This window comes from Nicotiana tabacum, chromosome 4 (genome assembly GCF_000715075.1).
Source record: "Nicotiana tabacum cultivar K326 chromosome 4, ASM71507v2, whole genome shotgun sequence".
NCBI classification, from domain to species: Eukaryota; Viridiplantae; Streptophyta; class Magnoliopsida; order Solanales; family Solanaceae; genus Nicotiana; species Nicotiana tabacum.
Window position 1 is genome coordinate 14,909,961 of NC_134083.1, and position 71,301 is coordinate 14,981,261.

The 71,301-nt window shown below is 37.9% G+C and overlaps 6 protein-coding genes across 9 annotated transcripts; 4 read left to right on the top strand and 2 right to left on the bottom strand.

The window, feature by feature from the left end:
* Positions 1-10,880: 10,880 nt before the first annotated feature.
* Positions 10,881-14,598, top strand: LOC107762131 (protein DETOXIFICATION 16). Its single transcript, XM_016580457.2, has 8 exons — positions 10,881-11,329; positions 12,354-12,898; positions 12,989-13,075; positions 13,183-13,239; positions 13,320-13,558; positions 13,855-13,973; positions 14,136-14,222; positions 14,306-14,598. Exons 1-8 carry the CDS (start codon positions 11,033-11,035, stop codon positions 14,363-14,365), a joined length of 1,491 nt encoding a protein of 496 aa, XP_016435943.1. The 5' UTR covers positions 10,881-11,032; the 3' UTR covers positions 14,366-14,598.
* Positions 14,599-24,339: 9,741 nt separating this feature from the next.
* Positions 24,340-26,194, top strand: LOC107765390 (alpha-1,3-arabinosyltransferase XAT3-like). Its single transcript, XM_016584030.2, has 3 exons — positions 24,340-24,533; positions 24,636-24,722; positions 24,964-26,194. Exons 1-3 carry the CDS (start codon positions 24,395-24,397, stop codon positions 26,139-26,141), a joined length of 1,404 nt encoding a protein of 467 aa, XP_016439516.2. The 5' UTR covers positions 24,340-24,394; the 3' UTR covers positions 26,142-26,194.
* A 2,328-nt stretch (positions 26,195-28,522) lies between these two features.
* On the top strand, positions 28,523-30,753 carry LOC107765380 (alpha-1,3-arabinosyltransferase XAT3-like). The gene is made up of 3 exons (XM_016584021.2): positions 28,523-28,813; positions 29,394-29,474; positions 29,570-30,753. Exons 1-3 carry the CDS (start codon positions 28,672-28,674, stop codon positions 30,751-30,753), a joined length of 1,407 nt encoding a protein of 468 aa, XP_016439507.1. The 5' UTR covers positions 28,523-28,671.
* Positions 30,754-31,605: 852 nt separating this feature from the next.
* On the bottom strand, positions 31,606-43,629 carry LOC107765398 (DExH-box ATP-dependent RNA helicase DExH3). Its single transcript, XM_075251435.1, has 19 exons — positions 43,085-43,629; positions 42,844-42,998; positions 42,662-42,749; positions 42,339-42,554; positions 41,199-41,294; positions 39,761-39,949; positions 39,512-39,671; positions 39,301-39,431; positions 37,966-38,133; positions 37,621-37,893; positions 36,632-36,826; positions 36,261-36,464; positions 35,678-35,747; positions 35,422-35,570; positions 34,058-34,363; positions 33,669-33,728; positions 33,409-33,561; positions 33,114-33,224; positions 31,606-32,899 (listed from the first exon to the last, which is right to left on the bottom strand). Exons 1-19 carry the CDS (start codon positions 43,430-43,432, stop codon positions 32,429-32,431), a joined length of 3,543 nt encoding a protein of 1,180 aa, XP_075107536.1. The 5' UTR covers positions 43,433-43,629; the 3' UTR covers positions 31,606-32,428.
* Positions 43,630-47,433: 3,804 nt separating this feature from the next.
* Positions 47,434-49,549, top strand: LOC107765406 (T-complex protein 1 subunit delta). The gene has a single exon (XM_016584048.2). It carries the CDS (start codon positions 47,611-47,613, stop codon positions 49,225-49,227), a length of 1,617 nt encoding a protein of 538 aa, XP_016439534.1. The 5' UTR covers positions 47,434-47,610; the 3' UTR covers positions 49,228-49,549.
* Positions 49,550-50,756: 1,207 nt separating this feature from the next.
* Positions 50,757-61,329, bottom strand: LOC107765414 (WAT1-related protein At3g18200). Of its 4 annotated transcripts, none has more exons than XM_016584071.2 (16): positions 60,845-61,327; positions 60,406-60,506; positions 60,199-60,235; positions 60,054-60,098; positions 58,762-58,814; positions 58,087-58,248; positions 56,757-56,840; positions 56,030-56,119; positions 55,877-55,924; positions 53,339-53,469; positions 53,177-53,239; positions 52,969-53,085; positions 52,425-52,659; positions 51,739-51,897; positions 51,498-51,649; positions 50,757-51,276 (listed from the first exon to the last, which is right to left on the bottom strand). In XM_016584071.2, exons 2-16 carry the CDS (start codon positions 60,451-60,453, stop codon positions 51,114-51,116), a joined length of 1,587 nt encoding a protein of 528 aa, XP_016439557.1. In that variant the 5' UTR covers positions 60,454-60,506; positions 60,845-61,327; the 3' UTR covers positions 50,757-51,113. The 4 variants fall into 4 exon arrangements, with proteins under 4 accessions (XP_016439557.1, XP_016439544.1, XP_075107537.1 ...); XM_016584058.2 differs by having other exon boundaries at positions 60,398-60,506; XM_075251436.1 differs by having other exon boundaries at positions 60,761-60,900.
* Between the last annotated feature and the right edge of the window lie 9,972 nt (positions 61,330-71,301).

The window sequence follows — 71,301 nt, forward strand, 5'->3', positions numbered from 1 at the left end:
ACTCGGCAAAGGCATCAGCCTAGCTAGGAACTTAAGTAGAAATCGAAAAACTTATATACATACAAGAAGAATTTATTGTAGGGAAACTTTCGTATTTGTGATACAGTTTGCTTTCTTGGAGTCTCTTGCTCTGTTCTTTATATTGTGGTATCAGAGCCAGGATTATAGTGATTGTGTTAGTTCAGATCTATCTTTCCTTCGGAACTCTTGTTAGTAGATTTTTTATTTTTTATAACTGTGGAATGTGCACCTCGGAACATTAACAACAATATACCTAGTGTGATCCTATAAACAGCGTCTGGAGAGGGGGGATGCGCAGACCTTAGGTAGGGTTAAGGTCTGTGTACATCACACTCTCCCTACACTCTAGTTATGAGATCACACTGGGTATATGGTTGTTGTATCCTGGCACTTGACCTTCTTGTAAATAAGGATAGACTTGAGGAGTTGGTCACTCTTGTTAGTAGATTTTTTTTTATAACCATGTAATATGCATATCGACTAATTTCACAAAATATTCATTAGCTTCCACCAACACATAGGTATCGGGTGCGGTCAACCGCGGTGCATAATAGTCTTCCTGATGATCCTATTACTTTCACTTCACCATTGTCTATTGGAAACTTCGCAGAATTGGTCTGTTTTAAAAAGCTTCTACAGTAAGGCACATCTTTGCTTGAATGTTTCATTCTCTGACAAGTGCTACAAGGAAGATATCAGGATAGAAATATAAGTCTAAAAACACATCGTTTATTTTCTCCTTGAATTAGAGATTTTGTCATCGGTCAATTAATTTAGGCAAAATACATAAGTAGTCACCTGAACTATATATCAAATTTATGTTACACACTTTTTGGGAACAAAAGTCACCTTACACACTTAACTTTTTCAAAATGTGACTAAGACGCACCACTTTTGCTATGTGGCACGCGCGTGCTTAACAAAAAATATAAGCGCGTTCAGCTATTAATTTTTTTATCCCAATCCTTATTTAGATGACACGTGGCAAAAAAATTCTTTCTTTTTAACATTATTTGGTTCCTTAACTTTGAAACCCTCCCCGCCGTCCCCCGCGGGTCTTAAAATTATTAACACATGTCATGATTTTATTGGCGCGTGATATCACACATATTCTGAAAAATTAGTTAAGAAAAAAATGGTGCGTCTTGGCTAAGGTGACTTTTGTTCCAAAAAAAATGTGTAACATGGATTTGGTATGATTACTGTTACGCGGCGCCTTCCTGAAGTTCCTTGGAAGGGCGACGTAAGGCTAGGCAACCGATGTCAGTACGGTTGCTGTCCGCCAACTGAGGTCCCCTCCGTACGCTAGACTAGATTGTCAGTGCCGTACGGGAAAACCAATGTCATGAGCAATTGAAAGAGAGCAGAAAAGAGAATTGAGAATGAAAGAAAGCTTGATTGCATTGAATGAAAGCTATTACAGAAAACAAGACGGTGTCGGGGGGAGAGACACCAGTACAGAGAATTGTTTGCTTGCTTGAAAGTTTTGATTGCTTGGTCCCCCTTAATAATGCTTAAAAAAATAAACCAAAGTTACATGACTAGACCTATGAAAGCTGGAAAATCACACTTAAAGAAAATGCAGCAAAACTACTCTATATTTACAATGAAAAGGACTTAGTCTTCTACAAAGCAGCAGCAAGTCCTTTGGCAGCAACTTTGTCTTTAGCATCAGGGTCTGCGCGCGCGGCGCTGTCGGCTTTTGCCTGTGGCTGGGCGCTGGCGATGGCTATCGGTGGGGCGACAGAGGCACATGCGCGCTTGTCACTTGGAGCTGCCAAGACCACGGGGCCGACCGTGGCGACGGGCGTTGGGAGGCTGGCCAGGACGCCACGGGGCGCGTCCAAGGGGTCATGGGGCATGGCTGGAAAGCCGCCCATGACATTCTCCCCCACCTGAGTTGGCGACGTCCTCGGCGCCTTCCTTGCAAGGTAATCATCAATCAGGCTCTTGTAGGCTTTGAGGTTTGTTCCCCTCTCCCAAGTATTCTCCTCTGCATCACATCCCTGCCATTTCACCAAGAACTCCTGGTGATCTTTTCTTGAGGCGTGAATCACTCGATCATCAAGAATAGCTTCAGCACGCCTTTTTCCGGTTGAATTGGGGCCTCGAATACTTGGTATTGTGAGTTGGCTTCGTGAAGGATCCTCCACATCTTCCCGAAAAGGTTTCAGGAGACTGACATGGAAAACAGGATGGATTTTCCACCAAGCTGGGGTATCCACCCGGTATGCAACTTTCCCAATGCGCCTTTCAATGGACAAGGGTCCAATATATTTTTGCAATAGGCGAGGGTCATGGACCCCTGCAAACAAGTACCGCTTTGGGATTTTGACCATCACTTTGTCTCCCACCTGGTATTCCACAAAGCGGCGATTCTGATCAGCATGCCTCTTCATCCGCTTTTGGGCTTTGACAAGATAGCTCCGCACTATCTCCAAATTTTGCTTCCATTCTTTTGAGAAGCTGGCAGCCCGAGGAGATTTTGACATGTTTGGTGCGTTCACTGTGTGTGGGAGTAGCGGTTGCTGTCCGGTAACAATTTCAAAAGCGCTTTTGTTGGTACTTGAGCTCTTTTGTGAATTGAAACACAGTTGAGCAGCATCCAAAAGCTTCACCCAATTCTTTTGCGATCCGGTCACAAAGTGCCGGAGATATTCCTCTAGCATGCCATTGAATCGCTCCGTCTGGCCATCAGATTGCGGATGAAAACTTGAGCTATGACTCAATTTTGACCCGAGGCACTTAAAGAGTTGGGTCCAAAAATTGCTAGTGAAGCGTGAGTCGCGATCACTAACAATGTCTTTAGGTAAGCCCCAATACTTGACGACATGAGAGAAGAATAGTCGAGCTGTATCTTCTGCTGATATATATTGTAGGGCTGCTATAAAGGTAGCATACTTGGAAAACCGATCCACCACAACCAAGATAGTTGTGAGATCTCCGACCTTGGGCAATCCGGTGATGAAGTCCAGGGAAACGCTTTCCCAAGGTCTTTTTGGTACAGCTAGTGGTTCCAAGAGCCCTGCCTGCGTCAAGCGGTCTGACTTATCTTTCTGGCATACTAGACAAGTCTTCACATACTGAGCGACGTCATCGACCATTTGAGGCCAATAATATGCACGGCGAAGCAATGCCATGGTGCGTTCCTCGCCGGGATGACCGGCCCACAAAGTATCGTGGCATTCTGCAAGAAGAGTCCGTCGCAGATCTCCTCCTTTAGGAACATAAAGTCGGTTCCCTTTCACCTTCAGGAACCCATCTTCGGTGTAGAACTGGCGAGTCTTGCCCTGTCCTACCAAATCAACCAAATACTGTGCAGCAGGATCCTTGATGAGTAGATCCTGTATCTGGTCTTTTATGGTGGTGGTTACTTCGCTTCCCTTTAGGGCGGCGAGAACACACATCGATGCTAGATCAGCTCTCCGACTGAGTGCATCAGCAACATGATTGGTCTTTCCACTTCGGTACTCCAGGTTGAAGTGAAATTCCGCTAGGAGTTCCTGCCACCTAGCCTGTCGTCCATTCAGCTTTGGCTGGGTCATGAAATGGCTAACGGTTGTATTGTCTGTCTTGACCACGAATGGGGCTCCCAGTAGATAATGCCTCCAAAGGCGTAAGCAATGAACGACAGCCAATAATTCTTTCTCATGGGCGGCATAGCGTCGCTCTGCATCCTTCAGTTTCCGGCTCTCGTACGCTACGGGATGCCCTTCTTGTAGCAATACTCCACCAAGTGCATAGTCGGAGGCATCCGTTTGCACTTCGAATGGCTTGGCCAAGTCAGGGAGGGCCAAGACTGGGCTACTGGACATAGCCATCTTCAATGCGTCGAAGGCCTTTGCCCGCTTGGGGCCCCAATCCCACGGGGTGGCCTTCTTGAGAAGTTCTGTCAGCGGCACTGCAATGAGGGAGTAACTTTTCACAAACCGCCGATAGAAGTTGCATAGGCCAAGGAACGACCTCAAGGCATGTATATCCTTAGGAGGCGGCCATTCTGTAATGGCCTGAATCTTCTGCTGGTCCATCTTGATCCTCCCTTCCTCGATGACATGTCCGAGGAAGTCAATTTGTTTCTGAGCAAAGGAGCACTTGGATAGCTTCGCATATAGTTCGTGCTTCCGCAATCGGGCTAGGACCTTCCGCAAATGCTCCAGGTGTTCTTCTAGTGTCTGGCTATATACCACAATGTCATCCAAATAAACCACGACGAATTCGTCAATGTATTCTCGGAAGACTTGGTTCATCAAGGTGCAAAATGTGGCTGGCGCGTTAGTCAAGCCAAAGGGCATAACCAGGAAGTCGTACGACCCATATCTTGTCACACAGGTCGTCTTGTGCTCATCACCATCGGCAATCCGAACTTGCCAATAACCTGTCCTCAGGTCTATTTTGGTGAATACCGTCGCACCACCCAGTCTATCAAACAAGTCTGCCATTAGCGGAATAGGGTACTTGTTTTTCACAGTGATTTTGTTTAGAGCCCGGTAATCCACGCAGAGTCGTAAACTACCATCATGTTTCTTTTGGAATAGCACAGGGGACCCGTATGGGGACTTAGAGGGCACAATGATCCCTGTGTCTAGCATTTCCGTCAATTGTCTCCGAAGCTCGGCGAGTTCGGGTTGTGACATTCTGTATGGCGCCCGGGCAGGTGGCTTCGCACCCGGCACCAACTCAATCTCATGGTCCACAGTTCGCCTAGGCGGAAGACGCTTTGGCATGTCTTGTGGCATGATGTCTTCAAATTCCAGAAGTAACTCCTTCACGGGTGCAGGAATGGGACCCGAGGAGCGTTCTATATCTTCCATGCAGAGGGTAGCCAGGAACGTGGGTTCATGTCTTTTTACCCCCTTCTTCAACTGCAAGGCCGAGATGTTCTCGACTGCCATCTTCATGGGAATGCACGGAATAATGCAGGGCTTGGCCCCATTTGCCCCCATCATCAGCAGCATGTCTGCATACGGAGCGGGCATGGTATTGGTCTGTCTCAGGAATTCCAACCCCACGATTAACTCAAAGTCATCTATGATCACTACGCGCAGGTTGAACTTTCCTTCATAAGGGCCAAGCTTCACTGGTACTTCTTTGGCTATTCCACCCACTGGTTGAGGTGGTGAGTTGATAGCCTTCACACGACCTTTGCCCTTTCCTACGACTAGTCCAAGACGCTCCACCTGAGTCGAGGCTAAGTAGTTGTGGGTGGCACCTGTGTCTATCATTGCCCGAATGGGCTTGCCATTTACCTTCATGTCAACGAACATTAGGGTCCTCTCTTGATGAGGAGGAGTCCTCAAATTCGCCTTCTTATTTCCTTTCCTGGCAATTGGACAGGGGTCCTTCTTCTTGCGGATACCGGCACTGGTACCCGCTAAGGGCTCAGAAATGGAGCCAACAATTGCATTGAATGCACCTACTGGCTCGGTCTGGTCCGCATCATCGGCGTCGTCATCCGTCCCATCCTCAAAAGCTTGATGGGCATTCATCTGTGCATGTGGACATTCATTATTCCAATGTGGTCCGCCGCAATGGCGACATCCTGAGGGGGGCTTCCTCCCCCGATCATTGTTGTTAGATGCAGCACTAGTACTGCCGGAAGAGGGAGTCTTGGATTTGGGTGCACTCCGGTCTCCTCCACTTCTGCTAGGGCCACTAGTGTTTGGTTGGCCCCCTTTGTATCCTCCTCGGACAGGCTGTTGAGGCCTATCCTTCCGGGCTTCCACTTGGTAATCCCCAAGGCACTCTGCTGCTTGGATTGCCTTAGGCAACGTGTCTACCCTTTGTCTCTGCAACTCCATCCGGGCATAAGGTTTCAACCCTTCCAGGAAGGTGAAGAGTTTGTCTTTGTCCCCCATGTCACGGATGTTCAGCATGAGCGCGGAGAATTCCCGCACGTAATCTCGCACTGATTTGGTCTGGCGGAGCTCCCGCAACTTTCTCCTGGCATTGTACTCAACATTTTCGGGGAAGAACTGTAGGCGTATGGCTGCCTTCAGTTCCGCCCATGTGTCGAGGGCATCTTCACCTGCCTTGATGGCTTCGTACTTCACCCGCCACCAGAGTTTGGCATCACCCTGAAGATACATGGCAGCAGTTGCTACCTTCTTAGCTTCTTCCAGGCTTCCCACGGCATCGAAGTATTGCTCGATGTCGAAAATGAAATTTTCCACTTCTTTGGCATTCCGAGCTCCACTGTATGGCTTTGGCTCAGGAATTTTCAGCTTTTGTGCCATGGGGGCGAGGTTCACACCACCCCCAAATTGGTTTCCGCCTCCTCGAAGTAGGCCTTGTAAAGCAGCATTGACAACGTTGAGCTGGCCTGTCAAGTTGTCAATGGTTTGTTGCATGGCAGTCACCCTGTCTGCCTCTTGTTCCCTGTTGGCTAAATCCTCGGCACGCTCCTGCTGGAGGACCTCAAATTTACCAAAAATTTCAGCTGCCTCTGTGGCTGCTGTTTGCCGGTCTCCTTCAGAGTCGCGGCTGATGTTTTCTATGTCAACTTCGGCCTGGATGAGTCTGCGGTCCAGGTCGTCCAACCTTTGCACTAGGCTGGTTTTTAGATCGGGCACCATTTCCACGATGGGCCGTAATGCGTCAACTGTTCCCTCAAGGGTCGCGATGCGATCCCCATAATTCACCATGGTCAGAAATTGTGGTAATTGCAATGTGATCCCTCGTCCGATGTCGAGCCTAGGCTCTGATACCAACTGTTACGCGGCGCCTTCCTGAAGTTCCTTGGAAGGGCGACGTAAGGCTAGGCAACCGATGTCAGTACGGTTGCTGTCCGCCAACTGAGGTCCCCTCCGTACGCTAGACTAGATTGTCAGTGCCGTACGGGAAAACCAATGTCATGAGCAATTGAAAGAGAGCAGAAAAGAGAATTGAGAATGAAAGAAAGCTTGATTGCATTGAATGAAAGCTATTACAGAAAACAAGACGGTGTCGGGGGGAGAGACACCAGTACAGAGAATTGTTTGCTTGCTTGAAAGTTTTGATTGCTTGGTCCCCCTTAATAATGCTTAAAAAAATAAACCAAAGTTACATGACTAGACCTATGAAAGCTGGAAAATCACACTTAAAGAAAATGCAGCAAAACTACTCTATATTTACAATGAAAAGGACTTAGTCTTCTACAAAGCAGCAGCAAGTCCTTTGGCAGCAACTTTGTCTTTAGCATCAGGGTCTGCGCGCGCGGCATTGTCTGCGCGCGCGGCGCTGTCGGCTTTTGCCTGTGGCTGGGCGCTGGCGATGGCTATCGGTGGGGCGACAGAGGCACATGCGCGCTTGTCACTTGGAGTTGCCGAGACCACGGGGCCGACCGTGGCGACGGGCGTTGGGAGGCTGGCCAGGACGCCACGGGGCGCGTCCAAGGGGTCATGGGGCATGGCTGGAAAGCCGCCCATGACATTACTCATGTATATTGGTCAATTAATTTATCTAAGTTATGTAGTTATTCCAAAGTCAGAGTCATCCTACACAATTCAGAACTGTGACTCATTATTCTTCACAAAAAATGTTTTTTTTTGGTACCTCAAACTTGTACAAGAGGGAAATAATAAACCTTGAATATTCAGTGGGGAAACTCCCGTGCATGTTCCAACATGATAAACGTGACTCGTGACCTTGTATGATGTTTACCGGAGCTTTTGTCTTCTTATTTAGTAAAGGTTGGTGGCAGCCTTGTTACGTTTATTCCTAAAATAATATTCTTGATCACCACTGAAGCACCGCGTGCAATACATTTGACAATGCTTTTCGGAATGAGATATACTACTGAATAGTTTATTATACAAAACGCAATTATAGATTTAGTTTCGTTGTATCCTAGAAGCTCTTGCACCAAAGTTAAGGAAATAGATATTGTAGCTTGATTGAAACAACTATATCTACTATCATGTTGTCAAAGTACTAGTACTACTAGCACACACCGAACGAATTAGTTCGTGGTACGCGAGTTTTCGGAATGTTTAGTTAAAATTGACATAACAATTCCCTTTCATTAGGGAACCACGTAGGTACAGGCTTACAGCTGTAGAGGATAGCCTCTAACAGCGACAACTGTCTCTTCTTAACTCTATGCTGTCAAATTTATTTACTGATTAGGTTCGTTTCAACTAGTTCAAATTCAATAACAGGGTGTGCATAAGTTGGGTTGGTCCGAATTTTTTAATTATCAAACCAAATTAATGGTGTCAGATTTTTAAATTTATAAACCAAACCAAACCAACTAAGTCGGATTTTTCAATCTCAATTTCTTTCGGGTTTTCGAATTTTTTTCGGTAAAATCTTCATAGCATAAAATATGTAACTTATACTTCAAATATTTCTTAAGTCCTAGTAAAATACAACTATATAATGTGTTTTTTAAAAACTAACACAATAATATGAGATAAGTCATAGCAACAACAATAACAACAACATACCCAGTTTTATCCCATATCGTGGGGTCTGGTGAGAGTAGTATGTACACAGACCTTATCCCTACCTTGTGAGGATAGAGAGGTTGTTTTCAATAGACCCTCGGCTCAGGAAAGCATAAGCACCATATTAATGAAAATATAGACAAGAAGGGACAGTACCAAAAAGCCATATAAAAGCAGAATAAAAACAACAAGATATTAAGGTAATCAACAATGAAAGAAAATAATGGTTAGTCATAAAAACATACTGCCCACAAAAAGCGAGACTGCGTGCCAATACTACTGTTATGAATACTCTAGATTACCTACTCTACTACCCTAATCCTCGACCTTCATACCTTCCTATCAAGGATCATGTCCTCGGTCAGCTGAAGCTGCGCCATGTCTAGCCTAATCACTTCTCCCCACTTCTTCTTTGGTCTACCTCTACTTCTTCGTAGGCCCTCCAATGTCAACCTCACACCTCCTCACCGGGACGTCTGTGCACCTCCTCCTCACATGACCAAACCACCTAAGCCGCGTTTCCCGCATCTTGTCCTCAATAGGGGTCACACCTACCTTGTCGTGAATAATCTCATTTCTGATCCTATCTAACTTGGTGTGCCCGCACATCCATCTCAACATCCTCACCTCTGCTACCTTCATCTTCTGGACATAGCATAAAATATGTAACTTGTGCTCCAAATATTTCTTAAATCCTAGTAAATACAACTATATAATGTGTTTTCCAAGAAACTAACACAATAATATGAGATAAGTCATAGCATTATACTAAAATATTCAATAATAAAGATAAGATAATAAAATTACATAAAATAAATATTGCTAATTAATAAGTCATAATGAAAGTTAACATAATTTAAAAATATTATATATGTCATGCTAAAATAAGTATAGCTAATAAGTACTAATATTAATTATATAACTAAGCACTAAAGAAAAAGATAAACTAAGTTATGCATTTTCATTGTAAACCAATGTAAAACTAAAATAATTATCCAACACTATCGTCATTCCTAGTATTAAATTGAATTTCTTTTGTTAGCATTAGTATTGATTTGAACTTTGTTTGAATTATTACATTTATGGGCTATAAAATTTATTTACCATTCAAGAGTGTTAAATCTAAACTTGAAATAATATGTTAAAAGATAAAACTGTGAAAAAGTTTAAGAAATATTTATAAATTACATTATAATAAATATTTATATGTATAAAATATTTTTTAAAATTATATAAATGTATTATCGTGTTGGTTTGGTTTCGATTTGACTTTTTTTTAGTTAAAATCAAATCAAACTAATTATGATCGGGTTTTATTTTCCAATACCAAATCACTTCAATTTTTTTTTTCGATTTGATTCTGATTATCAATTTGATGCATTTATCTGTTTTTCCTCTTTGCAACCTATTCAATAGTCTGTCCAACATTAAGATTCCGAGCTCCCAGTTCATTTGAGAAATTGGGACTCGTGTTCTGCTTTAGGATTTCTCTCTCTTTCCCTTTTAATTAGCTGTTTAAACTAGCAAAATCTGTACCTTTGAAAAAAGTACGTAAATACTTTGACACCTAACGGTAACAAAAATGGGCTAACGAAAGTGTTCAAATTTTATTATGAATTGAAAATCTGAACCATTACTAATTACTATCAAGTGAGGACTAAGAATTGTCGGGATTCTTCTTGTTTTGTGCTCAAACTTTAGCATAAAACAAACAAGAAAAGGTGAAAACTAGTTTAGTACCATTTTTGCATAATTATTACTACTACTTATTTATTGCTACTCAACTAGCAGCCTTTTTTTAAATATCAATAATCAATGAAAACTTGCATCTAGCTCTAAGCTCGTATTACTCCATTATTCATTTTCGGGTCAAGGAGTTCACCATATAATACAAATACATAATGTTATGTTTTGTTGCATAATTATTTTGTACGGTCTCTATTTTATTTTGTTTGACACTATTTACTCATTAGTTCGCCTAAAAAAAGACATATTTTAATATTTTCTTAATGAGAAATTTTTGACAGTCAAATGAATATTATGACTTGTTTTAAATTACAAATTTCAAAACTTGGTCTCTTATCAATTTTACTCGTTTTAATTTTAAAATTAAATAATTTTTAATATATAAATGGTTATCATGCTTTTTGAACAAATTTAAAAAAAATAGAAGACTGGCACATAATTGTGAAGGTGAGGAGTTGCTTGGTTACCCGGATGAGATAGATAAAAATATTCTATGAGGTTAGCTATCTCGGTACTACGAAATAGCTAATCCTATCATTTTAATTCAAAATAGTTCTCGGGGTTAATTAATACACATAACAAAACATAAAATAGAATAATTTCCCATTTTATTTCGAGAGTAATTACCCCTATCCCAATTCCCACCAACCAAACATACATGAGAGTATTCTTTTGTCCCATTTCGTGTGAGTTTTACGTGGAGAACAGAATTTCAACCTCCATTATTGACCGCAAGTTTTAATTACTATAAATTTCCTTCTACCACTGGCTGCGTATTCGAGATTTTGAGAGAGAGAGCTAAAGAGGAGAGGTCCAGAGCAAAAACGACAGACGGGACCAAAATGGAAGGAGAATATGAAAAGTCAGCCTCTGTCAAGACGCCATTGATAGTCGACGACCGTGAAAAGCAGAGTCTTTTTAATGAAACAAGAAATAATAATGGTGGTTTTAGCAAGGAGCAAATTGTAGAGGAAGTAAAGAAGCAAGTATGGCTAGCCGGACCCCTAGTGAGCGTAACCCTTTTGCAGTTTTCTTTACAGCTTATAGCCATAATGTTTGTTGGTCATCTTGGAAAATTGCCTCTCTCTGGTGCTTCTATGGCTACTTCCTTTACATCTGTTACTGGTATTAGCCTATTGGTGAGTTCAGCTTCTATATCTTCTAATTTTCAATTTAAACATTCGAATGAAGATAGCAATACTGATTTTAGTTTCGGAGTATCCAACTTAGCTGTTGCTTCTTAAAAACTATGTTGTGTGTTTCTTTTGACCAAACTTGGTCAAGTTTCTAGAACCACTTCATTTTAATGCTAGTCATTAGAAGACTTATTAAATCCTATTAACTCAATTTTTGTTCAATTTAGTGCTGCTTTTCCAACTTGTTCTTCTTGCTTCCTCGGTATTATTTTGCCATTTCTTCTATCAGATCTTCCTTTAACTTTCTAGTAATATTAGTCTCATAAGGATACGTGTTAGTACGGTAGGTGTGGATCTGTGGTGCGTCATTTGTTGGTTTTGGACATCCCTTTCCTAGAAATTACACAATATTTAATTTAGTATTAGTAATGAATGGGTATTGCTCCAAATAATTGGTGATTTCTGAAGCTAAGAATGAGTAATCTGTTATCACTTTGTGTTAAGTGTGACTATCTCATTTAAAAGCTTAAGTTGTTAGAGAGTGCACACTTTTATTTACTTAATTATGTCTTCAACACGCCCCTTACGTGCGGGCTTGATTCTATTTGATGAGCCAAGCATGGGATATTTCTTTTTAATATTGGGTGGCGGTGAAACTCGAACCCAGGACTTTTGGCTGCTCTGATACCATGTTGAAATGTGCGACCATCTCATCTTAAAGCTTAAGTTATTGGAGAGTATACACTTTTATTTACTTAATTATGTCTTCAACACTTTGCACTAACCATGCCGCATATTTTTGTTGTTGTTAGTGTAAATATCTTAAAATTGGAGACACGAGATTAAGTCGTCATTATTCATGTTGTTGCTCCGGTGCGTGGAATTGGAAACACCCTCTTCATAGTCAGGAAGAAAATAGAGCACAGTTCAAGATTCTTATTTAATTCTTTATGACATCAAAATACACTACATCTTATTAATACGGCTTGATTTCTGATGGAAATTCTTTTATCATGTTTACGAATAGATGGGGATGTCAAGTGCACTGGACACATTTTGCGGGCAGTCATATGGAGCAAAGCAGTATCATATGCTTGGCATTCACATGCAGAGAGCAATGATTATACTTTCACTTGTAAGCATACCTCTTGCAGTCATATGGGGAAACACTGGCCCTATTCTGAAGCTGTTAGGCCAAGATCCTAGTATAGCAGATGAAGCCGGTCATTATGCCTTGTATTTTATCCCCGGTATTTTCGCTTATGGATTGCTCCAATGTGTTGTAAGATTCTTACAAACACAAAGTATTGTCATCCCTATGGTGTTATGTGCTGGAATTACAACTTTAATCCACATCCTTATCTGTTGGATTTTGGTTTTCAAGTCTGCCCTTGGCGGCAAAGGAGCTGCTCTTGCAAGTTCTATCTCTTACTGGCTTAACTTTTTGTTTTTGGCTCTTTATGTCAAGTTTTCTCCTTCATGTGCAAAAACTTGGACAGGACTGTCAAAAGAAGCTCTGAAAGATATGCTTACTTTTATTAGACTCGCAATTCCCTCGGCCATCATGGTCTGGTCAGTCCACATTTCTTGGTTTTCCCATAAGTAAGTAGTACTAGTTTATTTATTGATTGTTAACGTGTCTACTTTTATGATTATCAACAGCTTAGAAATGTGGTCATTTGAGCTAATGGTTCTGCTTTCTGGCCTTCTTCCAAATCCACAGTTGGAAACCTCGGTGCTCTCAATTTGGTTCGAATTGTTCACCTCTCGTTTAATGCAGTACCTTCTGATTGGTTTATCAAGCAAAATCTTTCATTTTCAAGCATTACTTACTGATACGCTTCATTGGTTCCTAGTCTTAATACAGCAGCAACGGTATGGATGATCCCTTTTGGACTGAGTGCTGCTATAAGGTTAGTCATCGGAATATGTATAACTTTGGTTCATATTAATTTGTAAGTGTTGTGAAGTAGACATGTCTTGTGCATTGCAGTACACGGGTCTCAAATGAACTGGGAGCAGGTCATCCTCAAATTGCACGTTTGGCGCTCTATGTTGTACTGGCAGTGGCTGTTACAGAGGGACTTGTGTTGGGATTGGTCATGATACTGATACGTAACCTATGGGGATATGCTTACAGCAATGAGAATGAAGTTGTTACATACATCGCCACGATGATGCCACTTCTTGCTGCATCAAATTTCATGGATGGCCTTCAATGTGTTCTCTCAGGTTCGCACTTATAAATGTTGCAACTGTTTTTTTCTGAAAATATATAGTTAATACAATAAGATTGTACCCTTTGCGACGAGGAGTCGTAAATACAAATAATACTACTTCTCACCCACTGCTTAAAATCTTGAATCTGCATTTGAATAAATACTATTCTAAGATCCTTTTTCTTAATACAAACTGTCAATCACTATGATTCATGAGCACGATCATGCGTTTTATTTGGAGTTGAAGAAGAAACGAGTGAGATATGTGCTGTTGATAAGGACTAAGGAGCATGCATATTTCACATACAGGTGCTGTAAGAGGGTTTGGATGGCAGAAGATAGGGGCAATTATTAACCTTGGATCCTATTATCTTGTGGGAATTCCTTCTGCTGTCTTGATGGCGTTCGTTCTTCACATCGGAGGGAAGGTAACGATCTTACTATCACAGGTTAATTACTGTAAAGATTCTTTACACTGTCAGTGTGTATAACTTAAAAACTTTTCTTTAGCCTCTTGAAGGTGCAATTAAATTCACTGCACTTTCATAAAGATTTGATTAATCTTTTCTTTTCTTTGCAATTACAAACAGGGTTTATGGTTGGGTATTATTTGTGCACTCCTAGTACAAGTGCTGTCTCTTCTTTTCATTACAATGCGCACTAACTGGGAACAAGAAGTAAGCAACTCCCCACCCAGCCTAACTCATTGGTTACTTGAGAATTTTTCCCATAATTCTGATATAAATTTTTTGTTGTTTAGGCACAGAAAGCTCAAGAGAGAGTTGAGGAAACAACATTAGCAGTGGAGGCATTGTACTGAGTGTGCACCTTTTATCCACTTCAATAAAGGCAGCTTCATAACACAAGTCATAACTAAACAAAAGATTTTGACCTGTTGAAAAGTTTATTATTGTTTACCCGAAAAATCGGATAATGTTAAATTTAGATGTGGTTCTAAGGGTATGCAAATTCCTTTGATACAAAATGACAATACAGATATTTTTGCTATAAAGTGGGAATAATGAACAGGAAGACTGAATGAGTTAAAGAAAACAAGCACAATGAAATCTCAATGTCTCTTCCAGCGGCCTGGTCTATTGCAGCCTATGTCCCTTTTTATAGTAGAGGGTCACTGCTTTATCTATAACAACATAATAAAATAATACATATAGTGGAGGACCCATGATGGTTTGTCTCTTCCTTGATTCCCGCCAAGATTCTCTCTTTCGGTGCGGTTGTAACGGCTCTTGTCTGCGAGCTTAGCACTGGCTCGAGCTCGGTGTTAGATCGAACCCCCAGTCTTGGTTCGAGCTCGATTCTGCCTTGGGGAATCGATATTCGGGACTTGTGTCGATCGGTGTTGCCCCGTAGTCCGATTCAGACACGGGATCGATAACGGTATCGAGTTTCACCGTCGATTGGTCTTATAGTTCGAAGTTCGACGTTCCTACTTCGGAATTCGTCCGAGCTTGTCGTGTGGATACCCTTCGATTGAAACGTCATTGTCTCGACCAGTCTTTATGACTGAGATCGGTTTTGACCGTACACAGATAGTCCCCTCGTTTCTCGGAAAGGATGTGGCGAGGAACGATATGATTTCCTTGCGACTCGATCAGGTTTATGCTAACGTTTCTATTGACCCCGACTATGACGTATGTAATGCTCGATCATCTTATGCGTCTTTATAGTCCCCGACTTTATCGAGGATACCTGAATTTTTTCTTCCCCTGTGGGAATTGCCAGTTGCCTTCGGTCCTTGGTGACCGGAGAAGATCAATCAGTGATGAATGCATGTCGTTTCAATGAGGCCCAACATGCTTTGAATCGGGTAACTTCTGATGGCGTTTTAGCTGCTTCTTTTACACAGAGTTGTAGGTAATTCTAATGTTTCTCCTTTTGTTTGCGGGCTTCGATGTTGCATTACGAGGCTTTTCTCTGAATCAGGGAGGAGCATGATGCCGAGGTTCGGAGCCTCACTGAGAAGAGTGACTCGTAATGGTCGAGTGAGTGATTGCTCGGACTTGAAATAAAGGTAGCCCGTAGGCTTGGTAGTCGAGCGAATGATTCGAACTCGATGCAATGTAGCCCGTAGGCTTAATGGTCGAGTGAGTGATTGCTCGAACTCGAAATAAAGGTAGCCCGTAGGCTTGGCGGTCGAGCGAACGATTCTAACTCGATGCAATGTAGCCCGTAGGCTTAATGGTCGAGTGAGTGATTGCTCGAACTCGAAATAAAGGTAGCCCGTAGGCTTGGCAATCGAGCGAATGATTCGAACTCGATGCAATGTAGCCCGTAGGCGTAATGGTCGAGTGAGTGATTGCTCGAACTCGAAATAAAGGTAGCCCGTAGGCTTGGCAATCGAGCGAATGATTCGAACTCGATGCAATGTAGCCCGTAGGCGTAATGGTCGAGTGAGTGATTGCTCGAACTCGAAATAAAAGTAGCCCGTAGGCTTGGCGGTTGAGCGAACGATTCTAACTCGATGCAATGTAGCCCGTAGGCTTAATGGTCGAGTGAGTGATTGCTCGAACTCGAAATAAAGGTAGCCCGTAGGCTTGGCAATCTAGCGAATGATTCGAACTCGATGCAATGTAGCCCGTAGGCGTAATGGTCGAGTGAGTGATTGCTCGAACTCGAAATAAAGGTAGCCCGTAGGCTTGGCAATCGAGCGAATGATTCGAACTCGATGCAATATAGTCCGTAGGCGTAATGGTCGAGTGAGTAATTGCTCGAACTCGAAATAAAGGTAGCCCGTAGGCTTGGCAGTCGAGCGAATGATTCGAACTCGATGCAATGTAACCCGTAGGCTTAATGGTCGAGTGAGTGATTGCTCGAACTCGAAATAAAGGTAGCATGTAGCCTTGGAAATCGAGCGAATGATTCGAACTCGATGCAATGTAGCTCGTAGGCTTAATGGTCGAGTGAGTGATTGCTCGAACTCGAAATAAAGGTAGCCCGTAGGCTTGGCGGTCGAGCGAACGATTCTAACTCGATGCAATGTAGCCCGTAGGCTTAATGGTCGAGTGAGTGATTGCTCGAACTCGAAATAAAGGTAGCCCGTAGGCTTGGCAATCGAGCGAACGATTCGAACTCGATGCAATGTAGCCCGTAGGCGTAATGGTCGAGTGAGTGATTGCTCGAACTCGAAATAAAGGTAGCCTGTAGGCTTGGCAGTCGAGCGAATGATTCAAACTCGATGCAATGTAGCCCGTAGGCTTAATGGTCGAGTGAGTGATTGCTCGAACTCGAAATAAAGGTATCCCGTAGCCTTGGAAATCGAGTGAATGATTCGAACTCGATGCAATGTAGCTCGTAGGCTTAATGGCCGAGTGAGTGATTGCTCGAACTCGAAATAAAGGTAGCTCGTAGGCTTGGCAGTCGAGCGAATATTTCGAACTCGATGCAATGTAGCCCGTAGGCATAAAGGTCAAAGTAGCCAGTAGGCTTAATGGTCGAGTGAGTGATTGCTCGAACTCGAAATAAAGGTAGCCTTGGCAGTCGAGCGAATGATTCGAACTCGATCCTGTTTGCATAATAAATCTTGAACATAGAATATCGGTAAAGAAGAGAGCTTTCTTTGCAGGTCATTATTGCTCGAACTCGAAATAAAGGTAGCCCGTAGGCTTGGCAGTCGAGCGAATATTTCGAACTCGATGCAATGTAGCCTGTAGGCTTAATGGTCGAGTGAGTGATTGCTCGAACTCGAAATAAAGGTAGCTCGTAGGCTTGGCAGTCGAGCGAATATTTCGAACTCGATGCAATGTAGCCCGTAGGCATAAAGGTCAAAGTAGCCAGTAGGCTTAATGGTCGAGTGAGTGATTGCTCGAACTCGAAATAAAGGTAGCCTTGGCAGTCGAGCGAATGATTCGAACTCGATCCTGTTTGCATAATAAATCTTGAACATAGAATATCGGTAAAGAAGAGAGCTTTCTTTGCAGGTCATTATACATGGGTTCATGTTTTGCGTCAGGGCTTGGGCCAACTATATAAGCATGGTTCGTTTTGACCGTTTGGCCCTTACAACGTTTCCCGTTGAGACACTGTTTGTCATGAAATAACGAAGTAACTTCCTTTGCACCGAACTTGATAATCACTATAGATGCATTTAATGATAAAGCCCCTCTGTGTGCGAGGTTGATTTTAAAGAAGCCTTGGATACTCAGCAGTAGTATCGTTTCCGCTATATGGCTGGTATCGATCTCTGGTCGACTTTTGCTTTTTCGTAATGGACTTAGAAGTCAACTGGTCATCTTCAACTCTTATTTTGGATTGATATCGATTGTGCATATCGGTCCAAGTAATAGCTGGGTACTCGATCAGATTTTGCTTCAGCCGCCGCGAAGCCCTCGAGCTCCGCCCATTTAGACCTTGAGTGAAAGCTTGAACAACCCAATCGTCTGTGACTGGTGGAAGATCCATTCGTTCCATTTGAAAACGAGCTACGAACTCCCTTAGCATCTCGTTATCCTTTTGTATTACCTTGAATAGGTCCGACTTTCTGGTTTCGACCTTTATGGCTCCGGCATGAGCTTTTACGAAGCAATCTGCAAGTATAGCAAAAGAATCAATGGAGTTAGATGGTAAATTATGATACCATATCATTGCCCCCTTTGACAGGGTTTCACCGAATTTTTTAATAATACAGATTCGATCTCATCATCTTCCAAATCATTGCCCTTGATGGCACACGTGTAAGAAGTGACGTGCTCGTTGGGGTCGGTCGTTCCGTTATATTTGGGTATTTCGGGCATACGAAATTTTTTTGGGATTGGTTTTGGGGCTGCACTCGAGGGAAAAGGCTTTTGAATGAATTTTTTTGAATCTAGCCCTTTTATCATTGGTGGAGCCCCCGGGATCTTGTCGACCCTGGAATTATATGTTTCTACTTTTTTATCGTTGGCTTCGACTCGTTTTGTGAGTTCCTCGAGCAATTTAGTAATTTCGGGAGTAGTCCCCGATTCTTGCTCATTTGGCTTCTCTGTGGCTGGTTTCGCTCTGTGGGTGACTTCTCGAAGCGGATTGGGCTCCGGCCTGTTTTGCACCTGAGTTTGGCTCTGCAACTGAGCTATCGCTATTTGCTGGGCTTGTAACATCTCGAAGATCATCCGTAAGCTGACTCTGATCTCCTCCTTGTTATGGGTGTCTCGAGCTACGGATCGAGTACCGCCCTGAATGTTTCTTTCTGGTTCGGAATGCTGATTCGCCTCTAGAGCTATTTGTGAATTGACATCCAATGATATTTCGGCTTGAATTTCGAGTGCTTCGATTCGAGCCTCAGCGCCTTCATCGAGTGGCCTTCCGGCCCCGGTCGCCAAGTTGTTGGTTTCATCTTGAAGGTCGGCTTCGTGGTCGATAGGTGAAGCCATTGTTGATTTTAAGTTGCAAACTGGCGTGTACTTTAGGTTTATATCAAACGATCACTGTTACCCTTGGCCCCACTGTGGGCGCCAAACTGTTTACCCGAAAAATCGAATAATGTTAAATTTAGATGTGGTTCTAAGGGTATGCAAATTCCTTTGATACAAAATGACAATACAGATATTTTTGCTATAAAGTGGGAATAATGAACAGGAAGACTGAATGAGTTAAAGAAAACAAGCACAATGAAATCTCAATGTCTCTTCCAGCGGCCTGGTCTATTGCAGCCTATGTCCCTTTTTATAGTAGAGGGTCACTGCTTTATCTATAACAACATAATAAAATAATACATATAGTAGAGGACCCATGATGGTTTGTCTCTTCCTTGATTCCCGCCAAGATTCTCTCCCTCGGTGCGCTTGTAACGGCTCTTGTCTGCGAGCTTAGCACTGGCTCGAGCTCGGTGTTAGATCGAACCCCCAGTTTTGGTTCGAGCTCGATTCTGCCTTGGGGAATCGATATTCGGGGTTTGTGTCGATCGGTGTTGCCCCGTAGTCCGATTCGGACACTGGCTCGATAACGGTATCGAGTTTCGCCGTTGATTGGTCTTATAGTTCGAAGCTCGACGTTCCTACTTCGGAATTCGTCCGAGCTTGTCGTGTGGATACCCTTCGATTGAAACGTCATTGTCTCGACCAGTCTTTATGACTGAGAATCAATTTTGACCGTACACAATTATCTAGGAGAAATCTAAGAAAGAACTCTAATCTAGTTTTGTAGTTCTGCTATGTGCCATATTATTATTGAGCAAGAAGGCCAATGGCTTTCTTAATATAAATTTAAGCTACTTCCCAATATAAATTCTCAAGTTGGACAATTGCTAATGCTAGAGACTGAGGTGTAGTTGATTGGAAAAATGCTAGTAATTAAAATAGCCACTGTCATGAAATTAAAAATTCCACAACCATGTCAATGACTATTTTTCAATTACTGAAAAGTGGCTATTGTTATTGTTGTTAAAATATTACTGTATGTATCCTTCCATCTTGGAGAACTAAGTAGGAGGTAGGCTTATCAGTGGGTCAAGATCGGGAAAAAAAAAATCATAAATAGTCTAATTTACAACTGGTAATTGAAAAATAGTCACAGTTTCAAAAGTAATCAAAATTTAGCCACTTTTCATTTAAAGATAAAATCTGAACAAAAACACCCTTAAAAATTCGAAAAAGTTCCACCATAATATGCTAGAGTTCAATTTTTTTACATTTGAGATTTCAGCATAATGTGTTGAAATTTCTTAATATGCTGGAAGTTTATGCCCGGGAGCTTCGTATCCACCATATAATGCTGAAACTTTTCGTGTTTCAGTTAGGGTATTTTTGTCCAAATTTTATCTCCGCATAAAATAGTGATGTTTTTTAATGATTTTGTAAACACTGAGTATTTTTCGATTACTCGTCCAAAAACTAACTAGCTTATGCTATATTTACGGTTTGAACCAAGGACATCGTATTTTGTTTTTTCATGCCCGTGTCCATTCATTATTAGGGCCAACTATGTCCATTAGTCCACGGGCCACTTGAGAGATACTGAAACCGTTATCCATTTTTGCCTTCCTATACAATATTTAAAATTTATTTATTAAAATTATTCTATTTTTGTTTATTATCCGCTCTAAACAAGGATTACTTACAAATTATATACAATCCATTATTAGTGCCTTAAATTAGGGAATTTAGTTACATCTTTTTCCATACTCTCCACTCCTCTTTCAATAAGGAGATTAGTGTATGCGACGGTACTGAGTCAGTATTTTTCGTTCCAAATTCATTACTGGGACGGGAAGGATCTTTGTATCAATGTTTTTGCTGAGGTGGCTGATAATCTGCGGAGTTAATAGCTAGGTTTGCAGTACAAAATCAAGATTGCATCTATTGTAATGTAGTCTTTCGACTGTATTGCAGTCTCACATATTTTACTAATAATGTCGGGAATTGATCAACACCCCACTACTCTTCATTCTGTTAATTAACCTTGTGAACTTGGATACATTAGTACGTCCAAGTATAGACCCTTTTGACGTGTCATCAGAGATACTTTGATTGCAGCCGTGAAAAGTTTTTAATTCTTATCTTAACTGTTGTATAAAAAACTATTGTATCATATGACCAAAATTTTAAGAGGTGAAGTCGCTTTTATTTTCTTGCATACTTTACTTTTCACGAAGAGTTTCTAGTTCGATCACATTTGAAGCCTATAGTCAATTAACTTTGAGGGCTGAAACGTGTATGTCATGAATCAGTGCACATGAGTCAACTGAAATATTCCTGCTACAATATTCATATTTTTCATACAACTAATTATATATTATACAACTTATTTATAACTTATCTACAACTTTCATACATTATTTCTACCCAGTTAAATACAACTACAATATCATACAACTTAAATACAAATTTTTTACATGTCTTTTGTATATTTTATATCTGATTTATACATAATAAAAATAAATTTCATACAACTAATTATATATTATACAACTTATTTACAACTTATCTACAACTTTCATATATTATTTCTACCCAGTTAAATACAACTACAATACCATACAACTTAAATACAATTTTTATGCAATATGTCTTTTGTATAGTTTGTATCTGATTTGTATATATTTTGTATGTGGTGTGTGCTTCTTCCTCTCTAAAATTCCAATCAAAACTTAGTCACTTAATACAATTTTGATACACATCAACAGCTTTATGTAAAAAGATAGTATTGATAACTTAAATAATAAATTTTATACAACGATTCATACATTATACAACTATTTTTCAACTTTCATACAACATTCAAATAAAAAATATATATATAACTACAACATAATACAATTTACATATAATTATAATACAACTTTACTACAATCTCGTAAGTATATTTTATGTCATGTTTTCGAGTTTCAATCTGAAATTCAGCCAAAATCAAGTCTAATATTCACCAAAATACCCTAAAAATTGAGATATAAACTCCAAATAATATTCTCAATTATTTGCAACAATACCCAATCCAAACAAATAATGATTTTTGAAAACCCAAATTCGATTTCAAAACTTTTTAATGACTGTCAATGGTAGAGAGTCAAATACCTTCAAATTGTGCAACATGAAAGGAAATTGCTAAGTTAAAACGATTGAAATTCATTGATGAATTTCATTAAAACTCTATACAACAAGAAAGCATAAAAAAACAGAGAACATCAAATGAAGAAAAATTGGGGGAAAAACAAGTGAGGAGTGGGCAAGTATAAAGGGATAAGGAAATAACTGATATTCCTTATTCAATTCCTAATATAAAAGGGATACTCATTTAAAACTTATTTATATGTAATTGGTAAATTGTATATGACCATATAATTAAATTAAAATTTGAGTAGGGGGAGGGGGGTAATAAGATTTCAAATAGTGTATAGGAAAGTAAAAATCTCTATCCATAATACATTTCTCTAGCGTTTGAACATAGATTTAGTTGAAACTTGAAAAAATGAGTTTTTGAAGATGAGATGAAAAATTATTTTTAAATATTGAAATTGTGTTTGGACATGCATTTTACTGGAAAAGAATTTGAAGTTTTGTGAGTAGAAAACTTCAAAAATTCAAAAACTACTCTAGAGCTGATTTTGGGATTTGAAGATTTTGTTTTTAAAATTTGCCAAAATATAGTTAAAATCTATAAACAAACAGATATTTGAAAATAAAATTTGAAAAAAAGATCCCAAATTCTATGGGCAAACGAGAGATTCATGTATGTCTGCTTTCAGGAATCAGGTGTAGAAAAGATTTCTAGTTCCAAATTTAATGAAATATTGATCAGTAATAGCTAACTGTAAAAAAGTAATATGCTCGTAAAGAAAAGTTGATTTTCTTGCTTATAGCACAGGAGCTAACGTAAAAGGAAAAAACTCAAGAAAATACCGAAAGAAATTAACATGCAACATTTTGCCATTCAAAGCTCATTTTAAAGTTTCAGGGGAAAACAAATTTATCGTATGTATATTTGTTTATATTTATATTATATATGTAAAAGTAGAGTATATCATATTTGTGAAAACTACCATGACCCTTAATCTTTAGTTGTTTCCGACAACAAAGAGTACTATAGGATTTCTTGTTCTAGTAAGTAAGGGGGAAAAAAAGAATATACTAATTTTATCTTAAAACATTATTACAATATTAAAGAGAAATCATAATGCAAGTTTAAAGTTCAAAATAACGATTACTGATGAAAAAGTTCTAGGTGTAACGACTATGATATATCCTCCAACGAACAACGCAAAATGGTCATGTATAACTCTGTAAAGATCTCTTACGTGTAAAAATTAAGATTTGTCGAATGATTTGACATTTTAAAAAAAATTGCTAACGGATTACAAAACCAATTGACCCTGTGGTGTGCGGTAAGGTAAGTCCTAACACATCCCTTTTTAAGGGAAAATGACAACCACATAGTTGAAGACCCTTAAGTTAGTGCTCTCCACTTCAATTCTATAAGAAGAAAGCAAGTAATAATCAAGGAAAGAGTCGTTTGCTGCATAATTCCAATTCAAATCAAGAAATATAGTCGGCAGATTCTGTTACCACCTAACTCGAAAGGATAATTGAAATAAAACAGGCAGGTAAGACTTTTTATTTTTTATTTTCTTTTCCTCCCACATCTGATTAATTAGGATGCATGTAATTACAAAGGTTCATCTTTTGTAATCATATGCTTAGCTTAATTGACCATATTTTTTGGTCCTAAATCCTATTTAACAAGGGCAGGTGACAAACGTTTATAGTATTGATTAGTTCTTTGACGGTGATGATCGATTTAGACTATAAATTACGTTTTGTTTCTATTTATTTCCTTTTTCATTCTAAAATTGATTATTTCTTGGTTTTCTAGTAACACATTCAACTTATTATAGGGTTGTAGGTAATCGAACATAAATATTAGTATGTGCTACTGCTTACTACAAAATGCATGTTCTAGCTAACAATTTTGGCTATTAGGGGAAGGAAGGTGACAAATATCAGCCAAATTAGTTGTCATTTTTACTCTAGTGGTAAGGCATTAATAGTTAATTTACTTATTATAATTGTAGCGGCTGTTGACTCTTTAAATTTTCCAAGTGATTTTATAACAACTTTAGTTGAACAGTTCCTTTCGAAGCTGAAAATCATGGCACGAAATTGATACCCAATGAAACACAAACGTCACCTAAATATTATTAAAAAAACCATATGATTGCCTTACCTGTAACCAACAGTGTCCTTTTCAAATTCATGCAAAAAGATATAATTATTCTTCACTAAGTAAGCTAGTTCAAGTGGACATGAGAATTGATGTATAAATAATAGCACTAAAGCAACTTCTCTTTAGTGTTTTTGTTGACTCTTTGAGCCAAATTAAGTAGAGACAATAGCTGCATTTTCTCACTAAGAGAAGAAAAAAAATGTATAATCCCATATTGGCAAAGGGCTTTAGCAACTATGAACGTAAAAGATTTGGATGTGGTGCTTTTATTATAATCTTGATTATTGTGTTTAGCAGTTGCATGGTTTTCAAGCCTCATTTGCCTCCTCTGTCTGTTAGTAAGTCCTCTGCATTTTAGCCATCATTTCCAGTAGTAATATTCTAATTTAACCTCTGTTAATAGCTTCATATTAAGCTGATTTTACACATTTTTTTTCTAGATGGTGATGCCATGAATTTGCAATTATCAATAAATGCTGCTGAAGATATGCTTGTGATCAAGGACACGACCCTTCTCAAGAAATTAGGTTAGTCAACATCGTAATACCCTATAGAAATTCTTGCTATCTAGAATTTCAATAGGATGAGTGCACTATTGTGAAGAGGTGGATCTTGAATTTATATTTGACGGGTTTAACTTTAATTTCTTACCTTGAACCCACTACATTTTTAAAATTATAAGTTCAAAAATTATATTCTTAACACGAAACTCATTGAAATTTGAAATCCCAAATTCTTATATTGACATTCAGATGAAACTATTTGCAGAAACTGAGAAAAGGGATACTAAGCCAATGTGTAATATGTTGGAACCATTGTCTGATTACTGTGAAACCAAAGGGGACATAAGGGTCCAAGGGAAATCCTCAACAATTTTCGTTGTGTCATATGATTTCAACATCTCTACTGGGAACAATTCATGGACCATACAACCTTATCCAAGAAAAGGAAATGCAGTAGCAATGACAAAAGTTAAATCTTGGACAATAAAATTAGTAGAAGACGGCGAAAATATTCCAAAATGCAGTATTTATCATGGCTATCCAGCAGTTTTATTTTCACTTGGAGGATATTCAGGGAACCATTTTCATGATTTCTCAGATTTACTCATCCCAATCTTTTCAAATTCGCGACATTTTAATTCAGAAGTGCACTTTCTTGCCACGGATTACAAATCTTGGTGGATAGGTAAGTACAGGACATTGCTCAATATGTTGTCTAAGCACAAAATTCTTGATATTGACAATGAAAACGAGGTACATTGTTTTCCTAGTATGGTAACTGGCCTTAAATCTCACAAAGAATTCAGCATTGATTCCTCAAAATTCCCAAATGGGGTGTCAATGCGCGATTTCAGACATTTCTTAAGGAGTTCATTTTCTCTGAAGAGAGCCGAGGCCATCAATTTGAACAAAGATTTTGGTAATAGGCCAAGGTTGATGATTATGTCAAGAAAAAAATCGCGAATTTTATTAAACGAGGATGAAGTTAGAAAAATGGCTGAAGATTTAGGATACGAGGTTGTCCTAGCAGAGGCTAACCTTAGTACAAATTTGTCAAGATTCGCGCAAACCGTTAATTCTTGTGATGTTATTTTGGGAGTACATGGCGCGGGATTAACTAACATGGTTTTTCTCCCAGATAATGCAGTTTTAATTCAGTTAGTTCCTTTAGGAGCAATGGATAATTTGGCTAAACGTGATTTTGGAGATCCTACACAAGAAATGAACATAAGGTATTTGGATTATAAGATAGTGGTAAATGAGAGTTCTTTGGTTGAACAATATCCACTTGATCATGAAGTTTTTAAGAATCCATCATCATTTTATAGAAAAGGATGGGATACATTTAGATCAATTTACTTGGATAAACAGAATGTAAAAGTTGATATCAATAGGTTTCGATCCACTTTGGTAGAAGCTCAAAAGCTTCTAGCCACTTCTTGATTTTGCACTCGTGTACATGTTTCAATTTTTGCCCATGGAAGGAATGGCATTTTTTAAAGTTGTTGAAAGATTATGTTACAATTTGACTTCTCTATAACAGTCATCCTTTGTAGCAATACTTCACAATAAAGGTCAAGCTTTCGTTGGAACCAAATTTCAATATTATATTATAATATATGTTCTTTATGAAAGCAATTCGTTATAGCATTCAAAAAATATCGGAACAAACGAGATTATTACAGAGAAGTTTGATTGTACTACTCCTAATTGTTTAGTAACATTACGAGGTAGAGAAACGAATATTACATTACAAGCGTAACGAGAAAGTAAATGACAAATGGCCCAGAATATCATCACATCATAGTCTTACAACACAACACGGTAGCAAATATAACAACCAAGAATAACCACAATTCATCTTTTCCGTTGCGGCGCAACCCGATCCACATATCAATACTAATATTGTTGCGGCGTGCAACTCAATCCATATATATATATATATATATATATATATATATATATATATATATATATATATATATATTTGAATTTTCTTTTAATGAATAAATTACACTTTCAAAAAAAAAAAAAAATATATATATATATATATATATATATATATATATATATATATATATATATATATTTGAAGCTGAACTTTTGTACTTTGAGCCGGTGCTCAAAAAAATCATCTAAAAAGAATCAATTTAAAATATTTGATAATTTAGTTAATTGCTTATTTTCTTTTAATTGATGAATATCATGTGCGATGTCACATAGAAGGCATAGCGGTGGAGAGGATTAGAGGAAAAAATAATTAGAAAGACTATAAAAAGAGTAGAATAAACGATAGTATATGATAGCAGAGAATGAAAGTATAGGAACAGAAAAATTAATAATTAATCAAATTAGATGTTAAAATCTTCTGTTGCTTCTATATGGTACTGCGACCTAACATTGACTTGTGCCCTGATCAATTAGCACGATTGTTTTTATGTGAAAGATTTAATAAATGTTCAGAAAAAATACAAAGGAATATTCTGGTAAAAAATGACATCACACGCGCGAATATTATGTTTATTTATTTTGCTCCAAAGAAGTTGAATAATTTCAGATACTATAGTTGGATTCTTCACCACACTTGTCTATAGCCTAGAAGTACCCAACTTTCCTCCCAAACGTGCATTCCACCATATTTAGAGGAAAAATATTGGTAAAATGTCGCACTCTTAAACCAAACAACTTACTTGGATCATTCAACATTATTCCACTGTTTTCCTTTAGTAATTTTTTCCTTTTTTTTTAATTCTACACAGCTAAAGAAAGTTAAAAATCAACGGTTAAAAAATTTATATATTGCTTAGATTATTTGTTTGCTGGTTAGAATTATGCAGTTATTAGTAATGTAAATATATCCGCAATTTACTCAATTGAGACAAACTCAATCCGGCTAACAACCGACATTTGCATTACAAACACGCTTCTAGTAGTGGTTCGCTGAAAACAATCTTTTAAATGGATTTGTATACATCATTATTTTATAAGATTTGAGAAAATACTATAATATCCCAAGTTACAATCTACATGATTTACAAATACATCTAATTGTAAAAGAATGGGAAAACGAAATTCCAGTTAAAAGGAACTGAATACAGATCAATGTAACTACTACTTCAGGAAGTTTATGTGGAGATCTGGACTTCTTAATTTTCACTAATCACTCTAACTCTCTAAGTGTTCGTTGTGTACGTAGAGAAAATAGTAAAAAGAAATAAAAATTTCCAGGGAGAAAAAATAAAAAGTTGCAAACATAATTATGAGAATAAGTTTATTTGATCCATTCCATAATTTACGCACTTATTGTTAGACCTCATTCTAGGAAAGCTTATAAATAGCAGTTAAGCAAACATTAAAACCCACTTGTTCACACTTAAGCAATAAAAAGATGGAAATTTAACTCCAGTAACAGAAAACAGTGACCCAAAATGGTATCGTGCATTAAAATCCACGTGTTCATGCTGAAGCACTTAAGCAAATTTAATAAGTTCTTGCTATTCTTAATATAGTAATTTCTATCCAAATAAGAATATGAACGCACATCTAATTTCGACCTAAATTGAATAAATTAAATGCATGTTAATTATCTTGGTAATATTTACCCATAATGTGAAAATGAACAAAGTCCTAATGATGTTTAATTAACAAGTGGTAAGTTGCCGGCCTTTAATTTCTAAACCCTCCTCTTAGACATGGCTATTAAAAGAGACAGTTTTTTGACAATTTCTTTGTCTAATGTAAGTAGTAGTCAACCTTGATATCTCTTTCAAAAAGAGAAAAACAACATAATTTTTAATTTGCAAAATCTCCTAAATTTATGCAAATCGTGGGGAGCAATTACTCTAAATCCTCCTACACTTCATGCTAGTCACTTAGATATTGAACCTCTCTATATCCTGAGAATTGCAAATACTAGCATTTTCTCAATTCTTCATTTCAAATCTTCTCTTTTTATATTACAACTTTTAGCAAAATGAAGTACGACAGTTTCTTTGCAAGGAGTTTCAGTAAACATGAGCAGAAGAAATTAGGATTTGGAGCATTTGTTAGTTGTTTTATAATAGCAGCCACCTTTTGTATTCTCTTCAAGCCTGAATTTCGTCATTTTAAAGTTGGTAAGTCATTTAATTTACCTTTTAGTAATTTAATTTGAAAATCTTACACTGATTTAGAGGATATGATTGTATTCTTTCTTTTCCTTCTCAGAGTGGATTGCATTTTTTCTCTTCATTTCCTTTATAGTCAAAATCTAAGTCTTTGCTAACAATTATTACTTTGTATTTATGCATGGCATTTGTTTACTAGTTGTTTTATTTTTTTGACGTTTATAGTAAGATTAAATTGCATTCACCTTGTAAATATTTCATCATATTGTAAATGGATATAAGTTAAATTCTTAACATAAACGGTATCAGAATATAATGTACACCCATTAATTGGCAAAAAATGGATAGAAATGACAACATGTAGTCATTCTAGAGGATTGATAGTATTTAGTAATTAGTTAGATTCCTAAATTTCAGTTTTTCAGTTCAATTTCAGGACACAAAGTCCTGAAATTAAGATGTTTAGTTCAAATTTTCTAGACAAAATAAGCACTGGGTAATCCCTAAATAGCATCCCGAAAAAATGAGAATTTGTGTACTTCCCCAAAAAATGATCGTTATTGAACAGTGTTATGTCCTTGTATGACAGTGAATGTTAAGGTATCTCTTCGTGGGCCCCCTCAAATTCTGGCAATAACAGAGGAAGTCAGTAATAAGCCCAAAAAAACATGTAAGTACCAACTTAATACTAGCATTTAACTTTTGCAAATGAGCAAGTTTACATTTATTTAATATCTTACCATAAACATAATTATCTGCTTTCAGATGTTGAAATAAAAGAAGATAAACCAATTTGCAATGTCACACATCCAAGAGCTGATCTCTGTGAGATGAATGGTGATATAAGAATTCATGGAAATTTATCAACCATTTATTTTGTTTCAACTGATAAATTAGCAGATGAAAGGAATAATTCCTGGAGCATAAGACCATATGCTAGAAAAGGTGACAATAGAGCAATGGACAGTGTAACAAACTTAACAGTCAAAAAGGTTTATAGAAATATTTCTCAAGAAATTCCAGATTGCACTAGAAATTATACTGTTCCTGCTATTGTTTTTTCAACTAAAGGATATGCAGGAAATCATTTCCATGATTTCACTGATGTGCTAATTCCATTATTCCAAACTTCGCGACATTTCAACAATGAAGTTCAGTTTCTGATTACAAATAAGAAATCTTGGTGGATTAACAAGTACAAACCAGTGTTACAAAGATTATCAAAGTATGATATTATTGATATTGACAAGGAAAAAGAAGTCCTTTGTTTCCCAAGTATGATAATTGGCTTAAAAGCCAACAAAGAATTCAGCATTAACACTTCAGAATCTCCTTACTCTATGAGTGACTTCACAAAATTCTTGAAAAGTACATATTCCTTGAAAAGAAAATCCGCGGTGAAGTTGAAAAAGAATGCTGATCAAGGAAGGAAAATCAAACCGCGACTTCTTATTATTTCAAGAAGTAAAACGAGGCGTTTTACTAACGTAGAAGAGATTGTTACAATGGCTAGAAATATTGGATTCGACGTAGTTGTTGAAGAAACAAGAGAAAATCTGGCTAAAGTTGCAAAAAAAGTGAACTCATTTGATGTATTAATGGGAGTGCATGGTGCTGGATTGACTAATATGGTTTTCTTGCCAGAAAAAGCAGTTGTTATACAAATTGTGGGGTTAGGAATGGAATGGGTTTCTAAAGTGGACTTTGAAATTCCAGCTTTAGACATGAAATTGAAGTATTTGGATTACAAGATTAGTGTAAATGAGAGTTCTTTAATTCAGCAATATCCAGTTGAGCATCATGTGTTAAAGGATCCTCCTGGTAATATGATTTCTCCTAAAGGATGGATTTCATATAGGAAAATTTATTTAGAACAGCAAGATGTAAAAATTGATGTAAATAGGTTTAGAGGAACACTTTTGAAAGCATTTGAGCTGTTGCAGAGTTGATATTTTTAATAAATTATTTAATAAACAAAGGCACAAGAACAGGACAACCTTCATTCAATTTATTCTTGTTTCACTTTTCTTTTGTTCTTTTCTTTCTTTGGTTCAGCTCAGATAGTCTAGCTAAATTCTTCTTTGTCATTTTGCCTTTTCTAAATGAGGCTAAATCCAGATGGCATGTTGTTGAAAGTCAATCTTGTAGCTAACGAGAAGGGAAAATAGTCATTGACTAGTTATATGAGGTATATTCTCCTTGCAATAAATTGGTCAACTTTAATTTAGTGGAGTAGTATGTCAATTCCAATCTCATTTACTCACTCCGTTATAATAAATGAAGTACATAATTTACCATAATACCTATATTAATTGATGCATATTTTATTGGATTTAAAATAAATAATAAATACTGTGGGTATAACAGGAAAAAAGAATTTGTCTTCTCTTGATATGCGTAAAGTAAAATAAAAATAAAAATTTATTTTTAATATACATGCCAAGTAAAAGTGAACAGGGGGTAATATTCCTAAACGATAAATTTTGCAACTTCAAAATACCAAAAAGTTATTACTTCTAAAAGAAGGAAGTTTGTCTCCCCCAAAAATGATGAAGTAAAAAATGGGAATATAGACTCATATAGCGTTTTTAGTTGAGTATTTTTCATCTAATTTCGCTTTTTGTTAATTCATTTATTTATCATTTCTCGGTTTGCCACAACCTTATCAAATGGTCTTACATTCAGCCGGCAATAGAAATAAGGGATTTTCACGTAGTATAGCTGCCCTCAAAAGAATAACAGGCAAATGTATATTTTTAGAAATATCATCAAACGGAAAAGTAAAGCAATAAAAACTCATGTAGCTAAGATAGCTCCTTGAATATATATTCCAAATAATTAATCAAATCCCCTTTCGCCTACAGCAAACAGATAACAGTATACCCATCTACAGATTCTTGTACAGAGTCACAGGGAACACTTTAGACAAATCTGCACCCAAAACTCCAAAAGGACCCCCAGCGACGAAAATCTCAGTGAAACCGGAGATGCACCATCGAACTGTAATCATTATTGAGAATAAGAAAGCAAATACAATCTTAGACATGGGATTCTATATATGATCATTCACAAGTCTCTGTAATACAACTTTGTATTTGGTGTATAACTCTCCATTTCCTCTAACAGATCCATCCTCATGAGCTATAATGAATGAGAAGCAGAGACATACAAGGAATAAATATTAGTGTGTACACTCCGAGGCTAAGCTGATCGTTCAGGTCATTGCACATCTGCCCATCTAAACTAGGTGGCGTTCCTCTTCTCGGCGAAAGAATTGATCAATTCTTACTTCATAATGACAAGCCTTTAGGGCAGATGTGTTGGATAGAGAATACAGACATCATGTTGACCACATAGTGCAGTGAATATTAATCAAAAGTCACCAAATAGGAAGTTACCGTATTGATACGTTCCTCCCACATTGCCAATGCATAAATCCACTAGCTTCCTCGAAGATTGTCAGCAACCCTCTTCAAAAATGAAGGTCCAATAAGACATGATTATATACACCCTTCAAGCTGCATCTTCTTGGCCAAAAGTTACTCGTCTCTATTCAACCAAGAAATATAATGCCAGCAAGGACCTCTTCATCCGCGGGACTGTCAGGTTAGTGACCCAAGACAATTACCTCCATTTCGTACTATGAAGTTGCTTTTTACTCTTGCTTTTCTTCAAAAGTGCTGACATGTGTTCAACAGCCTTAGAAGACGACTGTGTCTCACCAGTCAACCACTGCAGAGCTTCAGCAGCTGCATCTTTTTCAGCGTCCTTCTTACTACCACAAGGCTGACCAACAAAGTTCAACCCATTGAATATTACAGTGGAGCGGAACTTATTATTTTTTAGTTGAGTAGTCTTGTAATTGGGTGATTGGTGACCAGCCCGAGCAAGCAATGTCTGGAGATGAGACTTCGGATTTTCACCACCAGTGCCCTTTGTTGAACTGATGCTTTTTTGCAACTCCTTTGCGGACTTCTTTGGGGACGGTTTACGACCAAAGACAAACTTACCTTCACAGTGATCCTCCGACACCAGCAATCTAACAGCTTCTAATAGCTCACCATGACTGCCTACATCAAAATTACGGTCCAAAAGCTGCCAGAAAAAACAAACATCAGGCGAGAAAGAAGGATTTGTCATATGCACCCACTTATAATATGCTTTCTGAAGAATGCATGTGATACGAGCTACGCGTGCAAATAGTCAATACCATCAGTCACACAGTTGACAGGAGCAACACTACAGAAACGGCAATAATGGAAAACTCAAAAAGAAGATGGCACGAACAAAGATGGCGACATATACATACTTTCTTATGGACAAGTTCATTAAGCTCCCTCTTCAAGCTTAGATAAGTATTTGCCAGTGAGGGGCTCATGAAAAACTCCAAGTACCCTCCAAGCATCATCAAGTATCCATCCTAACAAGAGAAATGAGTTTTTAAGGGAAAAAACAAACACTAATTAGTAGAGATACTCATAAAAAGGATTCGAGAACATGACAACATGAACCTTGCAAAACAAAAAAGAAATCAGCATCCTCCGTGAGGGAAGTGGGGTGGGGGTGGAGGTGGGAGCAGGCAAAGTCAGAAGAAAGAAACTTACTAGAGCTCGTCCAAAAATGCTTCCGCCAAACAAGAGTAGGACAGAATCAGATACAGCTGTAGAATCACGCAGGAATACTGCATTCACTTTAACTTTCTCATTGAAGACAAGCCATGGATATGGGATTTGCAGCTCTTGGGCATTAACAGAATTCTAAGTGGAAAAAGGAAAACCACTATTAAAAGATGGGAACTTTTCCTTTAGAAATTACATGAAATGTGTCACAATTTAAATAACACTAATTATACTATGAAGCTTACAGAGTACAAAAGAACTCCACCATCCTCCATTGTTTTCAGTGAGATTGACCTCTCCTTGTTCTGTCAGTAAAATATATGTTCAATTAGCACTCAAAGATACAAGAATGACGGGTCGTCACGAGATTCTGATAAATACATAGGAAAACCATCAATCCTAGCTCAACACTCACCCAACTTTTTATTGAAACCTAGCTCAACACTCACCCAACTTTTTATTGAAAAATTTACAAAGATGGAAGTGCAACCATGCATGCAGTGAGAGAGAGCGAAAGAATTTAGGAATCAGTATCATGTACAAGCCAACTTCTACTTCATGTAAATAACAGATGAAGCGCTAACCTCAATCATCAAGAGTAAGAAGGGTTGTTAAATCAAAGAGCATAACTCACCACAACAGAGCATATGCCAGGGAATAACCCGCCACATATAATTGCTCGAACAAGATGTTCATCATTACTCCAGGCATTACAACTCTGAAAGCTATCAACTAGACCAATTTCCTTAAGCAGATGCAAAAATTGCTTTCGAAGGGAGTCCATCGCTTTGAGAGTTTGCGCAGAAAGGAAATTTTTCCAACAGTACTCATAACCAGATTGCTGCCTCTCAGCGTTTCTCCAGCCATCATAAGCCCGAACAAGAGCAAGATGATCACTGAAGTCACGAGCAGAAAACTGGGCTTTGGCAGACTCAGCAAGCTGCAGAAAATATATTTCAAAAACATTATACATACTCAGCCAGCTGCAAAAAGTATATTTCAAAAATATTATACATACTCAGCCAGCTGCAGAAAGTATATTTCAAAAACATTATACAAGGTCCTCATGGGAAAGAGACAGAGCGCTATAGGGAACACTAGGTGACAAAACAACTAATTAAAGAGGTTCCACAAATATAGAAAAAGATCTCAGTTCAAACATCGTTTCCAAGCACTAGGATAAAGGATGTGCAAAGGTGAAAAGTACACTTTAGCAGGCTTGGGATAATATAAAGAACCATGCAACTGAAATAGTTTCTTTCCAAAATCCATGGGACTTGTGGCAATTTCCCAAGCTACTGCTTATAACTCAATATGCTGATGTCCTTAAACTACCAAAACTCGCATTAGTAAGAGTGCAGTCAGTTCAGGATAGGTCCTGTCCCCTATCACATCTTCACAAGACCAACTTTTCCTTTTAGAATATTGTTTAAATTTCGCGGCTAGATTCAGCACACGCCCTCGTTGTCAAATTTATAAGGTAATACTATATTGTCAACCAAGTGTGTTTTTTTTTATGAAGAACAACTTAGTGTTTTGTATTTTGCACATTGCAGTAGCAAAGACCCCTATTCCTAAGCACTAATGTTGTTAAAGAAAATAAGTTCATTTACATTTTACGGTCCCCATAACCAACTGGGAAATGTTGGCAAGTAGTTAGGTGATAGACCATTATTCCTTGCACTGATGCTGTAAAAGAAAGGGAGTGACTTTACATTTTACAGTCCCCAAACTTGGAACAAATGCAACTGAAGATCTGGCTTAGATAAACGGAAATGTTTACAGAAGCAACTTTTGAAAAGCATGCACATAAAACGTATTAAATCTGTTTCTCATAGAAACAACGCACAGATATTCCTTAAGTAAAGAAAGAGATAAATGTACTACTGTGAGAAAAGGACATAATATGTTAACATGTTTAGACATTAGTTGAGTCACTCCAAGAAACAAGAAGAAGATGGTAAGTTCTCATTCATAAAGCAGAGAATATTAACTTACATCTTTTTTGTCAAATGGCATTAAAAATGGGTCTCTAACACTTAAACCAGCAACAACTGTCATAATTGGATCCAGGCAGTTGAATACTGCACCTAATATTATCATTTTTCCCAGTTTTGGTTCAACTGGAAGCATTGATAAGTGTTGTCCTACAAGAAAATCCAGAAGTCAAGTTTTCTTTTCCCCCCCAAAAAAAAGATGAAGAAGACTATGGAGAAATTGCTGAGAGATCAAGAAAAATCAGCTATGCTTTTACCAAGTACTGTCAGATTTTCATTCTCATCTAGAGCCCCTATTGTCTTCAGAAACTCAACAGCATTTTGAACCTGCAAAACAATATTTGCAAATACATAAAAAATCAAATTAACCACACAACAAAGATATATGTCCATTAACAATAAAGTCAAGGAGCCAGAATTGTCAAACAAAGAAGTATATCTACCAGACAACTTAAATCCAGGTTTGGTTGAAAGAAAGGCAGACATAACATATTCTTCACCTAATAGGATGTACATGTCCCTATCTCAACGCGTTTTCATGAGCAGAATGTAAAAATTAAGAAAATTCAGTGGTTAACCAGTCTAACACGCTCAGAAATGATGCCATATGCACATATTAAGTTGTTCGGTGTCACCATCCATTTAAGACATTGGAAAATTTGAACTGGAATGTAGCAAGTTCATCAAATATAACATAACATCCCTCCTGATTATCTCCACCCCCTCAAAGACAATCTAAACAATTTCCCCCCATTTTACTTGCCCTCATTTTCAACTTCCACTGTCACAAACAACCACACATATTCAACAAACTGGGTGAAAGAGTATATCTCAACTTACAGATAGTGGTTCTGGTGGCTGCAATGCCTTAGATAGAAAGTCTGAAATACTTCCAAGTTGTAAGCTTTTAATCTGCAAACATAGAGATTGTAATGGTGTCCTCAGAAGCTCCGGCAGTTGATAATCTGCAAAAGCTTCAAATACACATCTAGGATAGAGATGATAACACTCCCCAGGTTGAACACGGCCAGCTCTTCCTCTTCTCTGGAAAATCAAATGGACATTCGCTTATTATGTAGATTCCACCGCACTAATTAAATAATCAAGAAAAAAGCTGGGGGGAGTATGTGGATCCATGCATCAAAATGCATAATTATTTTAGGTATTTAAGTATTGCAAAGGCTGAAGCAGGTAGATTATATATATCTTACTTGACGAGCAGAAGCTTTTGAAATCCAAGAAGGAAGCAAACATGGAGTGTTGTTGAGTGCATCATAAGATGTCTCTTTTGCCTTTCCACAGTCGACCACAAAAACCACATCATTGATGGTGATACTTGTTTCAGCCATGTTGGTAGCTAATACAATTTTCCTTATTCCATCTTCTGGCTTATCAAAAATCAATTTCTGTTTGCAAGCGAGTAGAGATCAAAAGTTAAGAGTGTACAACAATATATAAATGAAATGAGAATAGCAACCAGATTTAAATTATCAAAAAATTTACTTAATCACAAATTAATGATCTTGACTAGATTTTAAAGCTCCCAACTGTGCAGGGATGAAACTCAATCTACTCCTCTAGCTCTCAAGGTTACCAACCTATCCTTCTTCCATGATTATTTTAGATGAGTTTTAAAATGGAAGTTAAGAAAGAACCTATCGGCGCCTGATCAGTTCCATGATAATTGTTAATTAATGCTTTTTGTCATAAAACATGTCTTCCGTGCTAGGATGAAACTCAACACAACAGCGATATCATGAGAATACCAACCTATTCATTCTGCAGGCCTAAAATCAAAGAAAGAGAATTCACTAAATAATTCTTCGGAAAAGATTAGAAAGAAAAGCATCATCACCTATTCAAAATAAAATTCCTTAAAACAGTTTAAAAGAAACAAGCTCCTTGAAACCTTATATATATATATATATATATATATATTGATTGGTTAATTTTTACTACGCAATAGGACAAAGATATTATACAGTGACTTCACCTTTAAATTGAAAAGCGTTTTAGCTTTTAAAAGATACTGGAAGGACCCAGCAGATTACATTCTGCCTTTGAATAACCGAAATTCCTCCATAAAGACGTACACAAATTTCTACAATACTGATTCTCTAAAAAAGTTAAAAGAGTATAGAAACAAAACGACAACTATGGGAAAGGAGGATAAAAGGTAACACTTCCAACTTGGCGATACCTGCTCCGCACTGGCCATGGAACCATGGCATGCAAGCAGCAATACTCTGCTTGGATCTCCCAATAGAGGATGAGCCTGCAGCTGATCTTTCAAAGCATTAATGTCATCCCAACCTGTCATGAAAACCAACACAGCACCTGGCCTTTCGTTTTTACATATGTGGCAAAGCACATGCTCAATGAGGTTGAAGCCTATTGAATCAGGATTCCAACAGGAAAGTGAATCCCGAGTACGAGGATTATACTGCCCAAAATCAGCTGCTTCTAGTGATTCCTGTTTCAAAGCCTAAGTATCAAACAAAAACTATCATACAGAGCCCATGATAACATCATAGAGATTCTATACCTCAACAGCTGAAGCAATTTGAGTCTTCCTCTTCCTATCAGTCTGCTTCTGCATTTTCCACATCTTGTCTTGACCATAATTATCAATTTGATTATATGGAGTTAACCGATATCTAGTTATTTCCAAAATATTTTCCAGAAAATGACTTCGGACTGGATAAGTAAAACCCTGATGAGAGAAAAGAGAGATTTTAGCCCCCCAAGAAAAAGCATTCTAGGAAGATCAAGAACTCTAGAGCAGCTCAAATATGATGCTAATGTTATAAGCCTTTGGCCATGCAAATCCAAATGACTTCTATGGTATTGCTGAAATGTAAAAGTCTAAAATAAACCGTGGATATAGTGACCTGAATGATCATAAATAAAGAGATATATGTTAAAACTGAGTGCCACTACTCCATTCCATTTTTGTTTTAAGAATCAATCAAGCTATCAACTAAGCTTCTCTCTGAGATTAGTTGAAGTCAGTTATATAACTCTTCTTTCATTTTTTTTTTTTTTTGATAAGCCAAAATTTGTATTACCAAACACCAAGCAAGTGTCAAAGGTACTTCTACTATATTCAAGTCCAATTTATTACAATAGTACGTACTTTGTATTTTAGGCAAATTAGTGGTTCTACAAAATAGAGGTTCTCTAATTTCATATTTACCACTCGACAAACATAAAAGTCTCTAATTAGAATAAAAAATTCCTAACACCATCAATAACAGCAAGACCTTAATTCCAACTAGACTGTATCACTTATATAAAATCCTTTATTTCCATCACGTTTTATTTTAGTTAAGTCCACATTGATCCCGAAGGATCCTAGGTTTTAGGATACAACTTCCTTTTATATAATTTTACGTCTATCTATCTCTTTTTATCACATTACATCATATCACATCAACTGATTAGTGCATCTGGAGCTCTACGCAGGACATAACCAAACTATCTTAAGTAATGTTTTCCTTTTGTCATTTGAAACTCCATGTGTGCACATGCGCGCTCTGTTGGATACGATGATTTCTACTCTTGTCCAATTGTGTATGACCGACATTTATCTTAATATCCGCAGTTGTACAACTCTCATGTTATAGATATATTGAACATCTAAAGCCCAATGCTCAACCCTATGTAAAATTGACGGCCTCACAACTGTTCCATAGAATCTTCTTTAACTATCGCAGCTAGTTTCCTATAGCATACAATGTCAAAACAATCTTCCCTCTCCCTCCCTCCCTCCCTTTACTTTTTGGTCATGAAGGAGGTATCCGGATGTCAGTATTTGGACGGGTATCACATGATTTAAAGCCTACAACATGGTAGAAAATGTAATAAACCTTCGACTTACAGGAATATGGATCATTGGAGCGCGGCCAAAATAGGAAGAGAAGAGCTCAGCGTTAAGAGTAGCACTCATCAAGATCAGCCTCAATTCCGGTCGACGGGGAAGGAGATCTTTAAGGACAATCAAAAGGAAATCTGAAAGGAAAGACAACTCTAGTAAGCAACTTGAAGTACAAGAGTTTAAAAAACTGCAACATTGCCAGATGGGCAGGTACCTTCATTCATTCCCCGTTCATGAATCTCGTCTACAATAACGTGAGTGACACCTCCCAAATTTCTATCAACCAGTAATCTCCTCAGAAGAATGCCAGTGGTGCAAAATAAGAGGCGTGTATCCCTCCCTTTCATGCCCTCAAGCCGAACCTTGTAGCCCACCTACAAATTGGAGAACACAACCAGAAGAAAAACCATTTTATATACCCAATAAACACATACAGAAGAAATAGCATGAGCCAAAAACTCACAGATTCTCCCAGACTCTCCCCACGCTCTGCAGCAACTCTTTCAGACACAGCCATAGCAGATATTCGCCTTGGTTGAGTACAAATAATATTACAAGTAGCTCCACGAGCAGCTTCAATCTCAGCTTCTAAAATGTACTGAGGCAATTGGGTAGTCTTACCACATCCAGTTTCCCCAGACACGACCACCACCTGCACCACAACCAATTGCAGTCAGGACAATTCTTCAAATGAAGTTTCTTTTTTCTTTTTTTTGAGAATGTATCTTCACATGAATCATTTTGCCCAGCCTAATTCTAGGAAAGCAAGCCTCAATTGGATTAAAGTATTCCTTAACATAAAAGTATCACTCTTTCACTCTTACTAATATAAAAAAGATAAACACTGCAGTAGCTGGCAGTATCTCCTTGGTAGTTGGTACTAGTAACAACAAGTGAAAATCCCACAAGTAGGGTCTGGGGAGGTAGGATGTACGCAGCCTTATCCCTACCCTGGAAGGACAGAGAGACTGTTTCCGATAGATCCTCGGCTAAAGAAGATGGAAGAAGCGATGATAGCAATTCATAGCAAGACAATATATTTAGAAAACTAAATTGAAGATAGCAATAAAGAATATGAAAGAAGTACCGATAGCAAGTAATAGCAAGACAATATATTTAGAGAAACAAAATCCGAGGTCTGATAGCAATAGAGAATATGAAAGGAGCACTGATAGCAAACTAAGGAAGTACATGTGACAAGTAATAACGGAACAAGATATGCGAAAATAGCAAACTCGGGATAAAAAGGTACCATACTAACACTAACACTAAAGACTAATGAAGACAAAGCGAAACGCACGACTACCTACTAACCTTCTACACTAATCCTTAACCTCCACACCCTCTTATACAGGGTCATGTCCTCGGTTAGCTCAAATTGCGCCATGTCCCGCCTGATCACCTCTCCCCAAGACTTTTTTGTCCTACCTCTACCCTTCCTCTTGCCCCCCAAGGCCAACCTCTCACACCTCCTGACTGGGGCATCTATGCTTCTTCTCTTAACATGCCCGAACCATCTCAGTCTCGCCTCTCGCGTCTTTTCCTGGACCACTCCCACCTTGTCCCGAATAACTCTCCTTGATACTTGGCTTAATAAAATTACCTTATTTTATCAACAAAAAAAAAAAAAGATAAAACTGGACTATCAGATATGCAGGTTAGGGCCCATATATCAAGAGGACTTCTTGATGTGCTATTTTCACCATGCTACAACGTCCGCATAAAGCGACCCACAAATGTGCGTACTTTCGATGGATTCATTGGTCAATCAAAATTGAAAGTGGAAATCTAAATCAAGTCAAATAAGAAGCCTTGGAAGGAATATCTACTGTTATTCAACCTAAATACATAGCAAAAGCAAAGCCATACAAGTGAATTATTTGACAGAACTGCATATAAACCTGATTCTCAGAAATAGCTCTAAGCAATGTCTCTCTCTCTTTAAATGCTGGGAGACTTCTTCGAATTTCTTGCATCTTCTGGCCTTCTGGAGACCCCTACAGAAAGATGGCTGTCAGTCAAAACTGATGTTTAGAATACTGCATAAAGATGAGTTGTTGTATTGCAGTACGGAATCAAGAGGCAACTTGATAGTTACCTTTTGCAAAAATTCATGTGTACATTACTGAGAACTTCAAAGCAAGTTCCATCAATCCACCACTACCCACTTTACCATCAAAAAACTTAGAATATAATTTCTAAAAATTTTGACAAAGACAAATGTAAAATTGATTTTGAAATTACACATGAACTTAATTAATTAATTTGTTCTGTTTAAGAAGAAATCATATCGGCTATCCATCATCTTGTGCACTAAATTTATAGTACAAAAGTTACTGCAATAGCTGTTCAAAGTTTGGTTATTATGCATTTCGTCTTTTTTGTTTGTTTGTGTGATAGTAACAAGTTAATTTGCATTTCTTTTTTACTTGTAGGAATGAAAGTAAAAGGAAAAAATCCAGGGAATCACATTGAGCATGTAGAGCTCGACCAAAATGGGACATATTTACATAGTCCACATGCAGAATACAAAAATAGTCATTAGATCTCTTGAACTTCCAAGTCCAAATACAGAATTCAGAATGAATATCATAAACGTATGTAATGAGTGCAAGTGCAAAACCAAGGAATGCAAATGCTATAACGTGAACGAAGCACTGGAAGAACAGGTCCCGGCCCCTAAGCCACTCTATATGGCTCACGATTGTGTTGAGTAATTCAACCTCCAAACAAGCAGTAAGTTGATTTGACAAGATGATCACAACTACCCCTAAAAAATTTAGTACTTGAAAACTTGTACTCTATTATGTGATGCTTCACCTCCTTGGACTCTGCTAAAGTGCCAAGCCAATACACATTCATTATGTGAACAGCATCCATATTTCTCAGGTAACAAGATACAAAACATTTTGAAGAGAGAGAAGAAGACAGCAGCCTAACGTGGCCCAGCAGATAGAGGAGAAATAAGGTCTGAACAACATATGGATAACAACATGACACAAATAAAAGTTGCAACAATCTGGCAAAAGATAGAATATAACCTTCCAATCTTCTTGTCTATTCCGCATCTCCAAGCTCCTTCGCCTGAGAATTCGCTCTGCAACAACACTTTGTGCAAATGGCTTCTCATTCTCATAAAGCTCTTTATCATTGAGAGAAGCATTATGTGCAAAGTTTTCCTTGTTTGCGGACTTTTTAGAAAGATGTGCTTTAAGAAGATCATCTACTCTGTTTTGTAATCCATAAGGTAACACTACCTAAAATATCAATGCGAGATGCATTAATAGAAGAACATACTGAAAAAAAGATTGAAGCATAAAGCACATATAGCCAGATAAAAAACTTCATGTTAACACTTATTTACCTCTCTCTGTGGACGCTTAGCATCCAAATCTGGCCTATAATTCGGCAATGGGACTTTGCTAAACACAACTGCTTTTTCATACTGGCGGCTGCATCAAAATATATACCGAATAAACTCACAACAAAGTGAACATAAAAACATCATCACATCACATAGGGATATGTTAAAGAAATTTGATATACCAATGCAAACCCATTCTAGTTGCCAGAGCTGATATATGCTCAAAATCGCGACGGTCCTTTTTCTCCCTTGAGACCACTTCTTGGTCACCTTTTTTGCGCATTAACATGTTTAGCTTCCACCTCCATTCTTCAATATTATGAAGGGTTCCATCACACTAGAGTTGATAACAACGAAAAGTGAGAAAAAGGTATAAGCTCTTATGCTGAAAAATAGAAGTCCCTTATTTTATTAGACACTTACCAGTTGCTTAGACGACTCAGTTTCACGATCAGACTCGGACTGGGACTCATACTCATCATAAGCAAAACGACCATACCCTAAATTCTGCTGATAAAAATACGGAAAAGAAAAAGAAGAAGAAGATGAACCATTTCTTTTCCGCCTTAATACAACAGACGAATTAGAAGAGCCCTTGGCTGAGCAAAAGAATCGAACTTGTGACGGGCAGTGAAGAAGAGGGTCTGTTTTAAAGTGGAAACAAAATTGTAGAGAAGTGGTGGTAGTGGAAGACATAATGGTGAGGAATTGAGTGGCTTTGAGCCTCAGCTTGAGGCAGTTTTGAATAAGGTTAGTGTAAGGCATGGGCATGGTGATTATGCCTAAAAATTAAGTTGAAGATTTTTTCAGGGAAACCATTTTTGTAATTTTGTGGTTAGGGTTTAAGGAGAGAGATGAAAATGAGGAATGGGTAAGAGGTGGTTGCATAGTAATCACAGAAAGGGAAGGAGTAAGGAGACAGTCCAATTCCAATAGCAGAAAATATTTTTGCACTACTACCATTTACTTCGCTATGTTTTTTTTTTTTTTTTTCTCGCGAGTTAATTGTCGGTTTGGCCCCCTTAGAAAGAAAATATGTCGCTTGACCTATTTGTTTTCCTAGAGGGGTTTAAGGTTTCAAAATTTGTTTAATTTGCAAATGAGAACATCTTTAAAGATATGGCTTGATCCTTGTCCCTCGGAGGATTAACGATAATTTAATTCAGATAATTAGTACTTCTTTTATATTTTCCTTCAAGTTATTATCTTTACAATTGATGGATTTAGATCTATTGGCACCATAGTACTCTCATAATTGTATAAACATGAATTTTTCTTACTGTACTGCCTCTTTTACAAAGAAAATATACATATGAATTTGCAACTTTGAGGCATAATAATCCGATCTAAAATCCGAAAATCCGATCCGATCCAAACTTTAAAATTCGATCCAATCTGATATTAATTCGGATCGGATTCGGATTGCATTTTCTAGAATCTGAAATCCGAAAATCCGATCCGAAATGTGCTAAATCCAATCTGATCCGATCCATGCACAGCCCTACTCACAACCACAGGCAGACTCGGGTTTTGAAAGTGGTGGAGCATTATTGTCGAATAAATAATTTGAACAAATGATAGACTCAAAATCGAACCAAAGTAGCATACTAAAAATCAAGTTGTGTCCTCCTAAACTGATTCGGACAACTGCCTAAGATTTGAATCTTAGGATGTCAATCAAAACATATACTTGTTACTTAAGATATATACATGTATATACATATATTTTTTTGAAGTTACTAGGGACCGGTGCCCCCTACACGGGATAAGTCTGCATGTGCTCGCAACGTATGTTTGATTTATGAGTTAAAGAATCGTTTGTTTGGTGGGATAAAGGATAATAATCTTGAAAGTAGGTGCGGGATTATTTTTATCCCGCGTGTAGTTGAATTATTGAATCCAAAATTAGCAATCCCATAATAATAAGTTTATATCACAAATTGTGATATTATTCCATCCTACATTGAGGATGGAATAATAATTCACAAATTACTTAATCCGGGTATAAAATACTACAATCACAAAAGTGCCCCTTTTCAAGGCTTTTTCCCTTGAGTCCTTTAAAAAATTTAAGGTTAAAATTGAAAATAAAAACTTGTTCTACCTTATCTCGTATACACCAAACACGTATTTTATATTATACCCATGTATCTCATTTTTAGTCCAACGAACCAAACATCTTCTAATAAAATTATATTCACTAAATAATTTCGTAACTATTAAATTCTCATATTATAATTGTGTCATCGCGAATGACTTATTCCCCTATCAAACAACCCTTAGAGTTTGAGCCCCGTTAAAAGTAAGGAAGAATTATAGCTCGTGTTGCTTGGCCCAAGAGCCCAACCTAAAATGGCCTAGGTAGGTTTGAAGTCCTTATGCGGTTTGGCCCAGGTTGTATAAAATTTGAAAGAAACTTTTCAGCCTTTAGCCCATTATTAAAGACACACTTCTAAGTTTTTTTTTTCTTTTCTTCTTTCCTATATTACTCAATCTCTCTCCACTTGCCTCTCTCTTCTTTCTCCCTACAAATTACATAAAATTTTTGTACACTCGTGTTAATTGCTTTTGAGCACAGGGGCTCTTTAATTCTCTCTTTCTGTGTCAATTAGGCTTCAAAATTTGAGCTAATTGACGAAAAGAGGTTAGGGAACCATAATAAATTTGGTTTATCAGTCCAAAAAATATTAGATCTGGCATAAAACTATCAGATTTTGCCTAAAAGGGCATCTCTGACGACCTCGTCTCGTATTTTCTTATTTTTATCAGTTTTGTATCATTCTTTGGTACTAATGAAGCCCAGATTTGAATGCCAAAACCTCGCTGGGAAAACTCAACACCACCAACCACCCAAAACTACAATGTAGTGATGAACAGAAGGTGTTTTCTAGTGTAAATGTTGTATGGGTAATATTTATACACACTTATACAATATTGTATAAAGATGTATAAGTGTGTATATCTGCGTACGATGTTATACAAATTATCTATGTTTTTTAATGTATAAGTGTGTATATACATTGTATGTGTATAATAGGCATCCATGGAAGTTTGACACTTTCTTCTATTTTTCTTCTTTGTCTTGTTTTTCTAGTATACATTATTAGAGATTGTATATACAAGTTTATACAAAGTTATATATAATTATACATGTAATGCACATGTGAAGCTAAGTCTAAAATTAAAAATTTTATATGTTCAATTTTTATTTTTTCTCGAACAATCTACGTATAAATCGACTTTCCGTGTTGATTTATCTCCCAAATCATGTGCAATAATTTTTTCAAATTTTATTTTTACTTCTGCTATTTGGAACTTGGAAAAGAAAAAAATTTAAGGTTCTCGAGTTGCATTATATATTAATTTATTTTTTTGTAGATGGAATAGGAATATATACAAACTTGGGGAAGAACAATAAAAAATTACCTAATTTTCGTGTTTGAAGATTTATTGAATAAAAAAATAATAAGAAGCAGACTTCTCTCCTACCTATTAGGTAAAGGGTTCAAGGTTAGGTAATAGTGACAACAAACAACAACAAATGAGATATTTCCATAATTAAAAAAAATGCTAATTTTTCAAACTTTGGCCTATTGTTAATGGGCTACGTATTTGCAAAGTTGTAACTAGATTATTCTGCTGCAATGTATGTGGGTGGACTATATTTTTGTGTAATTCTCCCCTTTTTACCATAATATCATAAATTCAACCCATCTTAACTAATATCTTAACTATATTTTTGGTGATGGGAAACAAGAAAAGGTTGCACAAGATTATGTAGAAGGAAAATAATTACATGCACATAAGCAATGCATTAAAACAATTAGTGTGTTTGTGTAGATTTTGTCATTTATAGTCATTTATATATGTTATAATTGATATAAATTCGGATCACAATTTATTAGTCAACTCCAATAAAGTAATTTCAATACATACATTTACATGAGCAATCTCTTGTATTATTTCCCACACGGTTACTTTCTTCTTCAAAAGACCTTATGTTATTCCATTTTTGGGCGAAAAATATATACATTGTTTAATAGCCTGTTTGACCAAGTTTTTTTCTTAGCCAAAAGTATTTTTTTTCCAAAGTTAAGGCATTTGACCAAGTTTTTTAAGGGGAAAAAAGTAATTTTGAGTAGAAACGGAAGCAGTTTTCGAGAAGTAGAAAAAAATAGCTTTATCGAGAAACACTTTTGAAAAAAATATACTTAGAAGAACTTTTTAAAAGTTTGGCCAAACAATAATTGTTGCACAAAAATGCTTTTTAAATTTATTAGTCAAATACAAATTTATTTTTTTTAAAATAATTTTAAAACACTTTTCAAAATAAGCAGATTTTAGAAACTTGGCCAAACAAGCTATAAATCGAGGTAGAAACATAATAATAGCCCGTTTGGCCAAGCTTTTTGGGGCAAAAAGCACATTGAGATGTTTGGCCAAACTTTTAGAAGAAAAAATTGTGCTTTTGAGGAGAAGCAGAAGCAGATTTTGAGAAGTAGAAAAATGTAGCTTCTCTCAAAAAGTACTTTTATGAGAAACACTTTTGAAAAAAATACGCTTAGAAGCAATTTTTAAAAATTTGGCCAAATATTAATTACTACTAAAAAATAATTTTTAAATTAATTAACTAAATATAAATTAATTTTTGTCAAAAATATTTTTTAAAAAGTATTTTTGAAAAATATATTTTCCAAAATAAGCAGATTTTAGAAGTTTCGCCGAACAAGTTATAAGAAAAGAAGCCAGGGTAGAAACAGAAAAATGAAAAAAAATCGGAAGGTAAAAAGCCCAAAACCCCCTCCCCAAAATTCAATTTGTCCCGAACCCACGCTCTCCTCTCTACTTCGCTAGGGTTTCGACACACACAGTTCCCATTTTCCCACTCACTCTAAATCATCTCGATCTAGTAGTATTCCATCTAGGGTTTCGTCAATCTCGATCTGAAAATGGCATCTTCAGCGGCAGTTTCGGCACCCCGCGCCGCTCCTTCATCTAAAACCGAGACGTTCGTCGACAATAAGCGTAAGGACGACATCCGCATGGCCAACATTGCCGCCGCACAGGCCGTAGCCAACGCCGTCCGTACAAGTCTCGGACCTAAAGGAATGGACAAGATGATCTCTACAGCAAACGGAGAAGTTATTATCACCAACGACGGAGCCACTATTTTGAACAAAATGGAGGTCCTTCAACCTGCCGCTAAGTTCCTCGTTGAGCTTTCCAAGTCACAAGACGTTGTCGCCGGAGACGGAACCACCACTGTCGTTGTTATCGCCGGTGCATTGCTCAAACAGTGCCTTTCTCTTCTCTCCGCCGGTATTCACCCAACTGTCATTTCCGATTCCTTGCACAAGGTGTCTACGAAGGCTGTTGAGGTTCTCACAGCCATGGCCATTCCACTTGAGCTCACTGACCGTGATTCCCTCGTGAAATCAGCGAGCACGGCCCTTAACAGTAAGGTAGTATCGCAGTACTCTACTCTTTTAGCTCCTTTAGCTGTTGATTCTGTGCTTTCTGTTGTGGACCCTGCAAAACCTGAAGTCGTTGATCTAAGAGACATTAAAATTGTTAAGAAATTGGGTGGTACTGTTGATGATACAGAGTTGGTAAAAGGTTTAGTTTTTGACAAGAAGGTCAGTCATGCCTCGGGCGGTCTCACGCGTGTTGAGAAAGCTAAAATTGCTGTGATTCAGTTCCAAATTTCACCTCCAAAAACTGATATTGAGCAGAGCATAGTGGTTTCTGATTATACTCAGATGGATAGGATTTTGAAAGAAGAGAGGAATTACATTTTGGGCATGATTAAGAAGATTAAGGCGACTGGGTGTAACGTTTTGTTGATTCAGAAGAGTATTCTGAGGGATGCAGTGACTGAATTGTCTCTGCATTATTTGGCAAAGGCTAAGATTATGGTGATTAAAGATGTTGAGAGGGATGAAATTGAGTTCATTACCAAGACCTTAAATTGTCTGCCTATTGCCAATATTGATCATTTCAGGGCGGAGAAACTCGGATTTGCTGATTTGGTTGAGGAGATATCTCTTGGGGATGGTGGCAAGATCGTGAAGATCACAGGGATTCAGGACATGGGCAGGACCACTTCTGTGCTGGTTCGTGGGTCAAACCAACTGGTCCTTGATGAGGCAGAAAGGAGTTTGCATGATGCGTTGTGTGTTGTAAGATGTTTGGTGAGCAAGAGGTTTTTGATTGCAGGTGGAGGGGCACCTGAGATTGAACTTTCTAGGCAGTTGGGTGCATGGGCAAAGGTTCTACAGGGAATGGAAGGGTATTGTGTGAGGTCATTTGCTGAAGCTCTCGAAGTCGTACCGTATACTTTGGCTGAGAATGCTGGGTTGAACCCAATTGCGATTGTGACTGAGTTGAGGAACAGGCATGCACAGGGAGAGATCAACACGGGGATCAATGTGAGGAAGGGACAGATCACTAACATCTTGGAGGAGAATGTGGTGCAGCCACTGCTGGTGAGCACAAGTGCAATTAGCTTGGCCACTGAATGTGTGCGGATGATTTTGAAGATTGATGACATAGTTACGGTGAGGTAGAGTGATGTCATGTGAAGTTGCTGGAAAATTAGAGGATTGTTTTCTCATATATTTTGTTTTTGATTTGTGTGCTTCAAGAATTAGTGGTTCTCTGGTTCTTCCTTATTTCAGAATATATGCTGAACTTTGAATTTCAGTTTTGCTTAGCTAATTTTTACTTGTTGGGGTTCTTCATTTCACTTAATCCTAGTTTTGGGTGCATGACTGCTCTTCGTATGTCTTTGTTGGGAACATGATGCAGCATGTAACATGTGGACCACTATCATTTATCAATATTAGTAATCAGATGCTCCTTAGTTGGTGTATTTGGTTTTCCTCCAGCAATTTATGTGCCAATTAGTTGTCAAATGGCGCTTCCTGTTTAAATTTTTTCTTTACCACCTGCTTCTTGCACTCTGTTGTCTTATGACCCACCAAGAGAGTTTGGTATCTCGTTTACATTTGTGTGTGCTGACGAATGTTCTCATCTCTACTTATTTGCCCTTGGGCAAATTGTGGATCTGGTGTGATATCAGATGTCTATTGGTTAGACACACACATTTCTTTTTCTCCCATCCCCTGGGAAAAGAGTATGGGAAAAGAGTATTAATTCATTCTAATGCCTAAAGTAGAGTAAATGTTAAATATGATCTTTTTTCTTGCATGAATGAACAACAAAAAGTTACAAAACTTTGTTAAGGGTAAGGGCTCAAAAAGAGTGACGTTGAAAGCCTTTTTCTGTTCATCCCCCGAGTCGGGGGTATTCTGTTGGTTGGGGTGGGGTGGGTGAGAGGAGTGGGCATGCCATGAGTAATGGCAGGGTGACAGAAGCTTATATACGAAGAGAGCAAATAGAAGAAATGCGAGTAAAGGAGGTTGAGAAAGATTGGTCAGTTTGGGCTACCTGGTTTGGCTGGGTGAGTATTGTCACTCCTTGTAAAATAGGAGTATGAGTTGCTGATTTGTCTGTGTATGTGCTACTCTATTTTGGTTTCATTCTTCTTTTTTTGTACCACTCTAGGCTCAATCGAAGTGTTATCTGCCCGACGACTAGATTGTTGGCTTATCTTACCAAACTGTTTGATCATTTTATTGTGTTCAAGAGCCAAGGTCTATTGTTTTTTGATGAGGGAGCCAAGGTCTATTGTTAAGGGGGCACCTGATCTTTCTAGGAAGAATACCTCTGGAGGAACAGGACTTTCAAATTTCACCTACTACTTCCGAGTCTCTTAGAAACCATTAGTGCCAGTATTTAGTACTTTAGGTTTTAGTCAAACCTGCCCAATCAACTGTTGCCCCATAAAAGGAAGGGAGTAATCTATGTTACAATTTGTTGTTTGACTACAGTTTGTTATGGAGTCAAACTCTTGAGATTATCTGATATTGTAATGTAACTGCAATAACGGCGAGGACTTCAAAGTAGTTCTGCTTTAAGGTGACTATCCAGAGAATTATATTTTTCTTTCTTTTCCTCAAATTTGAAGGTAACGGTTAAGTATCATCTGAACACCAAACACAGATGCTTGTGCCATGTCAATCACAGTGTTTAATTTCACAAGCCCAAAGAAACAAGAGGGGAATGCTTCCCAAGTCAGTAGTACACCAATTAACTGTTTCCTTCTCCAAGGTTTACATGAAAGTATAATTGTACAAATAATTTGAAAAAGCAATAGTTCCAACAAGTACTTCACTTTGTCAAAAGCTTTTAAGCTGCCAGACGACCAATTGAGTACTCATGGCTCGTAATCTAAACTTCAACTAATTTGGTTTCTGTTCAATGTTCTTGCTACAGCGTCCATGCCACGTTCGACTGACCTTGCAGCTTTAATTTTAGAAAGAAACCATAAAATAAGAAATAATATTTCAATGAAAAAAGTTTATGTGTGAACTGTATTTGACATATTTTGTTAGCAAACGTCAGCTCCAACCGAGGATTCCTCGCTGCTGGAAGCAAGAAGATGTTTTGTCAATGTTGCCTCTTCAGTATGTTTGTTGACAATTCTTTTCTCTTCATTTTTACCCCACAACACTAGGTAAAGTCCAACCACAATCAGAAGTCCGCCAAGTATCCTGCATTCATATAGTTTGACAAGTTTGAGATTCATGGACTACATATTCTAAGCAATAGTCACCGATTTTATCCATGCTAACAGTAAAATCACAACTACTTTTGGCCACATTAAAGTAACTGCTTTTTACATACTATTCTCATAGTATTGTTTTGCGACTTTACTGTTATTTATCAACAATTATGAGCAAGAGTTGATTTTTTTCATTATTTCTTGACTTACCCTCCAGAGTACAACTGATCACCAAGAACTACAAAAGCCATGACAGCAACTAATACAGTTTGCACAGGCTGGAAGGTGGCAACATACACTGGTCCTCCTTTCTGAATGCACCAAGTCTGAAGAGATAATACTATTCCAGAAGAGACAATACCCTAATGCAATTACAGCCAATATAATTAGCCATTCATGTCAACTAAAATTATGTGAAAACAGGGAATTAAAGCTTGGATTAGGGTCTTACAGCATATAAAATCAGATAAACCTCCTCTCCAGAATGGATCTTCCAACGTGTTGGATCCCTTTCTGTAAAAGCTGCTATAACTGAGAACTGAATTAATCCAAAGAAGCAAGTGAATGAGGTAAGTGAGAGCTTGGCTGGGTACTGCTTCACAATAGGAGCCTGCATTATTTACCAAGTTTCATTAGTCACTAATGCGAGTGCTATAAATTGTCAGAATTAACTATAAACAGACTTATGGTTCCAGCAGCCATGTGGAGACTGCTTGATCTTACTAACAAGTATTGTATTATTTTTGGTGTCATTCAACTTGATTATACCAAGAGGTCACGGGTTCGAGTCGTGAAAACATCCTCTTGCATAAATGCAAGGTAATGTTGTGTACGATAGACCTTGTAGTCCTGCCCTTCCCCGGACCCCATGCATAGCGGGGGCTTAATGCACCGGGCTGCCCTCCATTCAACTTGATTATACCATCATGCTCCCATCATGAATTTAACTTATATACACTGACTATATAAAGAATTTTTACGCTACCAATGTAATATAACATGTTATATCAGGTTGTTTGCCTTATTTTTAGGGTGACTAGTTACGCTTATTGTACGCAGTTATTCTTTTATGTGACCTGACAGAGTATTACATTATCAGTATATAGAAGTTAAACTCTTTCATCGCTGGTTATATACCTGAAGCACCATCCAACCAGCCCATGATAAACAATGACCAAGCAAATAAACACAACCCCATGTCCAATTCAACATTTTCTCATGAGAAGCAGCCATATCTTCTGCAGAAGAATTGCTTCCTCTTAATAGTGGAGGGCCTTTGTAAAGGGTAATAATGGTGGCACCTCCAACACTTGCTATGGTTCCCAGAATTTTTGCCATGCCATCTCTCCTCATAAAATGTACTCTTTCTAGGCTGAAATGTACAACAGTACAAGCATGTACTTTAGTCTATGGTTGCTATAAAAATTTGAAGTTTTTTGCTATATGCATTAAAACTATAAATATTTTTTACACTATCAGTATAGTTTAACATGTGATAGCATGTTAGTTTCCATTCATACATAATGCCTTGTAATTACCTATCTCGTAAGCGACATGGTTGTATAAATAATTTTTACACTGTTAATGCATATAAAGTAATCTTTAAAAGTTTAAATTAATGGTGGAAATGAGATATGTATTTGGATATATTGAGTTGTGCATTACACTTTTCAACCCATACCTTAGAATAGAAGCCATGATAAAAGTAATAGCAGGAACTGAGTTTTGCATTGCTGAAGCAAAGGTAGGGGATGCATAATACAACCCTAATATATAAAATCCTTGGTTTGCTGTGATTCTGCCAAGAAAAAAAAGAGAATTATAATGATCAGCAAAGCTCATTTAAGAAAAGTGGATATTGGAAAGTACTCCAATTTCTACTTGCTTACCCTATTAATGCAAGAAGGAAAAACTGAACCAGTAGAGAAAATGTGAGGGGTGGTCTTTCTTTCCTGTATAAACCATATAACAGAAGTGCAGAAAAGGTTATAAACCAAGACAGAAGGAAAAAAGAATAAAAATCTAAGTTGTTTTTGAAATCAAAGACTCACTTTTCCAAGAAATAAGCAAAGGGTCCTAACAAAAGCAAAGCAATGATGTTTCTATAAACTGGATACACTATTTTGCTGACACCAATATTGAGTGCAAGTCTTGAAACTATGTGAAATCCTGCATAACAGAGCTGCAAAACAAGCAATGCTATAAGAAGTTTCACTTTTCCTGGAATGCAAGGGATGCCACTTTTTGGTTCCATATCTTTTGATTTTTGTTTTCTAATTTCCTTTTTACTTAGATCCTCAAGCACTATAAGTACTAAAAATTGTCCCCATATATATACAAAGTCCAGAGAGCAGTGAAAGATGCCATTTGATAAAAAATAAGTGAATTAAATTGATGAATAATTGAGGGAGAAAACACAACAACATCACTGGCATATGCAAAGTGATCATTTAGACATATTATTATGTGATTCTAAATAATTTAAGTCCCTCAATGTATAATGTGCATTTATTGATTTAGTTGCTCTATACTTTGCATGCAAATCTGTATATTGTGAGATTGTTTTATCTAAATCTCGTATGATTCGTTGACTTGAGACTTTGGACTTTGTTAGGGAGACAACATGTTGGTTTGGTAGTTATACCATAAGAGAAACCGACACCTATTTTATGACATTTCTTGAATTTTGGCAGCTATTCTGTAGGACCTTTTTATTAATTTGTATGTTATCTTTTCATTAGTTAGTTTTTAAGTAAGAAATGAGAAAGTTTTTCTTCTATTTTTATTTTCACGCACCCTAGAAGAATCGACCCCTTGTTTGGGATTGAGACGTTATTATTGTTTTACTTACCCATTGAAGAAAAACTATCAACCATTTGCCAGTTGAATTAAGCTGCATAAATACCTTTAGAATGTTTATTACTAATTTCACCTTTTATGGATAATTTGATGTAGTTATCTTTACTAAATGACTTAATAATGTAAAATTTTATGATATCTGTTTATAGAAGCTAAAACTCTTTAAGATTTAGCGTATTTTACAAAGTGATAAAGGAAATATGAAAACTATTTGGTTGGAGCAAATCCCTCATCTGCTGCCGGATACCCTTAATCGTGTTAGGAAAAGAAAACAGCGAAGAATCATAGATCCCATATGGTCCTTCCTATTGTTTTACAGTAATAAAATACCCAACTTTACAATATTAGACTATTATCAGAATTTTGTTTTGAAACTGAAAATTAACGTCCACTATAGGAGGACTGTGTCAGTTGGCAAAGGCCAAAAGGGGAGCAATCAGAATCATACACTAATCAATTAAGAAATCAAAATGAGAGCAATTGTTTGCAACCCCAAAGACGTTGGATCGTTAGACCTTTTGATAGAATCTTTTCACGGGCAATCATAGTTTGTCCTAGCGAATCTTGAGTCAGGAGACATAACCCATGTTATTCAGATTAGGTAAGTCTTATATATAGATTCCCAAGCTTAGAAGAAGTATATTCTCATCTCTTTTCACTACGTCAAAAAAGAAAAAAAGAAAGAAAGGAAACTGCCCATTAAACTATTAACCAAGATGGTTCACGGTACATGAATGAGAATATTACCAAAACATATATACAACTCTCACAATATGACGATTTTGTTGTCATGCACAAAGTTGCTCTAAATTAGATCATGTTCCATTATTCCTCTAGCAAATATTTGTCACGGCTGCATATCAATCAATATTTAAGTATAACCAGGATAAAAAGTTCTTTTGTGGGAGGTGGGGTAAAAGGGAGAAGGGAAAGACACTCTGCAATTAAATAAGTAAATAAATAAACAGAAATATTTTCCTTCACAGTTTTCACAATTTGTATTTCTAGTTTCTCTGAGGCTTGGGGTTATAGTTACTCTAACATTACCCACTTTTATTTCTCCATCAGCAATTTGAAAAAGTCAGGAAAACGACCATGAAAGAATGGCAACCTCTCCAAATAATGCTTCAATGGAACCCAGAGGTATAACTTTATGAACCAAACACTGATCACACTAGCTGCTCAATTACTTAACCAACTGAAGAAGCACAAGTTTACTTTATAAAACACAAGCAGCTTTATACTGCATGCAAAACAGTCTTGAGCAGAAAAGACTTTTTAAGACTGCCTATTCTACCAACAAATTGTTGGTCAAAAGCCAAGAAATCTTAACCGTACAATCTGCAACTAAACTAGAAGGCATGAAGATACAACCCACAATTATAATGAACATGAACGAAAGAGCAAGACCAAATTTGGTTGCCTAGATTCTTCTAAGATTCTTTGTTAACAAATATTGGAGTTCTACTGTTTTTTCCTAAAAGCAATTACAACAGCGGAGCAGTTATCTTTGCATTGACGCTCATGGACTGCCTCTCGCACAAGGCGACGACTCACAACTGACACAGGTAGCCCCTCCTATCAAAGAGATGCAAACGTTAAGCAGGCTGCTACCAGAAATCAGTCTCAAGTTAAAATCTTTTGAAGACTGCTTGAACTTTCCAGGGAGAAAAAGAGAGTGACTTGAGTTGTGGGGGGGGGGGGGGGGGGGGGAGGGGAACATGACATACCTTTAGTAGCTTCTGAACAAAATCAACAGCATCACTTGGCCCAAAAACCTACAATCAGAGGGAAAAAATAATATCCCCAGGAAGGGCACCGAAAGCATCATGGTTGTATGCATAAACATAAGAATATGACAGAAGAAAAACAAACAAAGATACCCCCCACAAGCCATCACAGCCAAGAATGATGAAGTGGTCTCTCTCAGTAAGGTCAAATGAATGAACATCTGGAGTTGCAATAACACCAACCTGCATATTGAATTCCTTTACATGAAAATGATGGAATTTTGATGATTAAATGAATTTGAAAGTCCTGAAACTTGTGAATGGTACATTAGATACATGCACAGGCATTTACATATAATACGTGTAGATCAGTAGATGTGGATCACTTTCATCCATCCAAAAGTCAAAGTTTATCGTCGGACAGATAGAGTAACACAAATGAATCTATCACCTGTCGGAAAGGAGGGATAATTTTGATGGTGCATTTGCAATATATACTGTTTGTAAAAAATTTCATCAGCCAAATCGTGTTGTCCTAGTGTTTTGGGATCGTAAATTCTAAACAGTTCTCATGCCTTTGCATCTAACGTCTTATACCTGATGTTTGTGCTGTATTCATTCTATAGAGCCTTCCATGAATTAAGCATTTTAAAAGAAGTGATAATCCTCTTTACATGAAGATATTTCAGGGGAAAGGAAATAACAACAAAGGAGCAGCTACAATTCAATTGTATTTCCTTAGGATGCTGAATTAAATCTCTATACAACCTAGCAAAACGCATTATTACTTGCAAATGAATAAACAGAAAGAAACAATTACAGTCATCATAATGACCAGTAAAAAAATTAAAAAAGAAAAGATTGTCTCTCAGCATACAACCTTCTTGAACTGTCGATCTCCGAAAGCTCTGGAAACTTCAAGGCGCGCTTGTAGTCGTCCATTAGAACTGACAGATCCCCCAGCCTACAAGAACATGGATGTTCATAAGCAGAAGGTCCATACCCATCACAGAGAAGCAATAGAAGCATGTGGCACTAAGTTCAACTTATGACAAGAAAAATTCAGTTGGAAACAGTGGCGTACACAAGGATTTTTCATAAGCGGTGTAACCATTTTAAACCGTGAATCAGTAAGCAAATCTATTAAAAAAAGAACACGATATGAATCATATTAATAAAACACAACTCAAGTATATTAATACAACTCTTCTCAATAAGTTATTATTTTTTGAAATGCATTCAATATAAGCTCATTAGAAATAATACTAAATACTTTTTTTCTAAATAAGGCACCACAACATTCAATTAAAAACTCATCATTCGTTTGATTTTGCAAATTATTTTTAATAAATTTTATCGTCGAAAATAAAGATGAACGGCAAGGGAAAAAAAATAGCCAAACTACTTATGGAAGCAACATCCTTCCATATTCAAATAACTTTATGTCGCTGAAGCGAGCAAATATGACTCTCGACCCGTCCGTTCAATGTTTTGTTAACAATTAAAAGGCCAATAGTTCAAACCAAGCAGCTGTATCTTATTTGTAGATTAAGCACAAAAATTTTAAAGCAAAAACTGATGCTGTGTAGCTTCGAACTTATGACCGCATTTAGTAAACTGAGGCACTTAACCGCACGACTTGCTTAGTACTTTGTGTCAAGTGGTGTCACTTATTTTATTTGTTCTCTTTTGTTTCGACATTTCAATCATATATACATATTTAGTAAAATTTTCCGACGAAGCAGTGTCACGTGACACCGCTTCGTGTAAGGTAGATCCACCCCTGGTTGGAAACTATTATTAAAAAAAAAAATCAGTTGGAAACTACTTGGTCCATATAGGTAATAGCGTTGAATTAGGAAAGGAATAACTGACTGAGCTGGCCACTGCTCCCTAATGAGTGGGTTTTGAAGACAGCATGGCCTTTTTTATCTACCTTCACTTGACAGGTATTTACAAGTGCAGATATGCCTCCCATAAGATTGTATCTGGATAGGAATTATGGAACGCATTCAGTTTGAAAGTACCAAAATTCAGAATCACTATCTAATTATTTTATCAAAGTGGTTCAGAAATTATCATAAGCCAAATAAGTTTTAGAGAAAGTCTTAAGAGTAATAAGATAAGATATTCATTGCCTTACAAAAATGAGAAATGGAGACAAAAATTGCGTATCAGCTTTCAAAAGGTATCCATTGCCTAATGCTTACTTTTTGGATGCGCGCACGTTCTTGTGGATATATAGCCTTGTGTTCCCTGGTCAAGACTATGGCCTTTATTGGAGTTGATCCATCAGAACTGTTGTTTGAACCGTCAGCCGGAGATGACCGAGCTAAAATTGCCTTGGCGTCTCCAATATTAGCAACAAACACCTAATTGGACATGGTACAAACTTCATTAGATATTCAACGCAAATTCCTGAGAGTCAGCGTGAGACTAATAAGAAAGATGTACGTGTTTGAGAGGTGCTGCAGCTTATTCAAAGAGTAAGTTTTATACGAAGACAACATAGATAAAAAAAATTCTTCAGAAAGCTACTAGAATGGCAGTTGGTTTAACACTCAACATCCAGATATGACCCTTTCGGGACCACACACTATGTAACAAAAGCTTTAACACGAAGATTTCAAGATCTTGATAGGTTTTCTCCAGAAGGGATTAGATATACACTTCTATATGTCTCTGTGCGAGAGAAATTAATCATACCAATCTAATATTGATGGAGTCACACTTAAACTATTGAATGTTCCTCGGGCATTATGTGCTTCTAACATCAAAACCATCATTCCAACAAGTTAAACATTGTGGAAAGAGAATCAAGGTAGAGCTCAAAAAACAAGAACTCAATCACTAGAGCACATAAAGAATTATGAAACCAGACTTACTTTGGAGCCTAATACCCAAGCACATACTGCAGCAGCACCATCTTGCCAACCACCTGTCGATGCATCTAACACTGTAAGTAAACCATCAACCTAAGAAGACTCTAAGAAAATGGAAAGCAGTTGATCGTTTGAGATAACAAACAAAGGTTGAACATTGAAATATGAATCAAAGAAGTGATAGCACTTAACAATTCAGACTAAAATACCAGAGAAGTGATTCTTAATACCTCAGTAAAATACCAGAGATGTGATATCAGAAACAGCCTTTAAAGCATTTGAACATGAAAGATACAAATAGGTGAATGTTTTCATGAAATGAAGAAGAGCATAGACTAAGCAGAAATGCAAAATACATAAAAAGAGGTTAAGCAGGAGATAAAAAATGTCTTCCGAACGAACAAAATCCTGAAACAAATTCAAGACTATCCAGTTCAGCATTCCAAAAAGAAATAGAAGCTTTTACCGTTGCTTCTTTTACCTAATATCATGTCTTATATAAACCAAAAGTAGTAAGCAGTAAAACCTTGTCAATCCACTATACAACCAGGTTTGCCAATGAAATGTCTTGAACCTTTGGCTTATAATTTCAGTATCAGATACAGAGCCTGGATTGTGGCAATTCAAGCAAACGATCAACTTTCACTAGCATTTCTGAAGGAAACATGAACCAATATCATTTACTGTGAGTATCTGATTAACTATCTAGCAGACAATTCTTTGCCTCCTAAACAGGAGACAAACATGATAAACATGTATATATTTAACTTGTAGATATTGTAAAATATACTAAATCTTCATCTCACACTAATAGATTTAGATGTGAATGACACAGCAAATGCAATGGAATGGAGAAGCGAAGAGTTTTCTCATTAGTTTAAAAGTTTTGCTGCTAGTGAAATCGATGCTTGTGTACACCTTGAGTCTCCTAGTGCAACTAGCTAGACAGGCTAGATGGAACAGAACAAAAACATAAAAAATTAAAGAAAACCACATCATTCAGTTGAACCTTGAAGAAAGAGGAGTATGAAAAGAACTAGAATTTATAATGAGGAATAGGATAAACAATTACAGGCCAAAATTGCCACAAGATAACACCGACATAAGAATATATTGCCTCTTTTCATCCTCCATGACAATAAATGATATATGGATCAAGTATGATGGCTTTAGATATATAGAAATTAGGAATAGCAAACACAAATCTTGCTGTCAAATCAGATAAAAGGGGTCCGTGATGAAACTTCGAGGAAAACAATAATGTGAAAAAAAGCTGGAACAGAGAATAAAGATACCTTTGGCGCTTTCCTGAAGAAGAGACTCGTCGGTTCTCCTAAATCCTGATAGATACCGAAAATGAGTAATATCAATAGTTGGTTCACTTAAAAACGGGGTAAGGAGCAAGATTATCAAGTTTTGGTAGCGATAGTAATATCATACCCTCATGTATCGCCTTTTTGGCTGCTTTAACATCCAACTGCAAATTCATTCAAAGAATGACAATGATATTAAAACAAAGAGAAGAAAAACCAAATATAAAATAGTCCACTACTAGTAACAGAAATATGCAACAAATGAGATGTGAACAATAGTCACCACAAAAATTTAGACTATCACTAATAAGACTAAGCAAACACACCAACTCACGTGGTAAGCCTGCAGATAGAACATTGGCATGTAAATGCTTCTGGGCATACTCAGCAGCTAATCGACCTCCATGTCCATCGTATATTGCAAAATGAGCACATCTATATAGGAATATAACATAGTCAGAAAAATTCCCAATATCTTACAAGGAAACGACAGGAGATTTTCAAAATATACATTGATTTTCACAATATCCTAAATTTGTCTCTTTCTTTCCTTTTTCACTTTTCTTCAAGCAAGGAATTCTATTAAATCAATCTTCTGCATATAAGAACAACAGAGTAGAAGGCAAAAAACTAAATGACTCTGTAATAACGTAATACAACTTCTTCATCTTCCACATTAATCAACTAACCACTAATTCAGAGGAATCAACCCTCGCTACATTAAGCATAAATTCCTCAGGGGGGGAGGGGAATAAACGAGCGTAGTGAAAAACCTCAATTTCCCGGGAAATTCGAGGCTAGCATCAGGAAGAACAACGGAAGCGTCCTCCATGGTATGCCTTGAACCCTTATCCTCAGCAACATCAGCTTCTATTTCAAAATATAATTCACTTCCATTTTTCGAGTCGTTTTGGACGGAGATTTCAGCCTTCGGCTCCTCTAGCGTGTCATTTCTCAACTTCTTGGTCACGGAATCGGAGTTATCAAAATGGCCTTCGCGTTTGTTATTTCTGGTACTGACACTCTCTTTATCAATTGATGTTGAATTGGAACGTTCCGCCATTGTTTTAGCAGCTAACCAGATGAACCAGGCCCCCGAATCGAGTAGAACAGTAAATCACGAAACCTAGTGGTCTAGGATAAATTTGAGGCAAAAACGACAGTGCGACTGAAAACGAGGACAAATCCAGAAACAGGCAAATACACGGACTTTTCTAGGTTGAAGGTTTTTCTTCCCTTTTTAAAATTATTTTAATTCATTTAAACATGCAAAATGGTTTGTTTGCACAGGTAATAAATCAAGCTTCAAACAAAATTTATATTTTCAGACGTAGAATTTTTCTCCTTTAAATTTATATGTAATAACAAGTTAACAACAACAATAATATATATATAGTATAATCTAATATAGTGGGGCCCGGCGGGGCGGAAGTAGAGTATGACTTCACGCCCCTTTTCTACCCAAAAAATATATATTATGTTATAGATTGTGAGTTAAAATATTTTTTCAATTAAAGTGACAAATTTGAGTAAAGATTATTTTGTTTACAGAGTCGTCAATTGGAATTGATTTTTGGGTATTCTAAGTCACCTTTTATTTGAATCTCTATTCAAAAGAAGATTTGACTCTTTTATTATTGGTCTGCGAAAATAAAGTTCGGGTAAGGAATTCTGTTGACCGGAGAGAAGGTGTAATGCATTCCCCGAGTCTCGTAGTTCTAGCACGGTCACTTTATTGAGTTAAACCTGCTTAAATTAATTTTGGACAAACTGTGCATTATTTAATTTCCATGTTTTACCTATCTGCTTTTATTTCTTGATTATTAGAATTATTAAAGAATGATTTGGATAATAATACGTGTCATAACCACGCTACGCAAGCGAATACGTGATCAAAAACAAAATTAATTAACTTATCATAATTACGCCTCACAAGAGAATTCAGAATCATGAAAATCAATTATTTGCATTATTTTTGAGAATATACTACATTTGTGCTTAGGAAATTAGTTTAGAAAATTATTAAATGTCACTATCGCGCTACGCAAGCGAATCCGCGATTAGAAAAAGAGATTAATTAAATTAGGAACTAATTAAAGTTATTGGATATGGTATGAAATTAATAAATTAATTGAACGTTAAATTTGTCATGACCCAAAATCCTAACATGTCGTGATGGCACCTATCGTGGTATTAGGCAAGCCGACATTTCGAAATAATTCCCACACCTTTAACAGAAATGAATTAAAGCAGTTTATAAATAAAAGTTCTCATAAAACAGGGATAGAAACCCAAAACGAAATGCGGAAGTTCCCAACTACCAGGGTGTCACAGAGTACATGAGCATCTATATATCACAAGTTTGGAAAACAGTGTCTAATAAAGTCTGAAACTAAATACAACAAGCGGAAAGATAGGGAAGGAGAGACAAGGTATGTGAAATGCCGGTAGTTACCTCGAAATCTCCAGAAGATCAACTATATGCTGAAATCAACACCCAGTGCTTGAAAATACCTGAATCTGCACACGAAGTGTAGGGTGTAGCGTGAGTACAACCAACTCAGTAAGTAACAAGACTAAATAAAGAACTAAAAGTAGTGACGAGCTTCACAATCAAAGTTCAATTACAGTGATTTCGACATAGGAAAGTAGGCATACTTTCAAGTTCGATAAATTAGGTCAAACAATTATTCCATGACAAGTTTAAGTGAAACAACGTGTAATATCTTTCAGAAATTTCAAGACAGTGATACATGGCAGCTAAGTGCAACAATAGTGAAATTAAATGCATCCTCTCAGGGCCACAGTCAATCAGCCCTCCCATTCACTCACCACTCGGCACTTGGCACTCGGAACTCTCACTCAGTAGGTACCTGCGCTCATTGGGGGGTGTACAAACTCCGGAGGGGCTTCTTCAGCCCAAGCCTATAATCCGCACGGACAACTCGCGTGCTATAGTATAATATCTAGATCCGCACGGACAACTAACGTGTTGCACAGACAACTCACGTGATATAGTATCAATATCTCACAATCAGGCCCTCAGCCTCACTCAGTCATCAATCTCCCCAGTTTTCCGGGCTCTCAGTAATCATGAAAATTAGCCCAACAGAATGATATAATGTATCAACAAGGAATAATAGAGACTGACATATAATATACAAGTAAAACTGTGACTGAGTACAAAAAAATAATTTAGCAGGTAATTCAACATGTACACGACCTCTGTGGGTCCCTACAATGCCAACACATAGTCGAAACATGATTTCTAACATGATTTGTGGTTTAATTTCTCTAATACATGGAGAATGTACAGATAACAACAGATTATTCAACTACACAGTTCCATAGAATTTGACCAAGTCATAATTCCTACGGTGCACGCCCACATGCCCGTCACCTAGCATGTGCAGGCTTTCAAACCAAATACATGACACGTAATACGGGTTTTTGTACCCTCAGAACCAAATTTAGAACTGTTACTTACTTCAATTCGAGCAAATCTCTACTGCAATATACCCTTGCCTCGCGAAACAACTTCTGAATTCCTCGAATCTAGCCATAAATAATTTGGTATAATCAATACGGGCTAAAGGAATCAACTCCATAAGAAAATACTAAGTTATTAATCAAAATAAAAAATTGACTCAATAGCCGGCTCCGGGCCCACGTCTCAAAATTCTATAAAAGCCACAAAACCTGAAAGCCCATTCAACCACGAGTCCAACCATACCAACTTTATCAAAATCCGATATCAAATCGTCACCTAAATTCCCAAATCGAACTCTCCAAATACCTAGCCTCAAATCCCAGTTTACACCTTAAATACACACCAACTAGGTGGAAAAATTAATGGGGAAGCAAGATTAATGATATAAAACGAACACAAGGGACTTACTGCAAGAAACTCTTCAAAAATCCTCTCAAGAATCGCCTAAAACGTGCTTGAAATGAAGCCAAAATCGCGAACCCTTGTTTTAATAATCTACCGAGGATTTCCGCTTCTGCGGACACTTAACCGCTTTTGCGGTGTCGTAGAAGCGACATCACACACGTATCTGTGGCCCATTCTGCTCCTGCGGTCCTTCACTCCACTTCTGCGAACTCGCATCTACGAGCACCCAAGCCGCTTCTGCGGTCCTAGTTCATCTGCCCACTTCCGCTTCTGCGGACCCCTCGTCGCATCTGCGGTCACGCAGATGCGGAACTCCCTATCGTACCTGCGCGCCTTCCGCTTCTGTGCACCTCCCGCTGCACCTGTGACCACGTAGGTGCGGAAAACTCCTCGCACCTGCGACCACCTGCACACTCTCCTCCAATCTCGTACATGCACAAGTCAGCCCGCAGTTGCGAGCTCGCACATGCGATCAAAGCTCCGCAGGTGTGGTTACACCAGCAAAGGTCCAACTTCAGCAATCACTCAACTTCAACTTTTGATCCGTTAACCATCACGAATCAATCCGAGGCCCTCGGGACCTCAGCCAAATATACCAACAAGCCCTAAAACCTCATATGAACTTAGTCGAGCCCTCAAATCACATCAAACAACTTCAAAAACATGAATCGCACCCCAATTCAAGCCTATTGAAACTAAGGAAATTCAACTTCCACAAATGACGCCGAAACCTATCAAAACACGTCTTGACCCCAAATTTTGTACACAAGTCATAAATGACATTACAGACCTACTCCAACTTCTAGAATCGAAATCCGACCCTGATATTAAAAAGTCCACTCCCGGTCAAACTTTCCAAAAATTTAATTTTTCCCATTTCAAGCCTAATACCATTACAAATCTCCAAATCACAATCCGAACACGCTCCTAAGTCCAAAATCACCCAACAGAGCTAACGGAACCATCAAACCTCTATTCTGAAGTCTTTTACTCGTAGATCGACATCCGGTCAATCATTTCAACTTAAGCTTTTAACTTTGAGACTAAGTATCTCATTTCATTCTAAATCCACTCCGAACTCGAACTGACTACCCCGGCAAGCCACATAACAGTTGTAAGGTATAAATGAGCAGTAAATGGGGAACGAGGCTACAACTCTAAAAAATGACCGGCCGGATTGTTACATCCTCCCCCTCTTAAACAAACATTCGTCCTCGAACGGATCTAGAAACGTACCTAGAGTCTCAAATAGGTGTGGATATCTGCTACGCAACTCTCGCTCGGTCTCCCAAGTAGCCTCCTCAACTGGCTAACCTCTCTACTACACCTTCACTGAAGCTATATCCTTTGACCTTAACTTTCGAACCTGCCGACCCAAAATGGCCACCGGCTCCACATCAAAAGTCAAATCACCATCCAACTGAACCGTGCTAAAATCCAAAATATAAGACAGATCGCTGACATACTTCCGGAGCATAGAAACATGAAACACTGGATGCACACTCGACAAACTAGGTGGCAAGGCAAACTTGTAAGCCACCTCCCCAATCCTCTAAAGTAACTCAAACGGACCAATATACTGAGGGCTCAACTTGCCCTTCTTCCCGAACCTCATAACACCCTTCATGGGTGAAATATTGAGCAATACTTTCTCCCCAACCATGTAAGCAACATCACGGGCCTTCCTGTCGGCATAACTCTTATGTCTAGACTGCGCCGTGCGAAGCCACTCCTGAATCATCTTAACCTTGTCCAAAGAATCCTGGACCAAGTCAGTACCCAATAGCTTAGCCTCTCCCGGCTCAAACCAACCCACCGGAGACCTACACCATCTCCCATACAAAGCCTCATATGGAGACATCTGAATGCTCGACTGGTAGGTGTTGTTATAAGCAAACTCCGTGAGTGGTAGAAACTGATCCCATGAACCCCCAAAATCAATGACACAAGCACGTAGCATGTCCTCCAATATCTGAATAGTGCGCTCGGACTGTCTGTTCGTCTGAGGGTGAAACATTGTGCTCAACTCATCCTGGTACCCCACTCTCACTGCACGACCCTCTAAAACTACGATGTAAACTGTGTACCCCATTCTGAAATGATGGACAGTGGCACGCCGTAGGGGTGGACAATTTTTCGGATGTAAATCTCAGCCAACCGCTCCGAAGAATAAGTAGTCCCAACTGGAATGAAGTGCGCGGACTGGGTTAGCCGATCTACAATCACCCAAATAGCATCGAACTTCCTCGAAGTCCGTGGGAGCCCAACTACAAAATTCGTGGAGATCCGCTTCTATTTCCACTATGGAATCTCTAACCTCTGAAGCTATCCGCCCGGTCTCTGATGTTCATACTTCATCTGCTGACAGTTGAGGCATTGAGCTACAAACCCCACTATATCCGTCTTCATTCTTCTCCACCAATAATGCTGCCTCAAGTCCTAATATATCTTCGCGGCACCCGAATGAATGAAATACCGCGAACTGTGGGTCTCCTCAAGAATCAACTCACGTAGCCTATCTACATTAGGCACATAAATCCGACCCTGCATTCTCAATACTCTATCATCCCCAATAGTAACATCTCTGGCATCACCGTGCTGAACCGTGTCCTTAAGGACAAGCAAATGGGGATCATCATATTGGCGCTCTCTGATGCGATCATATAAGGAAGACCCAGAAACCACATAAGCTAGAACCCGACTGGGCTCCGAGACATCCAATCTCACGAACTAGTTGGCCAAGGACTGAACATCAACTGCAAGCGGTCTCTCACCAACATGAATGAATGCAAGGTTACCCATACTCACCGTCTTTCTACTCAAGGCATTGGCCACCACATTAGCCTTCCCGAGATGATACAGAATACTGATATCATAGTCTTTTAGCTGCTCTAACCATCTCCACTGCCTCAAATTCAGATCCTTTGTTTGAACAAATGTTTGAGACTCTGATTATATGTAAACACCTCACAAGACACACAGTAGAGATAATGCCTCCAAATCTTCAATGCATGAACGATGGCAACTTACTCCAAATCATAGACAACGTAGTTCTTCTCATGAGGCTTCAACTGACTCGAAGCATAAGCAATCACTCTACCTCCCTGCATCAAGACACACCCAATACCTATCCGAGAAGCATCACAATACATTGTATAAGACCCTGAAGCTAAAGGTAAAACTAGAACTGGAGTTGTGGTCAAAACAGTCTTGAGTTTCCGAAAGCTCTCCTCACACTCATCCGACCACCTGAAAATAGCACCCTTTTGGGCCAATTTGGTCAAAGGCGATGCAATAGACGAGAAACCCTACACTAAGCAACGATAATAACCGGCGAAGCCAAGAAAGCTTCGAATCTCTGTAGCTAAGGACGGTATAGGCCAACTCTGAACCACCTCTATCTTTCTTGGATCCACCTGAATCCCCTCACTGGACACCACGTGCCCGAAGAATGCCACTGAACTAAGCCAAAACTTACATTTGGAAAACTTAGCATAAAGCTTCTCTTCCCTCAACCGCTGCAACACATTCCTCAAATGCTGGGCATGCTCCTCCTAGCTATGAGAGTATAGCAGGATGTCATCAATGAATACTGTAAGAAACGAGTTGAGATAAGGCTGAAATACACTATTCATCAGGTGCATGAATGCCGCCGGGGCGTTGGTCAGTCCAAAAGACATCACGAGGAACTCATAATGACTATAACGGGTCGTGAATGCAGTCTTTAGAATATCCGAGTCCCAAATCTTTAACTGGTGATACCCAGACCTCAAATCAATCTTAGAGAACACCCTCGCTCCCTGAAGCTGGTCAAATAGATCATCAATGCACGGCAAATGATACTTGTTCTTGATTGTAACTTTGTTCAACTGCCTGTAATCAATGCACATCCGTATAGTGCCATCTTTCTTCTTCACAAACAGAACCGGTGTACCCCAAGGTAACACACTAGGCCTAATAAACCCCTTATCAAGAAGTTCCTGAAGTTGCTCCTTCAATTCCTTCAACTCAGCTGGTGCCATACGATACGGAGGAATAGAAATGGATTGAGTACCCGGCACCAAGTTAATACCAAAGTCAATATCCCTGTCGGGTGGCATGCCCGGTAGGTCTGCAAGAAACACATCCGGAAAGTCTCACTCCACTGGAACAAAATCAATAGAAGGAGTATCAATATTAACATCCCTCACAAATGCCAAATAAGATAAACAACCCTTCCCAACCATCCGCCGGGCCTTCAAATATAAAATCACTCTGCTGGGAACATAGTCTAAAGAACCTCTCCACTCAATCCATGGCAACTCCGGCATTGCTAGCGTCACGGTCTTAGTGTGACAATCCAGAACAACATGACATGGAGACAACCAATCCATACCCAAGATCACGTCGAAATCAACCATACTAAGCAGTAAGAGATCAACTCTAGTCTCCAATCCCCCAATAATCACTACACACGACCGATATACACGGTCCACAATAATAGTATCGCGCACTGGTGTATATACATGAACAGATGAAACTAAGGACTCACAGGACATATCCAGATGATGACCAAAATATGATAATACATAAGAATAAGTGGAACCATGGTCAAATAATATAGAGGTGTCCATGTGGCATACTGAGACAATACCTGTGATCACTGCATCGGAGGCAACAACATCTGGTGTGGCAGGAATTAGGGGTGTCAATGGTTTGGTTCGGCCGGTGAATTTATAAAATTTATACCATACCAATTTTTCGGTTATTCTATTATGTATAACCAAAATTAGACTTTTCGAAACCGTCCCAATTATGTCGGTTTCTCTTCGATATCGGTACAGTTAGGTTAATTTTCGGTAATGTTTTTAAAATGTCATGTAAAAGTCACTAGTAAAAGTAGAATGCAATAATATACAGATTTTTATAGAACTTAGCAAAACCCTCTCGACGTTTTTACAGTTTAAAAGGTGATGAATTATGAAAACATGAAAGATGCCTAGAGTATAGATCCATCAACTATTCTACAACAACGTAAAAGAAATTAAGTAAATACAATAAAAATATAAATCACATGAGTGTAAATATATTAACCAAGCTGGGACTCAAGAATAAAGTCTATAAAAGATTAAATATTCAAACCTTGTGTTTAAACCATACGAAAGGAACATATTCAATACATTGTAATTTGTTACTCATAATCGCTACAATACCTTGTGTCTTGCTAGTGAATATACTGAAAATAATTTAGTTTTAATAAGAGTAGCATAATTGGTTTGGGAATTAGGATTTTGAGTTTAATTACTTGTTGGCTTGTAACTGTTTCATAATTTCAAGGCCCAAGAAAATATTTAATGCTTTATTATTTTAAACTTAATATCTAAATATATTTTTCACATTGTAAATTTATTCGGTACATTTTGGTATTTTTTCGGTTTATATTCATAAAGGACAACCCATAAGAACCCCTAAACACTGGTGTCACAAGTGCATGAGCATCAACTAGAAAATAAAATAAAATATAACATATGTCTGAGATACAAATTAGACAGGAGAATACAAATAATTCTGATGGAGACTCTACAGGTTGCAGATTGTAACATGAAATGCAGCTCACGGTAAGTCCCCGCAACAGTCGTGCCTCTGCGCTCAAGAGATCACAAGACATATATGTACCTGCACAAAAATATGCAGCAAGTGTAGCATGAGTACATAAATCAATGCGTACCCAATAAGTATCTAGCCTAACCCCAGAGAAGTAGCGATGAGGAGTCGATATCGACACTAACTAGTGGTCCAATAAGACAGATACATTAAAGAGTAAACAGATATGAGGTGAAGTAGATAAAAAAATTTAAACAAGTGTAAATACGTGATAATGTCCTCTTCTCTACAATAGACTCCAGCTCTCAATTAGCAATTACCTCCTTAACCAGAGCATATATATATACAATGGACCTCACCAGATAGGTCGTCATAATTCAAATCAGGAAGACTCATAAACATACTGACTTCTTGTCAAATATTACGCACGATTTCTATGAGAGTATTTTATAGAAATACCGAGGCGTACGACCCGATCCCATCATAATCTGTGCATTATCGAGGGTCAAATGACACGAACCATAGATACATCTGTCATACTGCCGAGGCGAACAGCCCGTTCCCATGAGAGTATGGTACATAATCTTGCCGAGGCGAATGGCCCAATTTTATTAGAATATGAAGCTTTGACGGATCCTTGACCCCACTCACGAAGGAACATGTGAGTTATAAGGAGCTTTGAGGAAACCTTTCGATGAAAATGCATAACGCGGGAGAAATTCGTAAGAGGCATACAATTATTCTACGGCTAATCATGAAACTTGTCAAATCTCTACAATAGCAAGTCTATCACTCTACGTCCGTTTAGTCTCAAGTAGTAATGCGAAGTAAAAAAATTTAATAAGCAAGTGATAACCCAAATAGTACAGTTATATCATGGCGTGAACGTGAGTCTACCCGGATAATATCATGAATGTAGCTACGTACTGACTTTTGTCACCTCGTGCGTATGTAGCCCCCAAAACAAGTAACACATATCAATTACAACACCTAGAGGTAGTTTCCCTCTCACAGAGTTAGACATGAGACTTACCTCGCTCCGAAGTTCCATAACCGGCTCCAACACCGCTCTAACACCTCAAACCGGTGCCCGTCGCTCCAAAAGTAGTCAATCAATGTACAAATCCATAAATATATACTCTAATACTCATTATAAATCAAACTATAACAATTTCCAACTCTGTTCGAAAAATCGATAAAGCCGCCCCTCAGGCCCACGTGCCCGGATTCCGAAAATTTTCAAAGATAACTATTACCCATAACATTACGAACTCAAACATATAATGTATTCTCAATTCCAAGTCCAATTTCGTGGTAAAAATTTAAAAATACCAATTTTTAGGTTTTTCTTCAAAATCCCAAATTTCTTCAAATTTTCATGCTTGAATTCCTATTAAAATCATGTATTTAACTCACAATGTGAAGAAATCACTTACCCCATAATAGCTGATGAATATGGCACTCCAAAATTGCTCCAAAAATCGGCTCCCATGGATGAAATGAAGTGGAATTGATCCAACCCCTTTGTTTAAAATGAACACTGCCCAGCCCGACTACCACACCTGCGGCTGCTTCACCGCATCTGCAATCTCGCAGGTGCGGTCAAAACCTCGCACCTGCGCATACCCTCTGCCCAGCAAAACTCCGCACCTGCAATGCCAAACGCGCCTCTGCGGTCTCGCACATGCGGAATCATCCTCGCATCTGCGACCATCCCAGCTCCATCCAAATGTCGCTTCTGCGACCACATCG

Excerpts from the sequence above, each read along its gene's own strand:
- LOC107762131 (XM_016580457.2), top strand. The coding sequence starts at position 11,033 with ATGGAAGGAGAATATGAAAAGTCAGCCTCTGTCAAGACGCCATTGATA. Across the intron at positions 12,899-12,988 it reads CCCTCGGCCATCATGGTCTG|CTTAGAAATGTGGTCATTTG; the intron begins GTCAGTCCACAT and ends GATTATCAACAG. Across the intron at positions 14,223-14,305 it reads GCACTAACTGGGAACAAGAA|GCACAGAAAGCTCAAGAGAG; the intron begins GTAAGCAACTCC and ends TTTGTTGTTTAG.
- LOC107765390 (XM_016584030.2), top strand. The coding sequence starts at position 24,395 with ATGTATAATCCCATATTGGCAAAGGGCTTTAGCAACTATGAACGTAAA. Across the intron at positions 24,534-24,635 it reads TTTGCCTCCTCTGTCTGTTA|ATGGTGATGCCATGAATTTG; the intron begins GTAAGTCCTCTG and ends TTTTTTTTCTAG. Across the intron at positions 24,723-24,963 it reads GACCCTTCTCAAGAAATTAG|AAACTGAGAAAAGGGATACT; the intron begins GTTAGTCAACAT and ends AACTATTTGCAG.
- LOC107765380 (XM_016584021.2), top strand. The coding sequence starts at position 28,672 with ATGAAGTACGACAGTTTCTTTGCAAGGAGTTTCAGTAAACATGAGCAG. Across the intron at positions 28,814-29,393 it reads ATTTCGTCATTTTAAAGTTG|TGAATGTTAAGGTATCTCTT; the intron begins GTAAGTCATTTA and ends CTTGTATGACAG. Across the intron at positions 29,475-29,569 it reads TAATAAGCCCAAAAAAACAT|ATGTTGAAATAAAAGAAGAT; the intron begins GTAAGTACCAAC and ends ATCTGCTTTCAG.
- LOC107765398 (XM_075251435.1), bottom strand. The coding sequence starts at position 43,432 with ATGCCCATGCCTTACACTAACCTTATTCAAAACTGCCTCAAGCTGAGG. Across the intron at positions 38,134-39,300 it reads CTCCAATGATCCATATTCCT|GGTTTTACTTATCCAGTCCG; the intron begins GTAAGTCGAAGG and ends TTCTCTCATCAG. Across the intron at positions 37,894-37,965 it reads AAATTGCTTCAGCTGTTGAG|GAATCACTAGAAGCAGCTGA; the intron begins GTATAGAATCTC and ends GCTTTGAAACAG.
- LOC107765406 (XM_016584048.2), top strand. The coding sequence starts at position 47,611 with ATGGCATCTTCAGCGGCAGTTTCGGCACCCCGCGCCGCTCCTTCATCT.
- LOC107765414 (XM_016584058.2), bottom strand. The coding sequence starts at position 61,134 with ATGGCGGAACGTTCCAATTCAACATCAATTGATAAAGAGAGTGTCAGT. Across the intron at positions 58,249-58,761 it reads CTTGGGTATTAGGCTCCAAA|GTGTTTGTTGCTAATATTGG; the intron begins GTAAGTCTGGTT and ends ATGTCCAATTAG. Across the intron at positions 51,898-52,424 it reads CTGGTTGGATGGTGCTTCAG|GCTCCTATTGTGAAGCAGTA; the intron begins GTATATAACCAG and ends TAAATAATGCAG.